Genomic DNA, 52,589 nt, shown 5'->3' on the forward strand with positions numbered 1-52,589 from the left:
TTATTCTAAAATAAAATTCTATTGTATACTCCCTCAAATTATTTTTTTTATTATATAAGTCTGTTCTATTATTTTTTTTCCTATTATAGTTAAATAGTTATGTGTTAATATTAAAATACACAATTTTTTTTTATAAATTACATATATAAAATTACATATACAATTAATTTATATATAAACTACAATAAAAGAATGTCAAAATTATCTTACATTATCGCTAATAGATAATATTATTTCTTAGTCTACTGTAAAAAATTATCCTTTTAGACAGGGACGTGAGAGTATATTTATTAATATACAATTTTAAAAATATTTAAGTATATATTTCAACTTTCCTATAATCATATATTACTCCTAGAATTTATTCAAAAAGTATAAAAAAAATTGCATTGAAATTTAAAAGATCTCGGAGACAATTAATTTTGATATCGGATTTTGTCTCGAAATTTTAAAAAAAAAAATTGTTGTCATTTCCAAAAGCATCGAAATTTCTGAATTCATTTAACATTAGTGTGCTAGAGTGCATGAGTTTAATAGCTTCGAATTTTCCAAGACTATTATGCAAAAGCAAATAAATATCTAATTATGGGACGAAACGAGTATATATAATAAAGTTTCGGAATTTCTGAAACAATCACATTAATTAAATATAAATAATAAAGTTTCAAAAATTTCGAAATAATTTTCTTAATTAAAAAATAATATATACATATATATATATAAATAAAACTTCAAAATTTTCAAAACAATCTAATTAAATAAATATATATAATATATATAATAAAATTTCAAAAATTTCAAGATAATTTTTTAATTAATAATAATAATATATATAATAAAGCTTCAAAAATTTTGAGACCTGGCTTCAAAAAATTCTAAACTTTTTTTATCAAAACAATAATATATATTAACACTATCGTTCATATAAAAACAATAAAATAATATTATAATATAATATTTTTTGGCCCCAAATTTGCTCAAAAAATTAAGAAGTAACCAATTGACAACACAACAAAAACAAAAACGAACATCAAATAAATTGCTAGACAATTTATGAACCTATCAAACAACGCAAGCACACTCTGCATGCTCAAAGATAAAACACACAAAAATTAATAGCTCAGTTTGATCACAAAAGACCTATATTTGAAGTTTCAATTTAGATATAATTTTACTAATTCAAGAACAAGTGAGTTGTATCAATCCTCTCTCAAAAGACAATAATCTAATTTCACATAGATTCCCCTATCGTTGATGGTCACATACTCTTACATGTACCTCACGGTTTTTCATACTAGCTAATCATCTCAAAGAATGCATCGAGGGTGTGTTTGTTTGGGGCATTGGATTGGATTCATATTATTTATCCAATTTTTTTTCCTAAAAAAAATCAAATCAAACACCTATTTTTCATTTTTTATATTATACTAAAAATTAATTTTACATTCAAAACATCACATCGAATACATATTTATATCACATCATACAACTATTCAAATTCAAAATTTTTACTATTCAAATCTCAACTCAAAATTCAAACCCCCAAACAAACACACCCCAAGAAGATTATCTAACAAACTAAACATTTTTCAAGAACTCTGATTTTCCCAGGTATCTACACAAGGGTGTGTTTACTTGTAAGATTTTTGTTTTGAGTTTTGATTTTGTATAATAAAATTTTGAATTGAAATAGTCGTTTGATGTGATGTTTTGAATATAAAAGTTAATTTTTGTGTAATATAATAAATAAAAAATAGGTGACTGATTTGATTTTTTTTTAAAAAAAATAAATAAATAGTAAAATCCAAAACCAAATCTCACAAGCAAACACTTCCCTGTTACAACCGAATTCATTCTTCATATGGAGGAAACTAATCGTACTAAGTATGGGCTTAGAGAATTTTTTTATTTTTTTGTATTTGAATTTTTTATTATTTATTTTTTTATCCAGATTCACAAATCTAATCAGTTTGATCACGTGCAGTATGGACTACATGCAATCATCCACCAGAATATAATACTCCTTCCGTCTACCGCCAATTTATCCATTTTAGTCTGTTCATCGCAAATGTATCTATTTTTTTTTAATAAATGTATCTTCCACTAAAATATAAAATTACACCACCCTTTATATAATATTACACAAATGTCATTAAATAACACCACTTAATACCATAAATATTAAGGGATATAATAGTCTCTATGTATAATCAATTGTACAACGTATTAATATAATACTAATATATTAAAATCTACGTACAAAAAGTAAACAAATAGATAGGCGGTGGATGAAAAAAAGTATCAAAGTTCAATGCTAACATTATTAATTTATTAAACTTAAATGCTATATTTGTGAGTATATACTACCCTTTTAAATGAAGAAACCCTACAATAATTGACTACACAAATGATCAAGTCAGCAAATTGGGATAAAATATAGTTCCACCAATAATTAGTGGATAATGCCAATTTCAAGAGACACTTGTGGTTTGTTTTGTTTTGGTAAAAACAATAAATATATTTTTTTTAAAAAAAAAAATTAATATATTATACATATTTATTGTTTTTATATTATTTATATAATTTTTTATATTTTTTATAAAAAAAAATATCTTTACAAACCATTTTACCACCATGAGGCTTGATTGTTTGATACGGAGATTGAATTATTGAGTTCGAAAATTTGTATGTATTTAAAAAAATTAAAAAATGTTAAATTTAAAAGACAAAATTATTTATAATTCATTTGTGATTTAAAAAATTGACATTATATTTTCGTATAATTTAATATTATATAAAATTTCCTTTGTATTTAAAAAATATACAGTACAAAATTCTTTTAAAATTTTATAAAACTCTCTTTATTTTTGAAAATATTACATAAAATTCTCTAAACTGTTTAATATTTTGGAAACAAAATAGAATATCATAAATTTTAAATCATAAGAAAAATGTTGATGGACTTTTCAAATTATAAATAAATTATAAGTAAATTTGTCTTTAATTCATAAAAACTATGTCTTATATATTATAAAAGTTTTTGATATGCTATAAAAAATAATAATAATAATAATAATAATATTTGATACTTTAAATAAAAATATATTTATATCATATAAAAAAAAATTAAATACAATATTTAATTTGATAATTCATAAAAAAATTATTTTATTTGCTTCACCTAAAATAGTGATATTTGATAATATTTTGATAAATAAAAATAATAAATAAATATATATATATATTTATAATTAAATATGATTATATAGATTATAAATATATGAATGAAATATTGACGATATGTTTCTTATGTGAAATAGATATTTTCTATGTAAAATATAAAAGATTATATAATTAATATGTAAAAATATGTAAAAGATTTTTTAAAAAAATATATATAAAAAAATTTCACTAAAAGAACATATTAAAATATTTTTAATATTAAGAGTTTTGAGTATTGACAAAATCGTACAAATAGACACATCAAAAGTTATAGCTATTAAATAGACTTGGGGTCTATAGGGTTTTATGTCTTTATATTGTGACAATTATCATCAAAATTGTAATATATATATATATATATATATTATATATTTAATTATTAGTTTTGTTCTTTATTTATCTTGTTGAAATAAAATATATATAGCACTCCCTCTGTCCCAAACATCCTGCAACATTTTCTTTTTGGTATATCCCAAACACCCTGCAATATTTCCAAAATAGAAAATAATTAATTATACTTAATCTCTACCCCACATTTTATCCCCACACATCATCCAAATAAAAAAAAAATATATTTCTCTCTCTGTCACATCACCTAATTTCTAAATTATTCTACTTAATACTACCCACCTAAAACTCGTGCTAAAAGTAAATGTTGTACCTTATTTGGGACGGATGGAATACAAATTTACAAAAATCATGTTTGTTTTTTGGTCGCGCTTGATATTCAAAAAAAGTTGATCCATGCCCGGTCAAGTGTGGCTAAAGGACAAAAATGATAATTTTTTAAATTTGAAAAATATATTTTGTTAAAGAAATAAATAAATAACAAAAATAATAATTTGATATATTAGGATATTTTTTACAATTTTCTCATTTATTCATTATGTATTTACGTTCTTTTTGGTAAAAATACTCGTAAATAATACTCCCTCCGTCCACGGATAAAGTATACATTTATTTTTGGCGCTGTGTTTAAGAAATAATAGTATTTTAATTATAGTGGGTAGTTAAAAATAGTATAATGACATTTTTGCCCTTGCTTTTTGGTTTAAAAGTAATGATGTGATGTAAAGTAAGGGTATTTGTGAAAAAAATTGAGGTATTTAATGAAATATTTACTTTGTAATTGGAAGTCCTAAAATAGAAATCTGTATACTTTCTAGCCGGACGGAGGGAGTATTTTATATAAAAATAATAATATTTTTTATAAAAAAAATATTATAAAATTGCCCTATGAAAAAAATATATAGTCTTAATTTTTATTGATAATATATAAAATAATTATCTATTGGTATATTATATTAAATATCTATTTTAATTTAAATTTTATTATTTTCAACTTCTAACCATCATTCAAAATTTCAAATACACAAAGGATCTGTTTGCTTACAAATTGTATCATTATTGGCATTATATTTCTAACATTTTTTTTTTCATCAAAGTTAGTTTGTCAAAAAAAATAAAAAAAAAAAATTTGTTAAAGATGTGACTCATTTATAATGTCATATTTCTATCTTCTAGATACTCATATATGTATATATATTTAAAATTATTTATTTTTTATAAGCGAATTTGTGTTTATTATGTATATATGTTATATAAAAAAATTTATTTTCTAAAAAATAATATTTACATTTAATATCGAATATAGTTATAAAAATTTTAAATATATTTTTAATAAAAGATAGTATATATCAAACAATAATTTAACTTAAAAAATTATTAATTTGGGTTTCAATGTGTTCCATCTTTTGATATTTTATACTTAAAAAATTATTAATTTTACTTGAAACTTTATTCAATTTCTGTAATGAATACATGGATTTAAAAGTATTGTTTTTGTTTGAAAGTATTTGTCGGGATCGTGAACGTTATATAATAAAAATTTCCATACATTTTCAATAAAAATTATTTTTTTTTTTATTTTACGTAGACATGTCTTGAGATAAACTTAAAACTTTCACTACTTCAAACAACTCCTAAAACATGTCTTAAGAAGAATAATGTAACAACTTCATTGTATTATTAAAATAGCAACAAAGATACACATATATTATTTTTTTTTCAAAATGATACAACTTGATATTTGTTTCTTTATATAGTTCGATCAATCGTGCAAAATATTCAACTTTATTGTCTTTCAGATCATGCATATGTTTTGTGTGGCTTCTTTTATTTCTTAGCGGTGAATTCAAATGTTCCGACCAACAAAAAAATGTCACCATTTATCTTAGGTGTCTTCTGTGGACCCAACATCTTCTATAATAGTATATCTTCTGCATCGTCGTATCATATTCTTGTATCTTAGATCAAACTTTTCACTATTGTTCAGTGTTTCGGCTTCGATGAACTACTGAATATATATATATATTTTTATCAAAGCGTATAACAAAACATAAAACTACTGAAAATACATTAAAAAATTTACTTTCGTTTTCAATAATTTACCTTCGACTTACATAGCTTTGTTTTCGTATATTATTCTAATTGCAAATCGAAAATCATTTAATTATGAAATTACTTAATGAGTTTCTTTTTTAGAAAAAAATCACAATGTCATACACAAACCCATCAATAGAAAAGGAATTGCGAAGCTAAAGCTAAATCGACTATTTTGAAACAAAGATATTTTTTGTCACCAATTTCGAAAGCCATTGTCAACAAACATAATGCTCACTCGAATCCTTTATTTTAAAATACGAGAAATTTCGCTTTTAAATTAAAATACAATGGAACAATAGAATTTTAATTTTTTTTATTTTAACTATATCAATTATTATAAATTCAAAATATTTTTTTTAAAAAAATATATATAACAAAAATAAAATTTTAGACCAAAATAAAAAGTTACACGGCCGTGTAGAATTATATTTCTATACGGCCATGTATAATTATACATTGAAATATACATAGTCGTGTGACGAGATGACCACGTGTAACTAATTGTAGATAGTTTCCCGATGAGGTGCCACTTTACCTATGTTATGTCCACGTCAATAATTTTTGTTATTTTTTAATTATAGGATCAAAATTAATTAAAATTGTTTATAATAAAACTAATTTAATGATTTTTTTTTTTAAATATAGTCTAAATACACTGCATTTCAAAATTACTGGCAGGCGGGGATGAGCAGCTCGATTAACTATGAACGGTTGCTGGGAATCGAAGGATCGGATTTGGTACGAAGCTGCAAAAAACGGGAGGTAATCATCCATACTATCAAATGCCCAATAAATCTTTACAGCTTGCTTTTTACATAACGCTTGATCGATCGATTGATAATTGTAGAACTACAGCATAATTCCATGAACCCTAAATCGCGCATCATGTTTATTTGGGAATTTCAATTCAATTTGAGAATTTCTTAGATAGCAAAAAAAATTTGAAAAACTGTTCATATAGATCAGTTGTCGTCGGGAGTGACGGTCTGAGTAACCACGATGGGGCTTCTCACCGTACGGTTGCCGCCGTCCTCGATCCACGTTATCGAGCCGTAGTTGATTTCCGTCTGACTGTAACTCCGGTAGCGTATAGTCACCGTATACCTTCGCTTCTCGTATTTTTTGCTGAATACCAATTTGATCGGAGAAATCTTGACCGTCGATTCCTTCGGCGTTTCGATTTTGACTCTGTACGTAGCTGCACCGTCGCCTACATTCGTCACTGTCCTCTGAAACTTCTTCGTTAATTTAGCTGTGTTTTCCTGAACATTGTAGAGGGCAATGAAGGATGGGTAGTTAATGTCCGACGTCGCCGCCGCCGTCGAGCAATTATAGCTTGATCGGATGATCGTCCGACGTTGTTCGGACGTTAAGTCCATCGAGCAGACGAGGTTTATGTAGTCTTCGATCGTGGCGTCGTACACGAGCCCCGGGTCGAGGGCGCGGTTCGGATCGACCTGCCCCGACCCCATGTCGAGAGGCGTCGCGACATCGTAGTCGAATCCCATGTCTTTGATAGGTTTATTGGTATTGTCGTGTGTGGTGGCAGTGGTCATAATCGCGGACTGAATGGCTGCCGCGCTCCATTCGGGATGCGCGGCTTTTAGTAGCGCGGCAATTCCCGATATGTGTGGGCATGCCATCGATGTCCCCGATAGAAGCGTGAAATCGCTCCCGAGCACGGATCTCCCGATGCTCGGGCCAAAGGAATATGGATTGTAGGCTGCTAGGATTAGAACTCCCGGCGCCATAATGTCGGGCTTCAACACACCTGTGTAGCTTCGGCCCGGCCCTCTTGACGACGAGCCCGACACGGCTGGAGCCGCCCTCGGCCCCGGCCCGATAATGGTTTGTTGAAAATCTATCGTCGCGCTCGGATGATCGACACTTTTCGCGTATTCGATCACCCGCCGTGCTTCCGACGGCGTTATTACCACGCCGGGGAGAGGGAACGCGGTCGATCTTAATATGCTTGTGTCCTGAGAAATGACAATTGCGGCCGAGACAACCTCGGCGGCGATTAGGTTATTCATCACGGTCGAGAAACTCGGGCTTTCGTCCGAGGTTATGTTGCATACGACGATACTCGAGAACCCGGCTTGCGATAACGACTCCGGCGAGTCGCACGCCGATAAAGACTCGTTGTATACGAGAGGGAGGTTTCGGACAATGGCTCGACCGGGGAACATAGTCCATCCGGTGATGGTTTTACCGTTTCCTAGCGTCAGCGTCCCGGCGAACCACCGGTCGATAGTCCCCGACGCGACGACGATCGCCCACGGAATTCCCTCGAGCAACGACGCAAAATTCGGGCCACGATTCCCCGCCGAGATCGAAACCACAATGCCTTTCTCCCGGGCTCCGAATCCAGCGATCGCCAACGGATTCTCGTATAGTTCGCGCCGCCGGTAGCTCAGGGAGATCGACAGGACGTCGACGCCATCGGCGACCGCCTGGTCGATTCCGGCGAGCGCGTCCGACTCGTAGCTGCCCTCATTCCACAGCACCTTGTACACCGCGAGCCGAGCCCGCGGCGCGACCCCTCTCGCGGTTCCGGGAGCGTAGCCGAAAAACGAAACATCTTCGACGTAATTCCCGGCCGCCGTCGCCGCAACATGCGTGCCGTGGCCGGAGTCGTCCCTGGCGGAGTTCATAGTAATGTTAACCCCCGGATTCGCCGCCTTAACGCCAGCGTTGAAGTACCGAGCTCCGATCAGTTTCTTATTACATAATGAAGAGTTGAATTGCTCCCCATCCTGGCAAATTCCACGCCACCGCGCCGGAATTTTCGTCATTCCGTCGTCTCTGAAGCTCGGGCTCTCCGGCCAAACTCCGGAATCCACGACGCCGATGATCGCATCTTTTCCGTACTGCGACGCCGGCCATAATCCGGCGGCGGTGTTCAGCGACAGGAACTTGTAGGAATGAGTGGTGTCGGGGAAGACAGGGCCGTCGGCGTAGGCTGTAAGGAATCCCGGCGAGTTTTTTAGAGTTTCGAGGTCGGTTTCCGACACGACGGCGCTGAATCCATGGAAGGCATTGTCGTAGGAGTAGAGGAGCTTTGGGGATGTCTGAGAGTTGACAGATTGGAGCATCGAAGAGTACCAATGGTGATGACTGGAAAATGCCATTGGCATAAAGGACTTATCCATATGGACTATGTAAGTCGATCTTTCTTCTGAACACAAAAGATTATCCATTTGTAGGAAGAACAGAATCAGAGGAACCAATTGAATCTTCATCTTCATCTTAAGATTATTTTTTTCTTGAAATTGTTGGAGACACAATTTAGATCTGTAATGAGGAGACTTTTGGTTATGTTCTCCTCAGATTGGGATCAATAATTGCAGGGCACCTTATCTTTTTCCAACTTTGCTGACTCATTTGTGCATATTGTTTAATTCTTGTGGGGTTTAGATAATTAAAAATAATTGAAAATAGTAATTGCATATTCTTCAACATAATATATATAGTTATAATAGAAAGTTGCTTGTAAGAAATAGTTATGCTCAAATCTCAGATCTGGTGCAGTGCTGACTACATGACATCAACTGTTAGGAGATAATTAAGTACAGTAATAAAAAATAAAAATAAAATAAAAAATAAAGTCTATATATTCAATTTATGACATGGAAAAGAATGTTCAACCGTTTAAATTAAATTTTTATATTTTAATTTTATATTTAAAATATCTTATTAATATTTATTTATATCACAGCAAACAAATTCAAATTTAAAATTTTTATGATATAATTTAGTAAGTGCAACACAACCCATCGGGAATCAAGCATTTTTTAACAGTATTAAAGAATATTAAATTTATATATTTTCATAATTAATATCCAAAAACAGTGTAAAATAATTTTAAATTATAAATACCATTGATAGTATATAGAAAACAAACAAAATAAATGACAAAAAATCATTACTTTTAACGTTAAAAACTAATGAGAAAAATAATTTTTACACACTTTTAACTAATCAGTACAACTAAAATATTATTATTTTTTAAACTCAAATAAATAAATGTATATCTTACACAAAAACTAGAAGTGAGTATAAAAAATGTACTAATAATACTCATTTCCACCCAACTAAAAATACCATTTTTACCCTAAATTCTAATAAAAATAATGATACCCTTAATACCAAAATACCTTTCATTTATACCTGAAATCAAAGTTAAAAGGCAATGTCAAAACTTTATTAGACACTTTCAACTAATAAAATACTATTATTTCTTAATTTATTACAAAATTACAAAAAGCCATTTGAAGTGAGACTAAATGAATAAGAAGTAAATATTTACTTGTTGGCGGTTTAAATGTAAGTTTTTTTTTTTTTAGATTGTCATCAAAATATATTCTCATTTCCTTTTTAAATAAAAGGTAAACTTTTCTTTTAATCTCGTAACTGATCCGTCGCAAACTAGTCTCATAAGTGAAGAATTTTCGCTGTTTTAGTCCTCTGGCGCAGGAAATGCCCGCGTGGCTCGCGGGAGGTGACGTGTCCGCCAGGTGTCGCTGATCTGCCGGACACGTGGATTTTTTTTTTTCATTTTTTAAAATTTTTTTTAAAATTTATTTTAAATTTTATTTGTATTTTTTTTATTTGTTCCAATTTATAATAAATTTAAAAAATAAATTTAGAAAATAAATAAATCCACGTGTCCGCCAAGTGTCGCTGACCTGGCTGGACACCTGGCGGACACGTCACCTCCGGCGAGCCACGCGGGCGTCTCCGGCATATGACTAAAACAGCGAAAATTTTTCACTTATGAGACTAGTTTGCAACAGGCTCCACTTACGGGACTAAAATGATAAAAAAGTCCAATTACGGGACAAAAAAATAGTTTACCTTTAAATAAAAAAATCACTATATTTTTGTATTTTTTTACTATAAAAAAAATAGTAACAATTATTATTCAATTTTACTAAAAGTCAAATAAATATACATTTACATGACGAAGAAAATACAATACAACCCTCTTTAAAAATGAGACGAGGACAGACTAACCTATTTTGACAGCCCTACCCACAAATTTAACACATTCTAACCACACCACATTCAACCCCCCTGTCCCATAAACATAAGTAAATCCAAAACACTTTGTAACTCTGTTCCCTATTCAACCTTACATTCATATATACAAATCTTGAGTCATTTCAGCCAGCCAACATTTCACTCAAAGAGAAACATTAAAAGAACAAATCCCAGAATACTTGTATGAATATATAGAAAACTCGCATCTAAGAGCCCTAACTGCAATTTTTTCAGCAAGATCACACAGTTCAGAGTCACTGTGTAACTTCACAAACTAATTGCTCAGGACACTCTATATATATACACTGCCTTTCAAGGCTCGGCTCTGCAGACAATGTCCGAACAACAGAGCTACAACTACGGCATAATGGGCGCATATTTGACACCCTAAAGACAACTGCCAAACCCGATTAGGACACACTACATATTAGCTGCGACGCTACCAACATTTTCAACACTATGTACGGAAAACTAGAATTTGTATTCAAGACAAACCAAAACACAAGTAAACACTCCCAACAACAACAACGAGGCTCCGCTCACTTTGGGATTTTTCTTTTTTCAGTTTTTTTTCTATGCAATCTTCACGATTCCTTGTAAAAATACACTACCTCCTTTCACAAGATATAGCATCTGACCACTATTTAAATCGAAAACCAAAAACCTCAAAACAATCACCAAGCACACACTCCCTTAGCAAGCACAAGAACAAGATATACTAAACAATACCAATTGCACCAAGTTTAACTCATACCAATTTTAAACACCACATCGGCACAGGGAACAGCAACCATGAAATCGCCACATTAAACCAATATGTCCTTTGAATGCAAAAACTAAAGATCCAAAAAAAGGAAAATCATCAATAATCTTATAATAAACCATACTGAGTACAAGATAATAAAACAAAGATTGACTTCGAGAAATCACCAACTCGAGCAATCATATTTCCAACAATTTTAGGTTTCCTTTCAACACTACTTGACAAGAAAGAAAGGCACCTCCTCCCTCAGGTAGACAGACCCGTTGTTTTACAAATGGGACAGAGGTTCTTAAGCAAGAGCCATTCTTTAATACAGTCCCGGTGGAATTGATGCCCGCATTCAAGCGTTCCAACATCTTCTTCAGCTTTATAATCCTCCTGAAAAAAACAAGGAATTTAGAATAGGAGCAATTACTGCAGTTGGATATCTCCATCGAAGATGGAAATACTGTTAAAACAAGATCCACCAAAGGTAATTTTTACAAAATTAATAATTCACTCTTAACATAAATCTAAAAATATCAACCACTAAATCTGAAATCCTAGATCTAACTATGAACCCTATATCCAATTACATCTGGCGTTCGATGTTATTTTTATCGGATCTAAGACTAAGATATGATTCCAAAGAAAGATCGCCATCGATTAATACGGAAATCAACAAAATTACTAAAAATCCCTAACTAAATCTAAACACATGGGCTCTTCTCAGGGTGCTTTGTGATGTTCAGGGCTTATAAACATAATAAGCATCCTTACCCGGCATATAGTGCAAGGCTCTTGCTCTGATTGAGCAGTTTTCCCAACCACATGCTTGTGGTGCTTCATACGAGCCATAATGGTTTCTTCGCTTAGCCCTGTACAGACATTTCCGATCCGCTCCTCCAGTGCGAGCAATTCCTGAAAAAGAATGGTAGAAATTAATTGAAGGGCACAAAAAGATGGCACAAAATTAAGAAGGGCGTCGCCGCTGTAGTGTTTTTACCTCATAAGACATGTTATCAACATCCAACCGCATATCCCGGTGCCGATCGTGAATATCCGCCATACCAGCAAGGACGGAGTGGTCGAGGAGCATCACATCCTACCACGAGAGAAGAAGTATTATTTAACTATGAAAAAGAAGTCTGTCAGAGGGGACATCATTACAAAACCGGGATTAGAAAACTGGAGGCGCTTAACACACTAAACATGAAAAGATAATACAGCAAATGAAATAGGAAATACCCAATAGCTGCTGTCCAAAAATATAAATTAAAATAAATAAAAAAGAGTTAATAAATCACGATGTATCTAAGGTTGTCTTTTAATAAGGTAATTAAGTTGGTGTCCATACCAAAGAAACAACCAATATTAATAATATAGTGATGCACAATCTGGGTAGATTCAATAACAATAAAAATAGCAAAATGTAGCTACAAAATTCAGCTACTAGATTATGGCGCATGCTCTAATAATAGAATAGAGGAAACGGGAACAAACCCCAACTCTTAGGCCTTCCCCTCTTCGCATGATATCCAAGACATGGCGCATCTGCTGAAAAACCAATATAAAGGCATCAAACAACAGGTTTAATCGAATAACAAGGAAAGAAAAGTAATCAACATATCCGGAAGTCAAATATTACAAACAAGTATCAACCCAATCTGAAAAAACAAATGAGTTTGCCTAAGGGTGAAACCATATCAGAACAATTGCATTGACGAAGCTGCACAAAGTAATAACCAAGCAGAACACAACACACTTGCTGCCATTGGGCACATTTCGATTATGATTCATCCATAGGCAGCACAAAACTAGAAAATTAACATTTAAAGGTCTGTTTTATGTAGAGTATCACAAGCCAAGTTAAAGTAAATCCCTTCTTTTATAGTTCCTGTGTAGAAACTAGGCCACCGGTTGAATCTGATATTGATCGAATTTGCTTCCATTCAAACCATTCTAAGCTTTTGAAATTTTGCGTTTTTACTACATATCAAGTAAACATAGATATTCTGGTAGCATAACTTTAGTATTTTTAACAGTGTTAATCTCATAAATACATTTTCAATTCCCTAAAAATTAATTGTGAGTTGATATATTAGTGACTGAAGTAGTCAACATATACGAAAACTCTATAGATTAATAACAAACATTAACTGAGAAAAACTAGTTTAAAATAAAACCAGCTCAGTTTTTTGATCAACTAATAAAGGGACTCCTTACCATTATAATAAAGGTAAGCCCCATTGATCCGATCAAAAAAAAAAAAAGGTAAGCCCCATTGAAACTCGGTAGCTATACGGCATATGGTATCCAGGTCAGATTCATACTTGGGATTTTTTATTTCAGTTTTGTTGGCAAGATTATTGTTGAACAAATGCCATCAGAAAAGTGGGGGGAAAAAAGAAACAATTCTTAGTCAAAGTGAAAAGCATTAGGTATCTTTAGCTAGTTGGTTTCAGCGATCACAACTAAATGTAGTTCGCAAAATTATGATAAACTATTATCAAGATCATTTTAGCTAAAGATCAAGTAAGTTTTAACCAGGAAGCTCAAGATCAGTTATTGAGGCCTCCGATCATTAATATGGTTCCTAACAACCAATAATGATTAATGAAAACCCTTCAAATCTAATGCCAAATTCAACAGATTCAAACTCGAAGTGCAAGCTTCACAATTTAGTTAATAACAAGAACCAGAATAGATTCAACAAATTGAATCATGCAAGAACACTAAAAGATCAGTGAAATTAAAGGTGTTGAAAATTCGATCAATTAGGATATCATACATCATAATATATAGCGAGAGATTGAAGTAAGAAGGAAAAATATATACCTCAGACATTACACCACCTCTTCCTTCACTTGCAGCAGCCAAAGATCTCAGTGAATTAGGTCCCCCAAACGCACCAAGCCTGTCCAACAAGGGCCTCGAATTTGGCGCACGACGAAGATGGTTATCAGGTCTGTGTGGCAGTGCCCCCACCTCCTGATAGGCAGCAGATGATCTTGGTTGCTCGGGATTAATGCTCAGACTGCCAGACTCAGCAGCAGCAGCAGATGACATCAGAGATCTTCGAACAAGTTGGGATAGCCTCCGAGAATTCCGCTGTGAGATGCCAGAAACAGAATAACCAGCCCCAGTGCTGGGGCCAACCCGCGGCAAAGGGGCAACATTCTCAGCAACATTGTTATTTCCACCACCGACCATATTCCAATTAACAGGATTGTGAGACGAACTTCCCATCTCGCTGGCAGAAACAAACATAGGATATTCTGAGATTCTTATCGGGGTATTCGCTGCCGTAGGTTGTCCTTCATAAACAGCAGCATTCCCATCTTCTTGAATAACCGTAGTGGACGAGGATGTGGTGATAGCCCTTGTTCTCGGTGGTCCAATCCACCTAAATTGCTGATTTCTGCGCACAGAAGGAATGTCCAGAATTGATTGACCACGAAGATTTCCGTTACCCGCTGCTGGAGATGGATTTACATCTACGAAATGGTTATAGGGACCAATCCTAGTATTCTGAGAAGAAGATCCAGCTGTGTTTCCGGTATCAGGCTCAGTTGGAAAAGAATAGTCAGCTACTTCTACACCATTAATTTGGATACGACAACTTCTTTGGGAATTCTCATCAATACCAAAGGAACTAGTCAAAGTGAAAAAACCTGTGGAGACAGCTCCTTCGAAGCCGAACCTAGTCCGCGGATTTTCCAGCTGCGGTCGATTATTAATGACCGGGCCATTCTCCATTGGTGTCTGCACATTAACGCTGCCTGCAGGAACTGCGCCAGCCCTTATATTAGGGCATTGATTTCTTTCAACATTCTGGAAAAAACTAGAACTTCCCACTCCAGAGGATTGTCCCGTTTCAATTTCCTTCCTCTTGCAAGGCAAGATTCGACCATTCAAAGAACCTTCTGGCCTGTCTTCAGTGACACGTCCGCCGAACCTCATAGAACCCTCAGCAGCAGATGGCGCAACACTAGATGATGACGATCCAGCAGATGCGTATATGTGTCGCCCAGCTCGCTGATGAACACCCTCGTCTTCTTGATCTCCAAAACCCGAACTCATATTAAGATCCTGAGGAAAAGCGTAGCTAGAACTCTGCAGGCGAGACAATCCATTTGTGACCTGATTACCATTCGAATTTGCAACCACATTATCCAAAGCACGAATATTATTAGACGATCGATTTCCCTGTTCTTCTTGTGCGAGACCCGACGGAGAGGTAAACGTCCAAGTATCAACTTTACTTCCATTTTCTTCGTTTTGATGCCGCGAACCACTGCTTTCACCTAAGCTCCAGTCAGCATTCCACATGTCATGCGTTATATGCGGCAGATACTGATTATTTGTCTCACTTATCGACAATCTGTAATCTGGTAGCTGATTTTGTCCCGAGGGTTGCATACCGTTCCACAATAATTGGGGTTCCGTTACGTCAGCGGGCATAGACGCGTGATCAATACTCACATTTTCTGCCGTAGTACTGACGTCACTCCTTTCACCCTGCATTTAGGGCTAAGATTGAATCAATGCTATTACTCTCACCAACAGCAATTATACTCGAGCGGCAGGATTTAGCACTTCTGTCGTTCAACAAATCTGCAAACAAATAAACATAGAAAAGACAAAGATCAAAACGGTCACTAGCAACAATATCATTGGTTCTAACAGGTTTCAACCGATATTTGAAGTTCATTTTAGACAGACGATCGAAACCGTTTGTTGCTGAACAAGAAAATAAACATTCCATTAATTGCATCTTTACATAAAGGTCGAAACATTTAAAACCCGATGAGATAATTGAATCAATACATTCACATCTAAGATTTACCCCCAAACTTCAAGAATCACACTTTTTTTTTTTCTTTTTTTCTTAATCATATGAAACTTTCCATCAAAGTTAAGCAAGGTAGGAGCATAAGAACAGCAACCAAACAGCTAATCTCGTCGCTGAGAGGCAACGAACAGAAAGATTATCTTTAAACAGATCAAAGTTTTTAAGAAAAGACTCTTCACAACTAGGGCATATAAACATCAATTGGGCATTCACATTTCATAACCCTAAAGAAAATCGAAAACACATATCAACCTAAACGTTTCATTAAACTTATCAAATTCAGCCATAGATTATCCATAGAAACATCAGTCATCTTCGAAGAACATCTTGGAGGTGCAGATTTAGAATTTCTACAAAGGAAACGTTAATATTTACAGAAGAACCACCAAAAGAAAGAACAGATAAACAATCCGAAACTGACGGACAGCAGGCGATAGAAAGGGGGCAAAAAAAAAAGGATCAAAATAAAAAACCGAAACAATAACAAAACAACACCAAACATAATCTAGCATCCAATCCAAAGGCAAACCAAAACAGCAATCTCACCTGCGAAAGAGCAACAGATACAACGATAGATCCAAACTCAGGACCTGAAAAAGTAGCACCAAAACAAGAACAGATTTAATCAGATAAAAACGATGAAAAAACCATATGTTGAGATTAACTGCAGAATTTCGAACAATCGATGATCAAAAACCTCCCAAGCACCCCACCCCTCCAGAAATGAAGAGAATCCAAGAAGACAGCCATGGAAACCAGAGCACAAACCTCAATTAAATCAAGAGTACGAAGGGAAAAGGAAATCTGAGTCAAAACTGGGGTGGGGAGAGATGAGATACGGAAATGAATGACAAGAATTCGGTGGGTATGAAAATCTAGAGATGGGTAGGAAGGATTAATGAGTTCAGCAATCTTTAATTTACTCTGAAAACACCTCACACCAATAGCCCACAAGACCACCTCGACTCACCCCCCCTCTCTCTCTCTTCTTTCTCTCTCTATCAACACCCAAAAATCCAACACAAACGACAGAAAAAGCTGAGAACTTTATCAAATTTCAAAACCCCAATAAATAATTTTTTCCTCTGAAAATAAAAGTAGAGGCTATGAGGATCCCCTCTTCCTCCTCCCAGCACTGTTCCAGCGAAACCAGGACGAATTTCTATTGAAAAAAAGAAAGCAAGAAACGTGCCGCAAAGAAAAATAAAGAGAGATAAACGATGGGAAATTATAATTTAAGAAATAAAAATAAAATCGAAAGAAGACAGATTTGTGGCATTATTTATGGGGTCTTCCTCTCCCTGTCAGATTGCACCTGTTTTCAACTCTGGCTCCAATGCAATGCATTATCCATAGTCCCAACAGTCGGACTCCATTGTTATTAATAATTTGTTCCTTTTTAAGTTTTACCTTTTTTTTATTTATTACTTCCTCCGTTATTGAAATTGAATCATTTGATTAGGTAACGGTATTTAAAATAAAAATATTTAATTAGATAATAATAATTAATTATGATATTATTTTTTATATAATTAATAATATTTATAATTTAAAAGTAAATTTAATATATATGATTAAAAAAATTAAAATATATGTTTAAATATTTAAAAATTATATAGCAATTAAAAAATATATGATTAAATATTTAAAAATTATATAGCAATTAAAAAATATATGTAACATAGATATCATTTTGCAGAGAATAAAATTTTCTATTATACAAGCAAATAAAAAAATATTTTTGTTTATTTATAATTAACATAAATCAATTTTATAATAGATATGTAGTTTTAAAGATAGATAAAAATATTTATTTTTTTAAGGAGAAATATAGAAATAAAGGGGTTTTGAGTGGGTCTACGTTGTTTACGATGTTATTATATGTTATGTAATTAATTAAGTTGATTTATATTTGTTAAATATATTTAGATTTAATAATTTTTACTAAAAATAGAAATGTGTTAATTGTTACGGGACAGGGACAGATAAAAATGAAAATAGTATCAATTATAGTGGGAACGAGGGAGTATTTGATTCCAAAGTTATAAAAAATATTTATTTTTATAAATTTTATATAAAAAAATTTTTTTTCTTTAATAAACTATCTATTTTTTATTTTAGTCCATCTTCTATTAGCTTTTTTAGTAACTATATTATTCATCTAATATAAAAAAGGAAAATATTAATTTTGGTTTAAATATAATCAAAATTTATCAATTTTGGTCATAATATAAAAAAATTCAATAATTTTAGTTTCATTATAAATAATTTTAATCAATTTTTTGTTTCAATAATTTCACTCAATTTTGGTCTCATCGTTAAAAAAAACTAACGGAAATTGTTGATGTGAATTTAACATAGTTGACGTGACAGTTGACTTGGAACTACACGGTCGTGTTGTCACACGGTCATCTATATTTCAGTGTACAATTATACACGGTCATATTTAATTCTATATCATTATGTTTTGATCTAAAAATACATAGTATAAAAATATACTTTGAATTTAAAATAGTTGATATAATTAAAATGAAAAACAAAATCAATAATATTTCTAATATAATTAAAAAGTATAATATTTTGTTAAAATATAAAAGTTTATCGATTATGCATTTTTGGGAGATTTTACTTAAAATTCTACTATTTCCCAAAAATTTTCCACTTTAAAATATTTTATTACACAACTATTCTTTAATTTGTATATTATCTTATTAAAAATTAATTTTACATTTGAATACAATTATATATGTTTATGTTGAAATTGTATAGAAATGTAAAATAAAATTTTAATATAATATAAAAAAATAATAATAATTGTGTAATTTAATGTTTCTAAAAGGAAAATTTGTTGATAGAGTAGAATTCTTGGCAAAATCTTCCAAAAAAATATACCCTATAAGTTTTTATATTTGAATTAAAATTGATACATTTGAATTATATTATAATTATTATTGATTTGTTTTTTATTTTAACTAAATTAACTGTTCTAAATTCAAAATATTTTTCTAAATAAATATATAACAAAAAAATTAGACCAAAATAGAAATGTATATGGTCGTGTAGAATTTAATATGGCCGTGTGAAAATATGGTCCTATATAATTGCACACTTGTTAAAATATATTTAGAAGTAATAAATTATATTTATGGTAATTATCTTATTTAAAATATTCGTAAGATTCGTGTCTTATTTAAACGATTTGCATATCACTATAAATATATAAATATGTACGTATTCTTATAATTGAAATAGAAAATTTCAATTTCATATTCTAATATGGTATCAGAGCCAAATTATGTCCCGGTACATCTATGACCCGTTATATCTCATATATATTTTTATATTTTATTGATATATTTGCTTTTATCCACGATCATGTTGTCATTTTCATACCGTCTCTGTCTCTACTACTTCGATTGACAGAGTCTTGTTTTCGACTCTAACTTTATTGTGAGCGAACGAGTCTTGTTTCCAACTCTAATGGTGTTGAGAGTTATGCTTCTGACTCTAATCCAGTGGACGACTACATCACTCTCAGTTAGAGCTCGCAAAAACTGACCCGACCCGACCCGACACGAAATAATTGGGTTTGGGTCAAAGATTTCAACCCGATTATGTATACGGGTTGACACGAACCCGACACGATAATAAACGGGTCGGGTTAGAGTTGAGACTCTTAACTCGAACCCGACACGACAACCCGATTATAATATATTAATATTGATTAATATATTTATTATATATATAAAATAATCATAATTTAATAATTTTTTCATAAATTAATTTAAACTAAGTTCAATTTTAAATAATTCAACATAATTTACGCTCAAACCAATAAAAACTAACATAATACGACAACAAAACAAAAAATTATTTAATTTGAATTAAGAAATTAGACTTAATTATATATACGGGTCAACACGAGTCAACCCAAACCTGACACGATAATAAACGGGTTAACACGAACCCGACACGATAATAAACGGGTCGGGTTAGGGTTAAGTAATTTAATCCGTTTAAAGTAGTCAACCCGACACGAATCGACCTATTTCCGGCTCTACTCTCAGTCAATCTTGGCGAATTCAAATTCGTACGTGGAAGATCTCGACTATATATTTTTCGGTCACTTCTGACAAACTCAAGTTTGTTTGATCATATATTGAGTTTGAGGATGGGTGTTAAAATATATTTAGAAGCAATATATTATATTTTATGGTAGTTATTTTATTTAAGAAATTCATAGGACTCTTATCTTATTTAGACGATTTGTATATCACTATAAATATGTACGTATTCTTACGATTGAAATAGAGAATTTCAATTTCATATTCTAACAACACTAAATCATACATAGTCGTGTATAATTGTAAATAGCCGTGTAATTTTCAGATCAGCTGCCACGTCAATCACGTTACGTCTACGCAGCAATTTCTGTTAGTTTTTTTAACGTTGTTACAAAAATTGATTAAAATTGTTAATAACCAGACTAAAATTGATAAGTTTTTAATATTTGAATCATAATTGATAAATTTTAGTTATATTGAGACCAATATTATTTTATCTCTATTATAGTGTATTATACAAATACTGTTATATTTATATTATACAATACTGATAAACTTATTTTTATTATTTTGTTTTTATTTGTGTAATATAATAATATTATACTAATATTCCAAATTTCAAGTGCAAAAAAATAATTGAATGCTTATTTAAGATAACGAATGGGTATTTTAATTAGAATTCAATTATCTAAACTCAATCAAAATTGAATACAATGTTGTATCTTTTCCTATTTTTCTATATGCCCTTTGAGACTTTCAAAATCTTCACACCAACGAGTTGTTTCTATAAACCTTTTTTTACTATATGTTCTTTGTTCAAGATTGTGTCTTTTTCGTTGATTTTGGAAATATATATATATATTTAAATTTGATATTAAAATAATATTTGTTAATATATTTTATGAGAGAAAAAATTATATTTTAAAAAAAATGCAGAGTTCAAAATAATAAGAATTGAAAAACTCGGTTACATAAATGAAGGTTACATAAATAACCCTATTTGTCCATGTGTTTTTATAAAGAAAAATGGGTTCGTAATCATCGTTGTATACGTAGATGATCTCAATTTAATTGGAACTCATGTAAAATTCAGAAAGTTGTTGAATATCAGTCTGAGATCAAAGATTTTGGAAAAACTAAATTTTGTCTTGGTCCGCAAATTGAGTACTTGGAAAGTGAAATCTTCATCCACCAATCAAATTATACCAAAAAGGTACTGAAACAATTCATAATGGATAAATCACATCCGCTAAATACCCCAATGATCGTCAGGGCACTCGATCCAGCAAAGGACCCTTTTAGACCAAAAGAGAAAAAACGAAGAAACACTTGGCCCTGAAGTGTCATATATGAGTGTTATAGGTGCATTAATGTATCTTGCTAACAGCACCCGACCTGATATATCATTTACTGTAAATTTATTGGCAAGATTCAGCTCATCGCCTACTTGACGACATTGGAATGGGATTAAGCACATTTTTCGCTATCTCCAAGGAACAATTGATGTCGAGTTATTTTACTTGAAAGATTCTCAACATGAATTAATTGGATATGCCGATGCAGGATATTTATCAGATCCTCATAAAACCAAATCTCAAACTAGCTATATATTCACATGTGGCAAAACAGTGATCTCTTGGAGATCGATGAAACAAACTTTAATTGCCACTTCTTCAAATCATGCTGAAATATTGGCAATACAAGAAGCTAGTCGAGAATGTGTTTGGTTGAGGTCAATGACTCAACATATTCTGAAAAATTGTAGGTTAATACCCAACTATAAAATTCCTCCGACTACATTATACGAAGATAATACAGCCTGTATAACCTAATTGAAAGGGAGTTATATTAAAGGAGATGGAACGAAACATATTTCACCAAAATTCTTTTTCACTCATGATCTACAACAGAATAGTGAAATTAATGTGCAACAAATTCGATCAGATAATAATTTGGCGGATATATTAACCAAGGCATTACCGACTGCAACATTTGAAAAACTGGTGAAGAAAATTGGTATGCGTCGGTTAAGAGATCTCAAATAATGCTCGGATCAGGGGGAGCAAATTGACACAAGAATGTTGTATTCTTTTTCCTTCACTAGAATTTTTTTGTCCCACAGAGTTTTTTTTCTAGTAAGATTTTAACGAGGCACACGTGGATCATGCATATCCTCTTACTCACTCAATCTTGTAATATAAATATGGGTTGAATTGATGAAATAAATGACCACCTTCATTTTACTCTATCAATTTTTATCTCTTTACTCTGTCTCTCTCTCTCCCTCATTAATATAAATCCTCGTACGTACACACATACATATATATTACTCCCTCCGTCTCAGATACCATGTCTACGTTGTCGTTTCTGTCCGTCTCACATACCATGTCACTTTCTTTTTTTGGAAAATGATTACACACTTTCATCTCATTTTAAATTTTTTAATTTTATTTTTTTAAATTTTAATTAAACTAATTAGTTATCTTAATCTTAATTTATAATTATTTATATTATAGGATAATTATTTTCACTAATATATTCTTAATTATCTACTAATTATACCCCCTCCTAAAATACAGTATCTACAGTGTAACAGACACGGTATCTGAGACGGAGGGAGTATATAATATATTATATATACACTAGCATACATAGATACTACATACATACATCTATATATTATACCACACACATACACTCGGCTGCACATACATATATATATATACATCTATATATATATACTCCCTTATATATTATATACAAAATATAAAATAGTGGTTAGCGGTTAATATTTCTATTGGCTATCCCTATAATAATATCACAACAGCAAAAGAATATTTCACTTGAGTTTTATTATTTATATTTTTTTAATAAAAGTATTAAATTAAATATTTACTTTTTAAACATTTTATTAAAATTAAAAAAAAAATTATACAAAAATAAAAACAAACATCACCTCTGTTCCGATTTGTACAATTTTCAATAAAAATATATCATTTCATCTGTCTCATTGAAATAGTGATATTTATTTTTTGCACGTAAATTTATTGTATGATATAAAAGTAATGATATTTGTGTAATATATTGAAATTTGGAATAATGTTTATTATGTTAGTAGATAGTATAATTATTAATTAAAAAATTGTAACAGAAGTAAAAAATGACAACTTTAAATCTAGTAGAAGAATTATTACTTTTTCTAATAAATATCATATTAGAATATCATTTAAATAAAAAAAAATTAATTCAACTTCCTAATTTTAAATCAAAAACAAATAAACTCTAGGATGTGAGTGTTCATAAAAAATTTCAAATTAAATAGTCTATTCATTCAACCTATTTTTTTATGGCACGACTCTTCGTAAATATTCTAAAAATATATAATACATATTAACATAATATATATATAATATTAACTTAATATATATAATATATTCTATTCATAAAAAAAAATTAATAATTTTATACAAAATATTATTTTTATATTACCGGCATAATTTTTCATATATAACATAAAAAAATACATTTATTAAAAAAAATATAAAAAACTTAATGTTGTTCAATAATTATTAAAAACACTAAAAATAGTATTAAAGTTAATTTTTATATTTTAGATTTTTTTAATATTTCCCCCAAATTTCTTGTCACGCTTGCATCCACTTTGAACATATTTGAGGTTTTCTTTTGCTCTTTCCAACACCTTGTAATTTGAATATTATTATTATATTAATTTATAGTAAAAATAAAAATAAAAATAATTTTATTAGTACTGTGTTATATAAATTTATTAATATCAGTATAATATAGTGTAAAATGTAAGAATATTTATTATATTAAATATAATACAATTATTTAATTAGAAAATAATATCCTTGATTTATTTTAAACAAATATAATTTAAAAAATAACACATTTGTTATAAAAGCTAAATTTTGTCATTCTTAAGCAATTTTATAGATTTCTTGAATTTCGAAAAAAAAACTTAGATTGTGTTTGTTCAGAGAATTTTTTTTAAAATTTTTTTTACTATTTATGAAATTCTTTTTCATAAAAAATATAAAAATGAAGACCTATTTTTTCTTTATTATATTATATTAAAAATTAATTTTATATTTAAAATATCACATCAATACTTATTTATATCACATCATATAATTATTTTAATTCAAAATTTTTACTATTCAAATCCCAAATCAAAATTCAAACCCCCAAAAAACCACACCCTAATGTAACACGAACTTTCATCAAATTGGATTTTTTTTCTATTTCTCGAAAATCAATTCGATAGTTTTGGCCTTCAGGTCAATAATAACATTCCCCCACTCTCCAAGATGATCGATGGATTAAACTTCTTAAAGTCATCCAATTTTTTTGTCCAAATATCGTATCACCTTAAAAAGTATTTTTGTTTCATTAATTCAATTCTTCTTCATTCTTCCACATTCATTGTGAAAATTATCGTATCACTAGCAATAGAAAGTCAATGTAACTTGTCGGATGTTCCTAGGAATGTGGAGTCACTGGATTGACAAAATAAACAATTTTCTTTTTTGGACTTCATTTAGATCTCGATTGTTAACAATGATTATCAAGGTTGCTTTCAATTCTTTATCATCTTTGAAGCTTATAATTATAGACTTATCGTCCTCATGAAATCTTGCGGACCTCCATTGGAGTCTAAGAAAAACACAATGCGAGCATGAAGTCTATGGAACTTATGTCGGTATCCAATCAAACTTTTTTTCAAAAACTTGTAGAATTCTCTAGATCTACTAGTAATTGTTCTGACACTCCAGCCTCTAAGGCATACAAAGTCAGATGTGTCGGGATCGTAAACTGGCCACACATGTCAATACGAGTCCGTCCAGTTGGTATCAAAGTTGACCTGTGACAGCCGGCAGTCATTGATCGGACTGGTGACGGGCCTAGCAGTTGACGATCTTTGGTGTGCAACATGAACATTGCATTCTAAAGTGGAGGAGGATTTGATACCTCCGAAGTTGGACCGGTGCTAGGCCAACTCCTGTAGATGAGCCGGTACGAGACCATCCGATGTTGAATATTAATTAAATGAATTGAATATATTATCCATGTCAATAATGTGCACATTCTTTTTTTAAGAACCCTACTGAAACAACTTTAAAGTTAAAGCTTGCCCTAGAGTAATTTGAGGACTTGTGACTCCCTCTAAGACTTCCTAGGGTGCGTATGAGTGAGAACAAAGCGCGCTGAAATAACTTGTGTTGACCTATGGGCCAGTCTACGATCTTGACACACTTGACTTTGCGTTGCTTACGGGTCAGGGTGTTACAAATGTGTTGCAGAAGCCCATTGAGAACACCTAATTCTAAGGTTCTTACTTCAATATTCACTCTTTAAAGATTTGAAATTAGTGTTGTAAATCACCTTATTCTTGAAACCAATCTTTTTGTTTAAGTATTGCTACCTAGTGTTGTCATTTTCTCATTCGTTTTCCGTAAAAGTATTTTTGTTGCGTTTAATTCTGTTTGTATCTACCATCATTTAGTGCCTTTATGGACCGCCGAACACATTGTAAGGATAATGACAAATTGTTCCACCAATTTCATATGTCATAATTTTCTATTTCTTTTAAACTGACATCTAATATTGTGTTACGGGATGATAATCAATCCAAATTTGGATTTTTTTTTATTTATTTTATTTTTTTTAGACTTGCATGATTTTCTAGAACTTTTGATCATAGATCCTAAGGTAGCCTTCAATTCTCTTGTTTTATAGTGGGTATTTGTGCTCATATTTTGTTCAATCATATTCTAATAGTATACAAAAAATAGATAAACATTTTAATCAAACTTCTTAGCTAGTTGAGGTTGCAATTTTGTACATTTCCTACATCATCTAATCCGTCGTCTTGATCCCAAATAGATTGAATGATCCTAGAATACCTGAAATACCTATGTCCTTATCTTTTAGGGCTTTTTTAAAAACTTTGGTTATATATTATATATATAATATATATATTTTTGTAATATTTATGAAGAATTATTTTAACGAAAAAATTATTGAATTAACAAATTTTAATAATTTTTATATTTTTAATTTCTCAAAAATAATTTGATTCATTTATAATATTGTATTTATAATTAATAAAAATTCAATATTTATTGTAAATAAAATATTTGATCTCAATTGATAATATTTTTATTTTTTTTCTCTCCTTATATTTCTATTTTGGATAAAATTTATTAAATTAAAATATACTTAACAAATGTTAATCAATTTAATTAACACATAACATTAAATATTCATTTACTTTTTTACGTAATTTTAGAAATATTAGTATTATATTGAGATATAATAGGAATAAAATAGAAATGATTAAAATAACTTTATTAGTATATGTGACAAAGGTAATGACATTTTTGTAATGTCAGGTAAATAGTACAATTACTTAAAAAAAATGAATACTTTGTTATGAGACGGACTAAAATGAAAAAATGGATACTTTATTATTGGACGGAGGGAGTATTATATATCGTATAGACCAACCCAAAATCTCTTTATTTATATATCTCTTATCACAAAATAAATATGTTTATATATATTTAAAACTTCACATCTTTTATAAAATTAGTTTAGGTTAATTATAAATAAATAAATATATTTTTTATTAATTTATATTATATAAAATTTTATTCTTTACAAAATTATATCCATATTGCATATATTTTTTTTCCCATATAATTTTAAAATATTTAAATACGTATTCTATTTTTTTAGTTATATATTTTAAATTTATTTTAAAACAATTAATATAATTAATTATATACAAATAATAAAATAATTCATATCCCACTATTATTAACTAATTAAATATTATTATTTTAAATAATGTATTACTAATGAAATAGATCAATTATCGAGAGAGAATTAGATATGTTTTCTATTAAATAAAATATATAACTAATATCTAAAAAAAAAAATTTTTTAAAAAAAAAATATATAAAGAATGATGAACCATGAAAAAGTATATTTTAAAATATAAAAAATAGAATGTAAGCCCTTTAAGCCCAATAAGCCCATACATTATTAATGCATAAAAGCCCAAATAACGAGCACGTACAAGTTACATCATTCCAAAAACCCTAGCTGAGAAGACTGTCCAATTTCATTTACCTCTAATGGCGTGCACCATCGATTTCCGACGCCTGGACGAGGGTTTTGGGGGTAAGACGTCCAAGCGCAAGAGATCCGAGCAGGAAGCCGCCAAGCAGAATCTGAATCAATCGAATGAGGATGAATCAATGGACTTGGATACATTCAACCAGCCGCAGTCCAAGCGGCAGGCCGTCCAGTCCTCCGATGACCCCAACAAGCCGTCCTTCGGAAGGCCGACGTACGACGGCGTGATCGCTGGGAAAGTGTCTGGAAGGAACTGGAAGGAGGTTCGGACCCATCGAGCGTCTGCGGTGCACGTGAGCAAGAGAAAAACGACGGTTGAGCAGAGGACGAGGGAGAAGGAGGTGAAGAAGGCGTACAGGGAGAGGATGAACGAGCTGAAGGAGGAGATAAGGCGGAATAAGGAGGAGAAGCGGAAGCTCCGGGAGGAAAGGGAGAAGAAAAAGCAGGAGAATATTCTGAGGTCCGGGACTAAGCTCCAGGTAATAACAAACCCTAAGACCCTGAAGAAGATAGCTAAGTCCAAGCAGAGGAAGCTTCTCAAGGTTGTACCTGATGATATACTTAAAGGAAACAAAAACTCCAAGAAGTAAGGGAAATTGTAAGGCTTCTGGTATCTTATATTTAGCTGCAATTTTGGGATCAGTAATTAGCATAATTAAACAAGAATTCCGTGAATCTATCTGTTTGTTTTCATTGGGTATGAAAGTAAAGAAGATTACGATTAATGTTTGATGTGGTTCTGCTTAGTGTAATTTTGGCTTGCTTAGAATTTTTCTTGACAATGGCTGCTAGAAAATTCTGTGGCGATACTGTGTTACTTTCTTTCTTTAAAATTTGCATATTGGGGGTTGTATTTATGTGCTTGATTAAGTTGCTCTGAAGATGTATTATTTTGTTGAAATTACTGTTTTATGTAGTATGAGTTGCTCGACATAAGGCAAAGTTAAGAAGATTACAATTGATCGACTGTCAAGTGTATTTGAATCTAAGTTTGTTTCGGGGAGCTTCCACTGTGTTTTCTTCAGTTTGAGTTAGTTTTTTCTTCAACAAATTGTAGAGTCTGCAATGTGAGTTGCAAGTCTTGGGTATGCTTATTAGTGACCTGATTTGAGTTATTTTTTAAATAGGAAAAATCTAGGTTTTTGTTTGCCATGTTTTTAATGAAAATTAGTCGTTCATAGTGATATTTTGATTTTACTTTGAGAAAAAAAGGAAAAAGTAATGAAAAATAGTACGGAGTGAGGACTAATTATAGTGCTGATTGGACAGCATATGGTAATCTTGGTAATCTTATGCACAACACATGGTTGCTGTTGAAATGTATATCATTAGGATGTGTTGTCAATTACATATTATTTATTGTATAGTGTTAGTGTGTGATATGTGCTTAAGATCAATGGAAATATGCACTGTTAGTTATATAATACATTATTATATTAACATTACCTGTTAACCTGTGATATGTATTGAGATCAATGGCGACAGATTATATAATGTGATGTAAGTTCACATGTTGTATTTGTATTATATCAACATAAGCTATGTGTTGTCTATCTGTGCATAAACAATTTACCGTCAGTAACAGCTACCATGTTTTTAATGTATTTTATCAACGATTTTAAGAAAGAATAATGCAATCTCTTAAATTTTATTTGAGAACTCCCATAGGGATGTCATTTCAAACATGAGTTCAGTTGATTCATCCCACTTATTTGTGATTGTCGTAAAGTTGTATAGAGCATGTCGATTCACAATTAGTATATAGTTATATAGAGAAGGCTGGTTGAAATACAATTCATGAATATGCTTAAACCCACCCCGCAAATGTAGTTACTTGACATACGGCAGGGGTTCATTGTTTTCTAGCAACCTCTATCTTTATTGCCATTCAACAGAATTATGCGTGTGCTTGTCAATTTGTTTGAGTTCAACCGGCGAGCAAAAGATCATTTTTAGTATGTGATATCTTTCTTGAATAGCTAAAGTAGTCTATTTCCAATCCGAGACTGCTGTGTTTCGTCAATAGCTGAGATTGCATTTCGATATATCTTAGAAGTGTGTTGGAGAGTTTGGAGAATAGTATAAAAAATAGTTTGACATAATTCAAATACATGTTGGATGTCGTAATATTTTGTATACACACATTTTTTGTTCTGTTATTTTAAATGAACAATAGGTATTTTGTGTTATTGTTTGGAGAATGTACTTTTAAATAAATGTGTAAAAACTATGGTTTTGTGACCCTTTTCTGCTACTAGTTTGACACTTTAAAATTAGACAGACATTGTGTTAATTGCAACAACTACGCCTTGTTTTATAGCATGTGTTACATGAATATGCTTCTTGTGCCGAGATCAATGATAGTATATGCCGTAGATAATCGTGTATATTGTGGACAATTATCAGTTTATATGTTAGTATTTATATTATCTTATTTTATATATTGTGTTGTCTCATTTTTGTTATATTGTGTGTACTATTAACATGGTATGATTATTATTTTTTAGTCACGAAGATTAAGAATAATAATAGTAATAGTTCAATATTATTTCTGTTCGGCTCTGAGGTTTCATTTACTTAGTGTTAGATATTTGAATATTAATATTATATAAAAAAACATACTACAAATTAAAGAAAAAATTACAAAATTACTTCAATTAGTGTTTTGTAATATTAATAAAAATATATTTGTAAAAAAAATTATAAAAATATTTTTGATGTTAAATGATTCGTAATAATGTAACTTTTAAATTAAAAGTTAAATGGGTTTGGGGGGGGGGGGGGGGGGGGATTGACAGTAGTGAATAAAAGATTTACATAATACTACTATTTTTAATTGACAGACTGAACAAACTTGTGGATTCAATTGAAATAATAGTAGCATTAGGTAGACTATTAATTTTCATACCCAAAATTTTAACTATTAGTGAACTCTATTGAGCTATTCATTGCAATATATATATATATATATATATTCGATTAATTATTAATTTCTTATTCTCGTCACTTTGTGTGATTGTAGTGTGTGGTTGTAGTTCAAATTTAATTTGAAATAGAATGTTAATTTAATTTTTTCGTAAAAATAATATTTTGGTATAATATATTGTGATATATATATATATATATATTTATTGAAAATTATACATACTAAATAGTATAGATTTATATTTGAAAACGTAAACAAACAAATTCATTCTTTTGTCTGGTTAAACTTTAGTATCATAAACTGAATAGAAGTTAAATAAATTATAGTCTATCCGTCCCAGTATAATAGTCTTGTTTACCATTTTTGTTCATCTCAAAACAATAGTCTTATTTTTATAAATAACCGTATCACCGTAAAACTATCCATATTTTTTCATTATTATTACACAATTGCCATTATTTTTTACACTAATATACTCCCAAGGACAAAAAAATCATTTATCCTTACTTTTTACAAACTACCAATATAATATCAATATTCCTTCAATCTTGCGCCCAACACAACAAGACTATACTTTTGAGACGGGGGAGTAATATAAACAAATAATATTTTAAAATATAAAATATAATTTAAATAACTTAAATCTTTGCATTTTATTGTTTTCTTCACTTTCTCTATCATATATTCAAGATTATTATTATTATAATTATTCAATTTATATACGTATTTTTGGAAGTTTCTGTGTTATTTAAAAAAAAATAAAAAAATAGAAAAAGAGAGAAGAAGAAGATGCTTTCTTTGGTTGAACGTATGTAAATTGAGTTTTGACTTGTCAATACTAAAATTTTAAATTGTAGTAATAATTATTGATATACTAATAATATTTTAAATACAAAATTAATTTTAATACAATATTAAAAAAAATAATTTTATATTTTAAAATATAAATAATAAATGCTAAATTGCACAAAATTCACCGGTGGTTTCATGAAATTGCACAAAATCTCCCATATTTCTAAAATTGCGTCAAACTCCCTCGTGGTTTTATAAATTTTGCGTCTAACGTCCTCAGTGGTCCTTATTCAACGGTATTTGACCTAAATGTCCTCAAACTGCGAATAAATTTTAAAATCTCAATTTATAAACCTCTAAAATTAAAAATATATTTATTTTTTTTATATTTACCCTAAAAAAATATAAATATACTCAAAAATAGTTATTTTTTTTCACTTTTAAGAGTTTATTTTTACTATTTTTTTAGGCTAAATATATAAAAAAAAAATAAATATATTTGTAATTTTAGGAATTTAGAAATTGAGATTCTAATATTTATTCTCAGTTTGAGCGCATTTAGATCAAATACAGTTAAACAAGGACGGCTGAGGGGGTTAGATGCAAAGTTTATGAAACCATGAGAGAGTTTGACGCAGTTTTAAAAATATAAAAAATTTAGTGCAATTTCGTGAAACCACGAGTGGATTTTGTGCAATTTAGCCAATAATAAATAATAAAACCGTCAATAAACACAACCCGAGACCCCCACAAGCAGAGCATCAATTAAAGTTAAATGCGTGTAGGTGTGACATCCCAATTCTACATACTATTAAATTTCAATACCCTATTCTATTCTATTCTATTCTATTGTACTCATAGATTGACTAATTTGTACCCAAATAATGTTAATAAACCATTCATTAATTAAGTAACATTTCTTAAATTCAATTAAATTTATGGAGACAAATTTGGGCTCTATTAATTCCATACAAGAAAAATACCCCAAAGAGGCTCACATAGGAAACTCAATTGGGTAACATTACTTAAATTAAATTAAATTAATGTAGGCAAATTTTATTTATTTTGTATTCGATAATGTAGGTAAGATTTTTTTTGGTTTTCAGGATAAAGAAGTAAAAAGTTGTTTGTGTTTTGAGTATTAATTCCATATAATACATTAACCGATGACAATAAATAATATCACAATATAAAATATATATATATATATATATATACAAACACACTCAATAAGTATGATTGATTGTAATAAATTGATAAATATATTTACTGTATATAAAATTATATCATGTACTATCAATAGTCTCGTTTTACCATTTTTATTTGTTTTAAAGATAATAATTTTATTTTCATAAATTATCATATTATCGTATAACTAACTATATTTTTTTTATTATTATTATTGTTACACAAATACTGTTATTTTTATACTTAAATTGAAATAAACTCATAAGAACAAAAAAATTTTACCTATACTTTCACCTTGTTGCTATTATAATATTAATATTTTTTAAATACAGTCGAGACGAGTCCCTCAGATATAATATTAATATTTTTTAAATACAATTAAAACGTGTATTGTACTGATATAATATTAATATTCCTTAAATAACTCGGGAGGAGTTCACGAAGAAATAGACAAAGGCCCATGCCCTAATCTTTACCATTCCCACTATATATAATACATAACTGCTGCTACAATATAATTGTCACATGCATATCTAACAATTAAAAATAATAATAATAATAATAATAATATCGATTACCATGAAATCCCTTGAACTTTTGTTCTTCTTGCCATGTCTATGTCGCGTCTTCTTCTTCATCTTCTTCATCTTCAAAGATCTCATGTCTACTGTTGCAGTTGCAGATCAGTTAGAAACTTACATTGTCCATATGGACATATCTTCCATGCCCAAGCCCTTCTCTTCTCATCACAACTGGTATTTGTCGATGCTCGCGTCGATATCCGACGACGAGACGGCCGCGGCATCGAAGCACATCTACACCTACACGAACGCCGTCACCGGGTTCAGCGCTGTGCTCTCGCCGTCGGAACTCGACGGCGTGACGCGCTTCCCCGGGTACGTCTCTTCGGTGAAAGATCGACCGGTCGAGATCGATACGACCCACTCGTACGAATTCCTCGGCCTTGATGATAAAGGGGGTCAGATAGAGTGTCTGGATTTTGGATATGGCTGGGATGTGATCGTCGGGGTAGTGGACACTGGAATTTGGCCGGAAAATGAGAGCTTTAAAGATGACGGGATGCGCGAGGTCCCTTCGCGGTGGAAAGGCGCGTGCGAGTCGGGTGCGAACTTTAGCCAGAGCTCGTGCAACAAGAAGCTCGTCGGCGCGCGGTATTTTAATAAAGGGCTACTCGCAAAGTATCCGAACTTGACTATCTCGATGAACTCGAGTCGCGATACGGAAGGGCACGGGACGCACACTTCGTCGACCGCCGCCGGGAGTTGCGTGGACGGCGCCTCGTTCTTCGGATACGCCTCCGGGACGGCAAGGGGCGTCGCGCCGAAGGCGCGCATCGCCATGTACAAGGCTTTGTGGGACGAAGGGTCGTCTTCTTCGGATATCGTCGCGGCAATAGATTCCGCGATATCGGATGGGGTCGACGTCTTGTCCTTATCGTTCGGAATCAACAGGGTGCCATTGTACGACGACCCCGTGGCTATATCGACATTTTCCGCGATGGAGAAGGGCATTTTTGTCGCAACGTCGGCCGGGAACGACGGGCCAGAGGACGGGACGTTGCACAATGGGATACCTTGGGTTCTCAACGTCGCCGCGGGCACGATGGATCGGGAATTTCGCGGGATCTTGACACTAGGAAATGACGTTTCGGTCGTCGGGTTATCGGTATATATAGGGAATTACTCGTCTGTTCAACTCCCGATCGTTTACGTTCCCGATTGCCGTGATAAGAGCTCGTTAAAGGCCGGGAAGCACAAAATCGCCGTGTGTTTGGATACCGACGGCATATGGACGGAGCAAGCTTATTACGCCAAGAACGCCAAGCTCGGCGGCGCCGTGTTCATAACAAACGCGACTGATATATCCTCCCCCGTCGACGCATCGCTTCCGTACGTCATTCTCGACTTCGACGAAGGCGGAAAAGTTTTCGATTACTTACAAAATTACCCGAAGAAGCCTACCGCAAGATTTAAGTTCCGGAAAACGGCGCTCGGGGTTAAGCCGGCTCCGAAACTAGCGAGCTATAGCTCGAGAGGTCCGTCGAAAAGTTGCCCCGTCGTGCTCAAGCCCGATGTATTGGCTCCCGGCGACCTGATTCTAGCCTCGTGGCCACCCAACATACCCGTCGCTGTCGTCGACGCGCCGGCGGGAAATCTCTCAAATACCTTCAACGTAGCGTCGGGAACGTCGATGGCATGCCCACATGCGGCGGGCATCGCCGCCCTTTTAAAAGAGGCCCACCCGGGTTGGAGCCCGGCCGCCGTCCGATCCGCCATGATGACGACGGCGTATACGACGGACAACGCCGGCGCTCCGATAAAAGACGTCGGCTCGAAGAATGCGGCGGAGGCGGCGGGACCGTTCGGGATCGGCGCCGGCCACGTCGATCCGATCAAGGCGTTGCGGCCGGGGCTCGTTTACGACGCGACGTCGCGAGATTACGTCAATCTTTTATGCGGATTAAAATTCAGCGTGAATCAGATCAAAACGATCGTTCGGACAGTGCCGATCGACTGCTCGGCGCCGTCGCTCGACCTCAATTATCCATCGTTCGTCGCTTACTTTAACTCGAATTCGAGTGTAAGAGAATTTGCGAGAACTTTGACTAATGTTGGGGACGCCAACTCGGTATACGCGGCGAAACTGAGTAAAATGAGAGGTTTAAAAGTCAGCGTTTTGCCCGAAAGATTAGTGTTCGAAGAAAAACATGAGAAGAAAAGTTACAGGCTGAGAATCCAACTGAAGAAGCCGATGAAGAAGGATTATTCTGTGGTGTACGGGTCGTTGACTTGGGTTGACTTAGCCGCCAAATTTAGTGTAAGAAGTCCCATTGTGGCCACCAATTTAGTACCATGATCGTCATCATGATCGTATGTATATGTCATTTACAGTAATTTATTTCGACACGACCTAACCTAAGACATATAAAACAACGAATCATGTGTTTATTTTTATTTTATTTTATTTTAATAACTGTTATTTTTCAAGTATACGATCACTTCAAGAAAATATCATTTATATAACGGGAGTTTTTTTTTCTCTAAATTCATTTCTTTCGTTATTGATGACATTAGAAACGAAATTAGAAATTAAATTACGTTAGCTACGTGAACTTTAAGGATTGATACAAATCAATCCCAAACAAAATGTGTTAAATCCTTGGTGTAGATTAAATAGGGAGACATTGATTGCTGAGTTAGGTATATTTTAAATTAATGAACTTTATCGAACATAAAAAAATGTTGAAAAAATTTTCATTTATTTTGAGACATAAGACATATGTATTTTTAATTGAATGGGAAGTTTATAAAAAAAAAAAAATAGAAGTATTAATAAATACTCCCTCCTCCGTGCCCCTTTATCCACTTGTCATTTCCGTCTCTTTATTTATACTGCCACTTGCCTTTTTAAAAAGAATTATATATTTTAATATCATTTAAAAAAAATTAATTTATAATTTTTAAAATTTTAATTAGACTAATTAGTTATCTTAATTTTAATCAAAAATTAATTTTATTATACGATAATTATTTTTACTAATAAATTCTTAATTATTTACTAATTATACTCGTCATAAATTTTTGTGTCTAAGTAAACGAGACACCGTAGCCTGAATGGAAGAGGTATAACATTTTATAAAATAAAATAATACTACTCCCTCCGTCCCTTAACAATATATCAATTTTTTCATTTTCGTCCGTCCCATAACAAAGTATCCAATTTTTTTTAGTAACTATACTATCTATCCTTTTAATTTACAATATATTACACAAATGTCATTACTTTTATATCATACAATACTAATAAAGGCAATTTAGTCTTTTTACCTTTACTTCTACTATATTTCAATATAATACTAATATTTCTAAAATTTCGTGAAAAAAGTAAATTGATATATAGATATGCGACAGAGGGAATATATTTTTACGAAGAACCATGGAGGTAAATAGTAGAAAAATTAATTTGATATTCAAAACTAAATAAATTATATATATATAATTCTATATACTCCATATATTTTTATTATAAGCTAAAATAGTTTCCAAGTTATTATGTTTGTTTAATCCATGAATTTATTCAAAACACACATTGAAAGAATAGTAGTTGTAGTTCTGTGTAGGGATGTCGACGGGCGGGTTCGGGACGGGTTCTGCAGGCCCCGAGACCCGCCCCGCTAGAAAATATTAGGCTCCGAGACCCGCTCCGCTCCGCTTTTACCCGGCCCTAGGACCCGCTCCGCCCCGAACCCTCTGGGTTCGGGGCCAATCCGACAAACCTGTTTTTTTAAAAAAATATATAATAATAAATATTTTTTTAATAATCGAATACTAAAACAAATAGCATTAAAAGCACAAAAAGAAAATCTACCCATAAAAATAAGATAAATAAATAAATAATATATTTTTATTATATAAATATACATATATTAGGTATAATAATTTTAAAAAATTATTTGGAGTAGACGACTAATTAAATTTTATATTTAAAATTATTTAAGTAAATAAATAATATATTTTTATTATATAAATGTACATATATATTAGTTATAATAATTTTAAAAAATATCCGAGTTCAGGTCCGGGTCCGAGTTAGGGCCGGTTTTTAGTAAAACTCGTAACCCGTCCCGAACCCGACCGAATTTGAAATTTTAAATCCAAAACCTGCCCCAAGACATATTATTTAGACCCGAATCCGCCCCATTAAAAGCGGATCCAGGGCGGATCCGGGGCTAACCCGCCCCATTTGACATCTCTAGTTCTTTGTTATAAAAAAACAAATAATAATAATAATAATAATAATAATAATGGAAAAAATTTAAGTGAACTTGCTTTAACTAAGAAAAGTGGTAATAGAGAGTGAGGATATGTTTTGTTTGTATGTTTATAGATTGGATTTCTTATCATTTGTCATCATATTTTTTAGTCTTGTCTTCTTCAAAATCATCAAATTAAAGATGTTTTTTGGTCGGTTGAAATATTATATTGAACATTAATTATTTTTATTTAAAATATCATATCAAAATTTTATTTTAATTTAATTTTTTATTATTTTCGAACATTGGTATCTAGTCTCAATCCTCAACAAAAAAAAAAACAAATATAGTGTATTTTGGTGTGAGATTTGTGTTGATCATAATTATTTTTATTTTTTTCAAACATATTTAATCAAATAGTATTTTTTATTTTAAAAATATCCTATCAAATATTATATTTTTCATCAAAAAAAAATAAAATAAGTGGACATGCCAATCAAAATAATTGTGTATGGATTGGATTGTAGTGTGAGTTAAATGGGTGAAATATCCTCAACATGTGTGGTCCAAACTTCCCACCATCCATCTCTATATCTATATCTATATTCTTGTATTTATTTGTATATTTTTATTATATAATATTATGTTAAATAATAATTTATACTTAATAAAAATTCATACAAAAAACATAATACAAAATATAAATTTATCTTCTTCTGTCATTTCAAATTGAAATCAATTTTATTCAATTCTACATTATTTTATCTTACAAAACATCGTATTATCCAAACAAGATCGAACAAGCCCAAATGAACTCAAATAATAAAATTGCTATATGAATAAAACTCGAACAATAGGAACGTGCTCGAGTTTTTAACGAAAAATTATGTTCGATTTCGCTTTTTAACCACTCTAATATATATATATATATATATATATGCACATCCTATATAGACAACTCAAATAGGACTGTACAAATAAAGACAATTAAAAGAAATTTATATTTATAAACTGTTGGAGTGCAAACCTAAATCAAGAAAATTGCACATCTTATAAGTCTTAGGTGAACTCCACTGGTACGGGACTTTTGAAGAATATTCAAAAACAAATCCGTGCAGCTCAGCCCAAAGCGGACAATATCATAAACTATATGCATGCACTTACATTTCTATATATAATAGAAATTATGAAAAAATTTAATTGCTAAATGTGTGACTAATTACATATATAATGAGAATTATATGATTGATCAATTAAGACACCCACTTTGCAAAAATTGGTAATAAATTATACTTTGAGTAAATGGTTGTCCCCAACATCTCTAAAAAAGACAGACATATATTATATGTATATATATTCAATGATATGATTTTTGAGTTTGTGTAACAATGATTTGAGTGATGATGTGATTTTATGTAATAGTGAATTAATGTGATATTTGATTAAAAATTGTGCATATATATATTGAAAATAATAAAAGTCCAAATCAATCACAACCCTAATTTGCTTTAACAAATATGTCGTATAAAATGACATTACTTTAATACATTATAGATCTCTGTTATAACATGTAAACTTGCTAATTTAATAGCCCTTTTTCATTTTACAAATAATAATAATAATAATAATAATAATAATAATGAAAGGAAATGAAGCAACAAATTACAAGAAATGAAAAAAAAAAAAAAAAAAAATAGAAGAAAAAAAATGAAAGCAAGAGATAACCAAGTATTAATGACACCATAATTAAAAGAAGATGATTTACGGTTCAATACGTGGCATTAAAAATATTGATTATTTTAACGTTTGCATCAAGTATTCCATATGTCAATTAGATTATTCATATCATTTTTCTTTTTAGAAAGGATTATCTTAATCTTATTTAAAAAAATTTATCTTATAATTTTTTAAAATTTTTTATTAGATTATTTTGTTGTTTTAATTCGTAATTATATGTATTTACTGTAATTACTTTTAATAATATATTTTTAATTATTTAGTAATCATAGATCTTATAAATTCTTGTATATACAATAGTGACGTTATATGCGAGACAAGGGAGTATTTTATTTCAATTTTTTTTAAAAAAAAAAACTCAATAGTAGTGTACAAAACAATAGTGGAATCCAATATTCCATACGGTAACATGGAAACTTTGAGCAAACTTCCAAATGCATGTGATTGCAACTTTGGCAGTGAAACCCATAATTTATTATTATTATTATTATTATTATTATTATTATTAATTATTACTTAAAATTGTGTGTTTCTTTACACCAAAAAAAAAAACCCTAGGGCGTGTTCGGTAGAATAGAGATTTCAGTTGAGAAATGTGGAAAAAATAAATGGATCGGACAAGAATAAATGATTAATATAATAAAAGAGAGTTTTAGCAAGTGAGAATCGTGAAAAAATATTTATGATGATTTTTTTTAAAACAAAAAATTATAAATTATATACGAAGTTTTGTAAAATCATATTTTAGTGTAATTTCTTTTAAAAAAATCCTAAAAAATTAAATACTTGAATGATAAATTTCAAATAATTTTTGTAAAACTGAAATAATATAATATAAATAATTATAAAAAATAAATAGTACAAAAAAGAATAATAAAAAATAAAAATATATATACTGAAATATCAATTCTCTCTCAATATAGGAGAGAAATAAAAATAGAGAAATAAAAATGATTTATTTCTCAACTTCCATTTCTCTGACTCAAACAAATAAAAAAATGTAAACATTTTCATTTCTCTGCTACTAATTCCCTGTACTAAACATACCTCAAGTTTCTACTATTTGGATTATGCGTTTTCCGACAAAAAAACAAACACAAATCTGCAACTGCGCACTAGGTAAACTTTGATGTCAACTTATGACCTCACGGTCACGAATCCAACTCCTACACCATCAGGCCATCCCTTACGAAACTACAATATTTTTTTATATTAAAGTTCCACGACCAATATAGATATGGTGTATGAATAGTTTTGTTTGTCTGTAATACCGACCAATATACAAGAGCTGCTTGCGTGGTCCTAATATGGTTTTTTCTTTTTAACTTTATACAATAATAGCGTTGGATTTGGCAAAATAAAATCAATTATACAAACATTTTGGAATTTTGACACTATTTAACTAAAAAATATATATTTTTCTTTACAAAATATCACATCAAATACTAAATTTTTTACTATTTTTGAAATTTTAAATTTTTTAAAATCTCTATCTACCCTGAGCATTGAAGATAAAAGTTCATAATTTTGTCGAAAAATAGTTGATGACATTTGGAGAAGGTTGGCTAATTAATCAATCAAAATAATATTATATTAGTTAACATTTGTGTCCAACTTATGTGACCATATTTTTTTTGGACAAGAGAGAATATAATTTTTGAATTAGTCGTAGAAGAGCACTAATAAAATTTATACTTCCTCCGTCCAACTAGAAAGTATACACATTTTTATTTTTGGACGTCCAATTACAAAGTAAACATTTCAATTAAATACCTTACTTTTTCCACAAATACCCTTACTTTACATCACATCATTACTTTTATATCAAAAAGTAAAGACAAAAATATCATTACACTACTTTTAACTACTCATTATAATTAAAATACTATTATTTTTTAAATATCGTGCCAAAAACGGAGGGAGTAATATATATATATATATATATAGAATTAAAGAATTAAACAGGGCCGTTATGGGGTGAGTAATAAGGAAGATTAATCAAACATTTATTAAGCATAAAGTGGAGTTAAAAAAATTAAAATAAAGGGATTTAGAACATGTGATATTTGTATTTCTTTTGTCAAGCTTTCCTATACTTCATTATTTGTATACTATGTTCTTCGAAGAAAAAAAATAAAAAATAAAAAAATCCTCACAAAATATACCATTAAATATTATTTTAATATCAAAGTCAAATATATTTTTTTTCAAATTCAACCAAAAGAAAAAAAAAAAAAAAAAAAAAAAGGTACTACTAATTTTATTTATTTATAATGTCTCTAGATAAATCTCCTCCTTGGCAATCCAAACAAGGTGTACTTTTTTGGGCAAAATATATCTATTCAATTTGGATTGGACTTGGGTGGGCTGAACCATCTTAGAACAAGCACAAAAGGTCATTGCTATTTTATGGTTTAAAATTGAAACAAATACTAACTACGATGGACCCTAAATACTATACAACATTCAACCTCAAGCATGCTAAGAGAGAGCTCAATAGTAACTTATTTCTTCATGGTTTATACGATTGTATACTTTTTGTTTGAAATGTTTTTAAAACAAGTTAAATAAGCAAAAATTGTAGAAAAAAATATGCGGTAGCATTTTTAATTATATGCAATATTTTGGTAGCTCATTAGGCAAAATTTGAATTTTGAGAATAATTTTTTAAGGAATTTAGTCGGATTAATTTTCAATGAGCAGATTGAAAGTTTTCTATCTTCTTCATACGAACATACCTCGAGCTGTTGTACAGTGTAAGTTCCACAAGCCATAGTCTTAGCCATCTTCTGTAAAATCTAGTGCTGCAAAAAGAGACAGGTAAGTAAGAAAAAGGATAAGTGGGACCATGCTATCAAGTAACCCCTCATTGTGGACCTTATCTTGCCAAGAATGTAATGCAATGTGATGTGATGAGAGGAAACCAAACCTGTAAAAAAGATGGAAATTGCAGTGGGAAGATGCTTACATAGTTTGGCACATTCTGCTTTCCCTGCAAGAAAGATCACATGTTATAAAACAGGCTATGGCATTGGCAGGAATACTACTAACTGGATTGTTAAAAGGAACTGTCGTACCGTTGTAGTTCAAGCGCAGGATCGCCAAACATGGCTTCCTGGACTTGACCCTCCGCCTTATCTTGATGGAACGTGAGTAAACCACTTTGTTGGATTGCCTTGCCTCTTTTCTGCCTGATTGTTGAATCGTTCTTGCAGGCTTCCTGGAGATTTTGGATTTGATCCTCTGGGGCTTGGGGAGGATCCGGAAAGCTTGAAGTGGTACGTTCAGGCAGAGCTAGTTCATTCCCGGTTCGCCATGGCTGGAGTAGCTGGAATTCTTGTAACAGATGTTAGTGAATTTGAAGGCATTGCAATCTTTTTACCTCCCTGTCATGAAACCTGTTTTTATCTTTTATGATTGCAGCTTCTACGTGTGACGGGAATAAGCAATTTGCCTGTCTGGTATGAAGCTGGAGCCACCAAATTTGGTTTTGCTAGCACGCAGACGTTGTTCATCGTTCAACTACTGCTGATGGGGTAGTGAAGAGCTAATGATCTCATGTCTTGACCTGAAACTTGACCAAACAGATCAGTGAAGTTACAGAAACATTTATACATGGTTATGTTCTCCTTGCAGTTTTGTTGAAACCAAAAGATACATGGATTTCAAGAATCCAGGATCTCAAGCCAAAGAGGGATCGTTTTTCGGCATAGAAGTCGCCCTCGAAGGGCTGGAACCAGGGTAGTACTCTGCATCTATATGTATACAAGTTTTATTAGTTACAACAAACACACAGAATTAAAAAACACTCTAAATAGGTGCACCATGATAAGAGGACCTCTTTCTGCTACCCTAATTCCTATCTACAATACAATGATCTACTCGGGTTTTGATGAACAAGAAACTAAAATTCGAGTTATTCTGGTAATCTATAGGTATCCTGGAGGACCACTGCTTAATCCTCTTGGCCTGGCAAAGGACATAAAGAATGCTCATGAATTGAAGCTCAAGGAGATTAAAAATGGAAGGTTAGCAATGGTGGCTATGCTGGGCATATTCATACAAGCTTATATTACTCATGTCGGTCCCATTGACAATCTTATAGAGCACCTCTCTAATCCTTGGCACAAAACAATCATTCAGACACTTTCTGGATAGACTTCTTAAGCATTCAGAAAAATTTCGTCTAAGTCACATCATTCCAATTCTTTTTCTCTGTGTCGAGCAAAAGAGTAGATATACTGCAAATAATTTGTTCATTGTATTGATTTAAATCACAAGGAGGTTCCAACTAGTCTATCTTTCGACATATATGTGACATGGAAAATAGGGAATGCAATTATATTACATAGCTTAAGATAAAAACATTGTATAAAAATATGAAAACTGGAACTTAAAATGTATGTAAAGATATAATACAAATATAATGCGAGTTTCTAAAGACACACCTACTCTATAGAGGTATTTATTGATCTTGCACGCCATGCCAATTTAAGCACTATAAACAAATCAATATATGACTTGGTTTGGACAAATCAAACTATTGTGTAAACAAATCAATGCTCTTGTATGACTGCAGACAATTCGCATAAAGAGATAGCAGAATCAAGAAATTTTCTGGAAACTTGTTTCGGGGAATATAAAATTGATGAAAGATAGCTTACTATATGAACACGTGGATATCAGTTGTATGCACGCGACTTCTTTTTCTTGAGGAACATGAAGATCTTCAGGAAGAGTTGTCTCTTCTTTTTCTTGGTAACCCTGGCTTCTGGGGATGTATCCGTTTCTGTGGTGCTTGCATATGTGTTTGGACTTGGTGTTTGTTGAAAAACCAATGAATTGGGTGTGCTGATAAAGTTCCTGGTTTCCATTACCTCCTCAAAACTTTGTTTTGGACTTCTATTTGCAAGAACAGATTCACCAGCTTTTCGTCTTTGTTCATGATCAGCTCTCCATTTTCTCAATTCCTGTTCAATGCTCAATTTTCCTTCTTTTGCTTTCTCGGACTTTTGCAATGCAGCTTCTAAGGCGTCCTTAGTTTCAGCCATCTCACGGTTGGCTTCCTCCAGCTTATTCAAGCTCTTCATTTCAGACTCCTTTGCAACCTCAATTTGAGAGAGAGCAGCAACGACCCGACTGTTTGCCTGCTCTTCAGCTTCATGGGCCTGTTTGCTAAGCTCATAATATTCTTCCAAAGAAAGTGTTACGCCGGTAGGTGAATCCTCACCCGTGTTCCTTTGGGCAGAGTCACTATCCAATAATGCATTTATAGCAGCGAGCGCCAATTCCTCTGAAGCCTTCGCAGCTTCTATCTCTTTTTGTGCTGCACGCAGCTTACTCTCGACTGTACTGGCAACTGCCTTTGTGTGTTCCAGTTGTTGTTTAGCATTCCTAAGCTCATCTCTAGCGGTCTCTGCAAGTTCCTTTGACTTATCAGCTTCTTGTGCTGCCTCTTGCAGGTTTTTTGGAAGCTCTACCATCTTCTCTCTTTCTTCTTTCTCCCTTATCTGAACAACAGCAATTTCTGACTTTGTCCTTTTCAACTCAGCTTCAAGGGATGCAACTGCAATCGAAGCCATTCCTTCCCGCTGCTGAATGGAAGCAAGTTCAGCCTTTTCATTTTCGAGTTCTGACTTCAGCGATGTGGCAGCCACCTTCAAGATGTTAACTTCGTCGTTTGTTTTCTTAATATTGAGATTTATCTCTTCGAGTTCCTTCGTTGCTGCTAAAAGAGCCGCTTCAATCTCCCCTCGAGATTTTTTATCAGTTTCTTCGAGGTCGTCATTGTGCAACTTACCTTCCCCTGTCTCTTGCTCCAATTTCGATTCCATGTATGCCGTCAGTTCATCTTTCAAATCTTGCAGTAAACCAGTTGCCGTGTCCAATTTTAATTTCAGATCCTTTGATGCTGATAGCTGTTCTGTTGCTTTCTTGAGTTCCTCCTCTGCCTCCTTCAAATCCTTCTCCCAGTTGAGCACATCCTGTTCTCTTGCCATTACTGCTCCAATTCTGTGATCTTCTGCCTCAAGATGTGCAGCGTGTGCATTTTCCAAGGATTCTTTGGTAGAAATAAGCTCGATGGTCAAATCCTCTACGGACTTCTCAAATTCCTTTGATATAGACACAGCTTCTTCTGCTTTTTTAACGGCCGCATCTCTCTCAGCCAACAACACAGCATAGTCTTTCTTGAGTTGTTCCAATTCAGCTTTGACAGTTTGAAGTTCTGAAACAGCAGCTATATGCCTCGTTCGGGCAACCTCAAGCTGTTGTTTGGCTGCAATGCTAGCTTCATCCGCAATCCCTTGCTCCATCTCTTTCACTCGGAGATTTGCAAGTTCAGAATCCTGTTTTGCTTGTAACTCTTCCTGTTGCACTCTTTCCAGATTAAGCTTTAACTCTTCTACAAGTCTCTTGGTACTGTCTAGCTCTTGCAGAACTTTTACCTTTGCCTCCTCAGCATCCTCAGACTGTTTCTTGTACAATGGTATCTCTTTCTGAGCTTTCTCAAGTTCATGTTCTATCACTTTTCGTCTCTGTGTGGATGCAAACAAACACATACACAGTGTTATGATAATATCATTCACATCAGAAATTACACTTATGACAAATGCAGCAACGCATACAAATATCGAAGTATTTATATAAAGTAAGATCTCAAGAACAGATTTTACCTCCACAATTTGCATGCGATGGGCTTTCCAGTCAACAATGCCCCCAAACATCGACACTGCAGCCTTCACAGACTCAAAAGGGGCTGTTGTGTCTATTAAGCCTCTGTTAAACTCAACATTGCTAAGAACTTGGTCCGTGTACTTATTGCTCCCATTAGAACTCGCTGCAACTTTGGCAGGAGATGGCTTCAAATTTGTTTCAGTTTGTTCTTTCAGTTGTTTTTTTGTGTCTGAATCTGTGGGTGATGCAACTGCATCATCCAGTTGGGTTGCTTTTTCAGATGTATCAACGACAGCGGATGCAGATGCAAAGTTTGCCTCTGATGTACCTGATGGAATGGATTCGGAGAGGCCTATATGGCTTTTTGGTATTTCTTCATTATCCTGCACTGCAACAGTTGCCTCTTGAGAGACATCGGGCACTGCAAGGTTCTTTCCTGAATCTCCAGCTTCATGGCCTGCAACCTCAAGTATCTGAGACACATTTGATTCTCCAATAGTATCTTGGACAGCAGACGCTGAATCGTCATCATCCACTGAAGATGAGACAACCAATGCAGAAGGTTCACCATGTACACTGCTTGCATCCATTCTGTTGTCATGGTAAAAATTTAATTTAGTACCTGAGTACCCAGACCCAGTCTAATAGACCCATTCAGGTCCAGGATACTAATTCCCCAGCAATAACGACACAATGAAACACAGTTGAAGCTGATAAAATCTGCTTATTGTTACACTAACAAAATCCAAGACCAATTAACTGTTTCAATGGAAACGTTGGGCATGCAATCTTAAATTCTCCTCTGCATTTGGAAAGTAAAATACTATATATATATATATATATATACACATATATAATAGGAGATGGGCTAGATTACAACCCAAGGATACACATATAGGGAGGAAAATAGACTGAGGTTAAGTAAACTGAGAATTATCCTACTTGCGATAAGGAGCTATACACTGTAGTGAAAGCATGGGAGAAGTGGCAACTTTATATAAGGCCTACAGGATTTGTGACCTCTAAAACACTTGAAGGGCCAACATCAACTGAACAAAAGGCAAGCACAATGAATTCCATATATATATATATATGTACAGACACATACATATACATTTCCGTCTATTAGTGACTATGAAAAGGGGAAGGAAACATTGTTGATGATGCTCAGAAATGCAAAGCACGCTTCTTACGTTGGCTAATGCTAAAATAACAGGATTTGCAATAATAAAACAAACATAGAATTCTTTAAGATATGTGCTTTGTGAAAAGCATGGACAAAGTGAGGTTTTGTCTAATTGTGTTTTATCTACCTATTTTCATGATTCAATTTCTTAATTTCCCTCCAAGAGCATCACATCCAATCACTATTTTACTTAAAAAACATCAAAACCAAAAAGTACAAAAACTAAATATAATATTAAAGTATATATATATATATGTATGTATAAGTAAACAAACCTGAATGTTTCATGAAAATGAATAATTTGCTTTATAAACGTAGGGTGTGTTTGTTTGGAGATTTGGATTTTGATTTGGGATTTGAATAGTAAAAATTTTAATTGTAATAGTAGTATGATATGATATAAATAGGTGTTGATGTGATGTTTTAAATGGAAAATTAATTTATAGTATAATATAAAAAATAAAAAATAGGTGTTTGATTTGATGTTTTTGGGGAGAAAAAATTTAATGAATAGTAAAATTTTTCAAAAATCTTACAAACAAACACACCCGTAGTGTATTTCGTAACGATCCTTATGAGAGTTACTGATTGCAAAAGTGCATTAAGATGCTCTCATGAGAATCTTTGGTGGATCTCTAAAACACTTTAAGGGCCAAAACAAACAGAACAAAAGGCATGCGAGATGGGTAACCTTGACCGATATCTTGCCATTTATTATTAAGTATAAGAGGGTGAAGGAAAACATTGTTGATAATGCTCTGTCATGCAAACACACACTCATTAGTCATTATTCTAGCTAATGCTAAAACAAATTGAAAACTTGACATTATTGTCTCATGTAGAGTTTGCTTACAACTTAGCATAGATTCATCAACTCTCTCCTCCTTCATTCTATTGTATGGTTGGTTTCAAACACGGACACCTCTAATCTCAATCCATTGCTTAGCAGTAAGAATCTCAATTTTAGTGGCAGGAACCAAGCTTAAAGGGTCAAGAAATTGCATATGTTTCACACCAATATAGCCAAGCCAACACAAAAGATGCCCCAATAAAGGCTGTGGCGACAGTGAGTTCTTTGTCAACTGGAAGACAAGGAGTGGTTGCTGGTTATATCTTAAGAGAGAAAGATTTCATATACAACATTGTTCCAAGCTATTGCCTAGAGAAGATAGACCATTTAAAGAGTTAGAATGAATCAAAAATTAATTAACACCAGCAAACTTGTTTTATCAGGTGAGTATGTTGTGCATACCTAGCACCTTTAATGTCACAAATTTAAGTTTGTTTGATGTAGGTGATTAACATGATTAGTGTTTCAAGGGAGTGAGTGGTTGTCTTAGTGAATTAAGACCAGTTTCCAATTTGACAATTACCTTTAAATGGAAAGAAAAGATTGGCATGTCATGATCATTTTATATACTGAAGTCTACCCCAAGTTAAACCCATTAGCTTCGAGCCAGAGCAAAGCAACTTCAAGATTATGTAGCTTACATGATTCAATGCATTATAACATGCACTGTTGAGGCCGAGGCAAGATGAGTGTGAAACTGGGCTAGAATAGTAATCCATAGCTCAAGTGGAGCAGTGTGAATAAGATTTATATGAGAACACCTAGCAAATCTCTTCCTTTAGTAAGTTTTCAGTTTTTATGAGGAAACCAATTTCAACAGACTTCCTTTTCAGCAGAGTCTATTTTAGGTGAATTTTCTTTTAGCGAATTAGTCAACTAATGCCAACGATGCACTAGTGCAAGAATATATGCAGCCAATGTCACTAGTATATACTTGAATCACTTTCCCAACCTTCAGATGAAATGGGGAACGACAAAAACAACCTAATAGAGAAATTCTAACCTGGTATAAATAGCAATTACCTTCTTCTTCACTTCGTCATTGTGAGCTTTCTATGCTTGTTGGGTTGATACTTGAGTAAAATTCAGGTTATGGTGGTTGATCATCTCTATGTTAGTGGTTCTTTTTGTTTTGAACTGTTGGACTCTTTTCGATTAGTTCCACTAGAATTCTTGGTCAGCCTTGGCAAATTTTGGTTCTGCCATTATTATCCTGTTTCATCCTTGTTTGTTTTTCTTTCTTATTTGCTGAGTGAATCCACAAAAGCTCTCCACTAGATTCAATTTTTACCATAAAATATAAAACTAACAACAAATCAAAGCACTCTCTGAAGAGGAAAGATATAACTAAAAAAACACCAGACTTTCGAATTGGTAGCAGATGTTAATATTCCTCCATATCATATAATTAGCCGCTCTAGACTCCCACACATTTTATATTACAATTCTTTACAACATGAAATACCAACCAACCGATTTGCATTAAGAGGTATAAATGAAAGATGTTCCTTCCATAGATGTGTGTAACTAATAGATATTAAGAATTAATCAAACAAGTTATTCCCAATTTCTTTCCAATTTTAAATAATCCAATTTTCAAATCCACAGTAGTTACAAACACTAATAATCAATGATTTTCATTCTCCCCACTCAATTTCCACATATTTATTTCTTCAACAAAAGCACCACAAGGAAATCATAACCTTCATCAATCATATCAAATTTACTTAATTTATTCCATCCAATGCTTCAAACCAACGCTGTAACTTCTGGAATTATTCAACAATTACCGCACTGAATAACACCATCTACAATCAACAGCTCTGTTCACTAAGCTCAAATCGAAACACAAAATACAAATCAAAGTCAAAACCGAACAAAGATGACAAACGGATAAACACAGTAATCATTCAAGTTTCAAGTTCTCCCAATCAAAATCAATCAATACTGCAATAGAAAACCGCATATATAACCCAATATAAATTGGCATAGAAATCGAGAAGAAACTTACCTGGAGACACCACTGACGACAATTAAAGAGAGTACTTATCACTTCGAATCAGTTTCAATCTCCCGAGAGATTGAGTGCCTACTCAAGAACAGTACTCAATAAGTAAAAAAACGATCAAGACAAAACGAGGTCAGACTTGAGAGACGGGGAAGATCCATCCATCCATGGCAGATTTGTTTCTAGAAATTCTGTGGTTTCCGTAAGCAGCAGCGTCTTCTGGGGTCACTTGACACATCACTCACCTTTGCTTCTATTCTTTTCGTCTTTTGATTAATCCATTAACCTACATTTTAAATAATGGAATAATAATTTTAAAAAAAATTTATTTTAATTTTTTATCAAATTTTATTATTTATTTAAAAAAATAAACAAAAATTATCAAATTAAATATTTATTTTTAATTATATTATAAATATAATTATTTAAATTCAAAATTTTTAGAATATTAACTATTTTACAACTAGCAGTGCAACGAAATTTCAACGTAATGTGGATATTTAACTATAAAATTATATTTCCTCACTCATCAAAATTTATTTTTATATGATTGGATATAAATTTTAATAAAAATAATTACCTTTTTACAGTAAAAAAAAATTACAAATGTTAAATTTGACAATTTTATTTATAAATTAGATAAAAAAAATTAAAAATATTTTGAACGTTAATGTATAATTATTTTATTTTAAAAAAATAATTTAAAGTGTGAGATAGAAAATAATACTCCTTCTTTCGGTCATTCAAATTTATTCTTTTTTTGTCATCAAAAATTATTTTCGTTAAGTAAAAAATTATTATATTTTTAATTATTTTTTTATTATAAAAAATAATAATTATTACTCATTTTTATTAATTCTGGTATCCGATCAAATGAGCACATAAAAATAGAATGAGTTAGGCAGGAAAGAGAGTACTATTTGTTATGATTGGAAACAAAAAGCAGCCGACTATTGCGGAATCAAAGGGCCCTTTCGGCCGTTGTTTATTGCACGTATTAATGAACTGCATTAATACTTACAGGTGGAATGCACGAGTTTTGTAAAACACATCTACTTATATTTTTAGAATAATTTTCTTATTTTATTTAATTAGTATTGTAAACAAAATTTCTAATGCATTTCCAAAAAAAAGTGTATTACTGTTCAAAACAAAAAAATAAAAAATAAGATTTGAATTTGGATTCAGGAAGGATGCATGGATGAGGTGGTTTCTAGTCATTCGGTTGAATGGTTGTTAGGGTCAGCCGATCGAATAATAAAAGATGGTTGTTAGGGTTAGGTCGGTCGAATAATAAATGTTCACGGATCAGTTGATCGGTTGGTTACAAAAGTTATCGACTAAGAATCGAGTTTGGACGGAATAAATCGATAACCGACGAGAAAGCGAGTTCATACGGTTCAGATCGGTAATCGAAGAAAAAATGAGTTCGGACGGTATAGATCGATAACCGACCAGAAAGAGAGTTCAGACGGTTCAGATTGATAACCGACGAGAAAACAAGTTCGGACGGTTCAAAGTCAACCGACGTGGAAGCGGTTTCTGACGGTTACCGACGTTGAAGCAATTTTTTTACGATTACTGACGTGGAAGTAGTTTTAAGGGTAACCGACATGAAAGCGATTTCGGAAGGTTTGGTTTGATACGTATATAAACAGCCTCGATAATGATAGAGAATGACATCTTCAATGACAAAATTACAAAAAAATATCATTGAGATCGTTATTTTATTTTTCAGTTATCGTTTTCGCTTCTTTTTCCTTTTAACTTGAGAATTTAGAGTCCCAAGTTTTCAAAATATATTTTCAATTTTTTTTTGTTGAAATTTTACCATCAACGACTATATATTTATTATTTTTATATTACTACTTATACAATTCTCCATATTTTATATCAAAAAATATTATTTCAAACTAAAATCCTAAGCAAACACATGTTTATTCATCTGACAATTTTGCAGTGATATAAATTTCCATAAATGTTTTTAAAAAATATATACTCCCCCTTTTCAAAGTATTTGTTTTACTATTTTCGTCAATCTTATTTTAAAGTATTTTTTTTTTAATAAAAATTGTCGTACACTAATAACAAAATATGACAAAAATGATAAATCTTTTTACATATTTCTAATAACTAATAAAATACTATTGTATTTTAATTTATTATAAAATTCATATAGTACATTTTAAAAGAAAAAAAAGAATAATATATAAATAAAATAACATAAATACTTATATTTTATCTTTTTATTTTAATATTATATTTTAAATATTTACATTCTTTATAAGTAAAATATATTAAAAAGTAATTTAATTTAAGAGTATAAAATATTATACACATAATAAATAAAATCTATAAATAGTAAAAATTAGATAAAATATTGTCGCCAACATTGAAGTTGAAATCTTTAACACAAACAAAATGTTTATTGGTTACTTACGTTTTGTTTTTTTAATACAATTTTTAAATTACGATTCTTAAAAGAATAATAATAATAAATACAATATTTTATATAAAAATTAAAAAGTCAAAAAATTATTAGGAAAAATTTTTAAACATAAATTTTTTAATATTAGTATTATATTGGATAGTAGTAAAAAAAAACAAAAATACCCTTATTAGCATTATGTAATATAAAAGTAATAATATTTGTGTAATATACTGAAGTTGAAAAGAATAATAAATAGATTGTACAGTTACAAAATAGGAAAATGATAATGTTGTTAGACAGTATTTTCTCCCAAACCCGGCCAGCTCCCCCATCACCCACATTGGCTGCAAAATGGCAGCAAAAGTTGTCATTTGTATTATTTTATTTGATTTTTATTTTTTTTTCAAAATTTATATTTATTTAATATTTATAATAATTATAGGGTAAAAAAATATATACAATATATATATTATTTTGTAGATAATAA

The 52,589-nt window shown here is 31.6% G+C and overlaps 6 protein-coding genes across 12 annotated transcripts; 3 read left to right on the forward strand and 3 right to left on the reverse strand.

Annotated features, from left to right (window-relative positions):
* Nucleotides 1–6,392: 6,392 nt before the first annotated feature.
* On the reverse strand, nucleotides 6,393–9,017 carry LOC127256911 (subtilisin-like protease SBT3). The gene has a single exon (XM_051283136.1). It carries the CDS (start codon nucleotides 8,913–8,915, stop codon nucleotides 6,630–6,632), a length of 2,286 nt encoding a protein of 761 aa, XP_051139093.1. The 5' UTR covers nucleotides 8,916–9,017; the 3' UTR covers nucleotides 6,393–6,629.
* A 2,530-nt stretch (nucleotides 9,018–11,547) lies between these two features.
* On the reverse strand, nucleotides 11,548–17,590 carry LOC127256912 (probable E3 ubiquitin-protein ligase RHG1A). 4 transcript variants are annotated; one of them, XM_051283140.1, is made up of 7 exons: nucleotides 17,076–17,590; nucleotides 16,854–16,897; nucleotides 14,291–16,069; nucleotides 12,956–13,006; nucleotides 12,459–12,557; nucleotides 12,233–12,373; nucleotides 11,548–11,851 (listed from the first exon to the last, which is right to left on the reverse strand). In XM_051283140.1, the coding sequence occupies exons 3-7, from the start codon at nucleotides 15,977–15,979 to the stop codon at nucleotides 11,720–11,722; spliced, it is 2,112 nt and encodes a 703-aa protein (XP_051139097.1). In that variant the 5' UTR covers nucleotides 15,980–16,069; nucleotides 16,854–16,897; nucleotides 17,076–17,590; the 3' UTR covers nucleotides 11,548–11,719. The 4 variants fall into 4 exon arrangements, with proteins under 4 accessions (XP_051139097.1, XP_051139094.1, XP_051139096.1 ...); XM_051283137.1 differs by having other exon boundaries at nucleotides 12,956–13,009; nucleotides 17,076–17,583; XM_051283139.1 differs by having other exon boundaries at nucleotides 12,956–13,009; nucleotides 17,021–17,583.
* Nucleotides 17,591–27,486: 9,896 nt separating this feature from the next.
* On the forward strand, nucleotides 27,487–29,776 carry LOC127256836 (vicilin-like seed storage protein At2g18540). Its single transcript, XM_051283052.1, has one exon. The coding sequence runs from the start codon at nucleotides 27,535–27,537 to the stop codon at nucleotides 28,123–28,125; it is 591 nt and encodes a 196-aa protein (XP_051139009.1). The 5' UTR covers nucleotides 27,487–27,534; the 3' UTR covers nucleotides 28,126–29,776.
* A 3,196-nt stretch (nucleotides 29,777–32,972) lies between these two features.
* Nucleotides 32,973–35,452, forward strand: LOC127256837 (subtilisin-like protease SBT3). Its single transcript, XM_051283053.1, has one exon. The coding sequence runs from the start codon at nucleotides 33,021–33,023 to the stop codon at nucleotides 35,316–35,318; it is 2,298 nt and encodes a 765-aa protein (XP_051139010.1). The 5' UTR covers nucleotides 32,973–33,020; the 3' UTR covers nucleotides 35,319–35,452.
* A 6,402-nt stretch (nucleotides 35,453–41,854) lies between these two features.
* On the forward strand, nucleotides 41,855–43,811 carry LOC127257014 (photosystem I chlorophyll a/b-binding protein 5, chloroplastic). 2 transcript variants are annotated; one of them, XM_051283274.1, is made up of 6 exons: nucleotides 41,855–42,101; nucleotides 42,168–42,300; nucleotides 42,376–42,488; nucleotides 42,589–42,693; nucleotides 42,888–42,980; nucleotides 43,532–43,811. In XM_051283274.1, exons 1-6 carry the CDS (start codon nucleotides 41,893–41,895, stop codon nucleotides 43,542–43,544), a joined length of 666 nt encoding a protein of 221 aa, XP_051139231.1. In that variant the 5' UTR covers nucleotides 41,855–41,892; the 3' UTR covers nucleotides 43,545–43,811. The 2 variants fall into 2 exon arrangements, with proteins under 2 accessions (XP_051139231.1, XP_051139230.1); XM_051283273.1 differs by lacking the exon at nucleotides 43,532–43,811 and having other exon boundaries at nucleotides 42,888–43,261.
* LOC127257013 (protein WEAK CHLOROPLAST MOVEMENT UNDER BLUE LIGHT 1-like) lies at nucleotides 43,635–49,927 on the reverse strand. Of its 3 annotated transcripts, XM_051283272.1 has the most exons (4): nucleotides 49,675–49,927; nucleotides 45,956–46,218; nucleotides 45,627–45,877; nucleotides 43,635–45,488 (listed from the first exon to the last, which is right to left on the reverse strand). In XM_051283272.1, the coding sequence occupies exons 2-4, from the start codon at nucleotides 46,215–46,217 to the stop codon at nucleotides 43,635–43,637; spliced, it is 2,367 nt and encodes a 788-aa protein (XP_051139229.1). In that variant the 5' UTR covers nucleotide 46,218; nucleotides 49,675–49,927. The 3 variants fall into 3 exon arrangements, with proteins under 3 accessions (XP_051139229.1, XP_051139227.1, XP_051139228.1); XM_051283270.1 differs by having other exon boundaries at nucleotides 45,627–46,218; XM_051283271.1 differs by lacking the exon at nucleotides 49,675–49,927 and adding an exon at nucleotides 48,687–48,915 and having other exon boundaries at nucleotides 45,627–46,218.
* Nucleotides 49,928–52,589: the final 2,662 nt, after the last annotated feature.

This window comes from Andrographis paniculata, unplaced genomic scaffold, assembly GCF_009805555.1.
Source record: "Andrographis paniculata isolate CXL003 unplaced genomic scaffold, ASM980555v1 Contig57END, whole genome shotgun sequence".
NCBI lineage: Eukaryota > Viridiplantae > Streptophyta > Magnoliopsida > Lamiales > Acanthaceae > Andrographis > Andrographis paniculata.

Coding starts and splice junctions, on each gene's coding strand:
- LOC127256911 (XM_051283136.1), bottom strand. CDS start 8,915: ATGAAGATGAAGATTCAATTGGTTCCTCTGATTCTGTTCTTCCTACAA.
- LOC127256912 (XM_051283137.1), bottom strand. CDS start 15,979: ATGCAGGGTGAAAGGAGTGACGTCAGTACTACGGCAGAAAATGTGAGT. Junction 13,010..14,290: donor GAGGTGGTGTAATGTCTGAG/GTATATATTTTT, acceptor TTGGTTTTTCAG/CAGATGCGCCATGTCTTGGA. Junction 12,374..12,458: donor TTGATAACATGTCTTATGAG/GTAAAAACACTA, acceptor ATTCTTTTTCAG/GAATTGCTCGCACTGGAGGA.
- LOC127256836 (XM_051283052.1), top strand. CDS start 27,535: ATGGCGTGCACCATCGATTTCCGACGCCTGGACGAGGGTTTTGGGGGT.
- LOC127256837 (XM_051283053.1), top strand. CDS start 33,021: ATGAAATCCCTTGAACTTTTGTTCTTCTTGCCATGTCTATGTCGCGTC.
- LOC127257014 (XM_051283273.1), top strand. CDS start 41,893: ATGGAAATTGCAGTGGGAAGATGCTTACATAGTTTGGCACATTCTGCT. Junction 42,102..42,167: donor CCGCCTTATCTTGATGGAAC/GTGAGTAAACCA, acceptor TCGTTCTTGCAG/GCTTCCTGGAGATTTTGGAT. Junction 42,694..42,887: donor CTCGAAGGGCTGGAACCAGG/GTAGTACTCTGC, acceptor GGTAATCTATAG/GTATCCTGGAGGACCACTGC.
- LOC127257013 (XM_051283270.1), bottom strand. CDS start 46,217: ATGGATGCAAGCAGTGTACATGGTGAACCTTCTGCATTGGTTGTCTCA. Junction 45,489..45,626: donor ATCGCATGCAAATTGTGGAG/GTAAAATCTGTT, acceptor GCATCCACACAG/AGACGAAAAGTGATAGAACA.